At 45.8% G+C, this 71,638-nt stretch overlaps 3 protein-coding genes and 1 pseudogene across 3 annotated transcripts; all 4 read right to left on the bottom strand.

Annotated features, from left to right (window-relative positions):
- Window positions 1-24,293: 24,293 nt before the first annotated feature.
- LOC125520147 lies at window positions 24,294-32,391 on the bottom strand. Its single transcript, XM_048684981.1, has 4 exons — window positions 32,128-32,391; window positions 26,594-32,020; window positions 25,232-25,439; window positions 24,294-24,933 (listed from the first exon to the last, which is right to left on the bottom strand). The coding sequence occupies exons 1-4, from the start codon at window positions 32,281-32,283 to the stop codon at window positions 24,830-24,832; spliced, it is 5,895 nt and encodes a 1,964-aa protein (XP_048540938.1). The 5' UTR covers window positions 32,284-32,391; the 3' UTR covers window positions 24,294-24,829.
- Window positions 32,392-33,740: 1,349 nt separating this feature from the next.
- LOC125518486 lies at window positions 33,741-34,533 on the bottom strand. The gene is made up of 3 exons (XM_048683316.1): window positions 34,525-34,533; window positions 34,190-34,435; window positions 33,741-34,103 (listed from the first exon to the last, which is right to left on the bottom strand). The coding sequence occupies exons 1-3, from the start codon at window positions 34,531-34,533 to the stop codon at window positions 33,741-33,743; spliced, it is 618 nt and encodes a 205-aa protein (XP_048539273.1).
- Window positions 34,534-35,215: 682 nt separating this feature from the next.
- Window positions 35,216-35,967, bottom strand: LOC125518788 (annotated as a pseudogene).
- A 5,175-nt stretch (window positions 35,968-41,142) lies between these two features.
- On the bottom strand, window positions 41,143-50,564 carry LOC125520924 (AUGMIN subunit 3). Its single transcript, XM_048685967.1, has 19 exons — window positions 50,213-50,564; window positions 49,427-49,463; window positions 48,867-48,970; window positions 47,832-48,027; window positions 47,146-47,212; window positions 46,944-47,047; window positions 46,208-46,292; window positions 45,997-46,057; window positions 45,041-45,172; window positions 44,723-44,792; window positions 44,036-44,093; window positions 43,897-43,952; window positions 43,172-43,324; window positions 42,880-42,991; window positions 42,658-42,799; window positions 42,236-42,311; window positions 42,064-42,159; window positions 41,641-41,788; window positions 41,143-41,545 (listed from the first exon to the last, which is right to left on the bottom strand). Exons 1-18 carry the CDS (start codon window positions 50,386-50,388, stop codon window positions 41,660-41,662), a joined length of 1,854 nt encoding a protein of 617 aa, XP_048541924.1. The 5' UTR covers window positions 50,389-50,564; the 3' UTR covers window positions 41,143-41,545; window positions 41,641-41,659.
- Window positions 50,565-71,638: the final 21,074 nt, after the last annotated feature.

The following is a 71,638-nucleotide window of genomic DNA, read 5'->3' as shown; positions in this document are numbered from 1 at the left end:
AGCCTCCAATTGAGTTGTGGAGATTGCCCCAACCTTGTTTGTAAAGGTTCGATCACCGCCTCCAAGGGCACCAATAGTGGAATCACGGCATCTCGCATTTTGTGAGGGTGTGAGGAGAATACGGTGGCCCTAGTGGCTTCTTGGGGAGCATTGTGCCTCCACACCGCTCTAACGGAGACGTACTTCCCCTCAAAAGAAAGGAACTTCGGTAACACATCCTCGTCTTCACCGGGTCCACTCTTGGTTATCTCTTACCTTTACTTGTGCAAACTTATTAGTGTTACTTCTCTTGCTTGATTGTATGTTCGTTGTTGTTGCATCATATAGGTTGCTCACCTAGTTGCACATCTAGACAACCTACTTTGATGCAAAGTTTAATTTGGTAAATAAAAGCTAAAAATTGTTAGTTGCCTATTCCCCCCCCCCCCTCTAGTCAACCCTATCGGTCCTTTCAATTGGTAGCAAAGCCTCGTCTCTTTACTAGGGACTTTACCGTCCGAAGAGTATGGTTGATACCATAGACGGTGTGGAGGAACACTCCAGTGTGAATCCGATCTCGTCTACGGGCGATGGGGGAACCTCGGTCTCTCGTGAGGAATTCAATGTGGCCTTGGAGACATTGAAAACCTCCATGACGACCGAGGTTGAAAGCATGTTTACTAAATTCATTGAAGGGCTTAAACTATCCACCGCACCGTTGAAAGTGGGTGATCCCACCGACAAGGTGACGGATGCTAACTCCGACAAGGGGGAAGCTAGTAGTGAAAAGTCTCCTTCTTCTAGAGGTAAAAATGGCACCGGCATCTTTGCCCATGTGGAACCACCACTTGTTTATGGAGGACCGATTCCTTCCACTCATTTGAATCATGCCGGTCCTCCCCCTAAGATTGTGAAAAATGAGGACTTTGATTCTTGGGTTTATCGCTTTAAGCGTCATTTAAATCATGTGAATACTAATCTTTGGAGAATCATTGAAGAAGGTTTCTATCCGCATGACCCAAGCAACTTCACTCCTTGAGAAGCCACGGATAATCAATTCAATGAGAATGCTCTCTTCATCATCCAAGATACAATTCCACCCGAAGATCTACCTCATCTTCGGCCATTTGCCTTGGCCAAAGATGCATGGCTTTGTGTTGTCTCTCTCTATCGGGGAAGCGCAAGCATTCAACGCTCCAACTATGAAGTAGTGCAAGATGAAGCCGATGAGTTTGCTATGAAAGAAGATGAAGAACCTCGTGAGCTTTATCGGAGAGTAACCAAACTCGCGGTCTCACTCCGAGATCATGGGAGCAAGGACACGGATGACAATTGGATCAAGCGCAAATTCCTCAAAGCAATGATGCCTTACCACAAGGCCATGTCCTCCGTCATTCGTCAAAGGCCCGACTTCCACACCTTGACCTCAAGTGAAGTGTTGGATGAGTTTGTGGCTATGAACATCTTGGACAAGACCGCCAACAATGCGGTGCTTCGCTCTCAAAGGGCAAAGAAGCCCAACCTTGCATTGAAGGCCAAGGTTTGTGTTGAAGAAGAAGAAGAAGAGGAAGAAGAGGAAAGCAACCCCGAAGATACAAAGTATGCCTATCATGAACACATGGCACTTGCTTCAAGGCAATTTTGAAGCAAGAAGAACCCAAGGCCAAACTTCAACAAGAACAACTCAAGTGGCACGAAGAGCAAGCAACGTGTGAGGACTTGCTACAATTGTGGCAATGTGAGCCATTTTGTTGCGGAATGTCCGTATGAGAAGAGGGAAGACAATGGTGGCAAGCTCATCCGAAAGGACAAAGCCAAGTCTTTCCCCAACAAGAGCAACTTCCCCAAGAAGACCCCTCACAAGGCGTGGGTGGTTCAAGAAGAGTACCATGAGGATGATGATGATGATGATGAAGATGGTGAGTCGGTTGCCATGGCCTCCGTTGCCATTGCAAAAACTCCATGAGTGTCTCTCTTCAACTCACCCAATGAGAACATCACCGCCAAGTGCCTCATGGCTAAAGCCACCAACAAGGTAACCCCCAACATCAAAACTACCATCATTAATAATCCTTCCTTGATGGATTGCATTGATGAACATGAGGGATCCAATGTGGAGGAAAATGAGTTTGAGTCCTTTATGGGTAAACTCAAGGGTAAATCCAAGAAGCATTTTGTTGCTCTCTTGGAACAACTTGGTGAAGCCAATGACATGATCGAGGCTCATGAAGATACTATCTCCAAGATGGAGGGGCATAGTCGTGACTATGCCGATGAGATTTCGGATCTTTCCAATGCTCTTGAGGAAGAGCGTGGTCTTCGTTTGGCTCTTGAGGAGTCACACAACGTTGATCACGCTAAGTTAAAGAAAGATTTTGATCATGCTCTTGTTGTCTCTCGTGTGCTAAACTCCGAGAAGGCCAAGCTTGGGGTTGATCTTGCTAGACTCAGAGAGGAGTTTGATCTACTTGACAACGCTCACAAGGTCTTGAAGGGTGCTCATGCTAGCCTCAAAGAGTCTCATGATCAACTTCAAGTAAAGCTAACCAAGGAGAAAGCCACTTTTCCACATATGATGTTAATTGATAATGCAAATGCTACTAACCCATGTTGTGAGCATGTGCATCTTGTCGAGGAAAACGCTAAGCTAAAGGTACAACTTGAGAAAGGTCTTGTGTCTTGCATACAAGGCGAGAAGAACCTCAACGACCTTTTGACCAACCAAAAGGGAGTTGTGGCGAAGGAAGGGATTGGGTACGTGCCCAATGTTGGAAATATGCCCTAGAGGCAATAATAAATTGGTTATTATTATATTTCCTTGTTCATGATAATCGTTTATTATCCATGCTATAATTGTATTGATAGGAAACTCAGATACATGTGTGGATACATAGACAACACCATGTCCCTAGTGAGCCTCTAGTTGACTAGCTCGTTGATCAATAGATGGTTACGGTTTCCTGACCATGGACATTGGATGTCGTTGATAACGGGATCACATCATTAGGACAAGACCCAATCCTAAGCCTAGCACAAAGATCGTGTAGTTCGTATGCTAAAGCTTTTCTAATGTCAAGTATCATTTCCTTAGACCATGAGATTGTGCAACTCCCGGATACCGTAGGAGTGCTTTGGGTGTATCAAACGTCACAACATAACTGGGTGACTATAAAGGTGCATTACAGGTATCTCCGAAAGTATCTGTTGGGTTGGCACGAATCGAGACTGGGATTTGTCACTCCGTGTAAGCGGAGAGGTATCTCTGGGCCCACTCGGTAGGACATCATCATATGCGCAATGTGACCAAGGAGTTGATCACGGGATGATGTGTTACGGAACGAGTAAAGAGACTTGCCGGTAACGAGATTGAACAAGGTATAAGGATACCGACGATCGAATCTCGGGCAAGTAACATACCGATAGACAAAGGGAATTGTATACGGGATTGATTAAGTCCTTGACATCGTGGTTCATCCGATGAGATCATCGTGGAACATGTGGGAGCCATCATGGGTATCCAGATCCCGCTGTTGGTTATTGACCGGAGAACGTCTCGGTCATGTCTGCATGTCTCCCGAACCCGTAGGGTCTACACACTTAAGGTTCGGTGACGCTAGGGTTATAGAGATATTAGTATGCGGTAACCCGAAAGTTGTTCGGAGTCCCGGATGAGATCCCGGACGTCACGAGGAGTTCCGGAATGGTCCGGAGGTAAAGATTTATATATAGGAAGTCCTGTTTTGGCCATCGGGACAAGTTTCGGGGTCATCGGTATTGTACCGGGACCACCGGAAGGGTCCCGGGGGTCCACCGGGTGGGGCCACCTGCCCCGGGGGGCCACATGGGCTGTAGGGGGTGTGCCTTGGCCTATATGGGCCAAGGGCACCAGCCCCAAGAGGCCCATGCGCCAAGAGATAGGAAAAAGAGGAGAGTCCTAAAAGGGGAAGGCACCTCCGAGGTGCCTTGGGGAGGATGGACTCCTCCCCACCCTTGGCCGCACCCTTCCTTGGAGGAAGGGGCAAGGGCTGCACCTCCCCCTCTCCCTTGGCCCTATATATAGTGGGGAAAAAGGAGGAGCAAACGAATCTAAGGCCTGGCGCCTCCCTCTCCCTCCCGTGACACATCTTCCTCCTCCCGCAGCGCTTAGCGAAGCCCTGTTGGAATCCCGCTACTTCCACCACGCCGTCGTGCTGCTGGATCTCCATCAACCTCTCCCTCCTCCTTGCTGGATCAAGGCGTGGGAGACGTCTCCATTCCGTACGTGTGTTGAACGCGGAGGTGCCGTCCGTTCGGCGCTAGGATCATCGGTGATTTGAATCATGACGAGTACGACTCCATCAACCCCGTTCACTTGAACGCTTCCGCTTAGCGATCTACAAGGGTATGTAGATGCACTCTCCTTCCCCTCGTTGCTGGTTTCTCCATAGATAGATCTTGGTGACACGTAGGAAAATTTTGAATTTATGCTACGTTCCCTAACACCCAAGTCCAAGAACAAGAAGAAGAATGACAAGGCCAAAAGACCTTCTCCTCTCAAGCAAACCTTTGTGAAGGAGGGAGAGGGTGCTACTAAGGAGAAGGAGAATAACTCCGTGAGGGGTAGTGGTGCAACAATCGGCGACTTTAACCCTTCTTATGTGTTGTGTCGTGCTAGAGATGGGCATGTTTATGCCAAATTTGTTGGTTCTCCTTATGAGTACATTGAATGGTATATTTGGGTTCCTAAGACCCTTGTTACTAATATCAAAGGACCCATTACAAAATGGGTACCTAAAACCAAGCATTGATCTCTTGTAGGTGTTTGCTTCCGGTGGGGGATCATGGTTGCTCGATAGTGGAGCTACTAATCATATGAACGGAAGCAAGGACTTGGTGGTGGACATGCAAAATATTCCATCCATGCCCACCAACGTCGAGTGGGGTGACGCCTCGTCCTCTAAGGTATTGGGACTCGGCAAAGTTTTCATTTCTCATGATCTTACGATCGAGAAGGTCATGCTTGTTGAGTCCCTTGCATACAATTTACTTTCCGTTTGTCAACTAGCACTCATGGGCTTTGCCACTTTCTTTGATATTGATACCGTGGCCCTCTTGTGGAGAAAGACTCTTAAAGTAGCCTTTGTTGGGCATGTCGAGAATGGTCTCTATGTGATTAACTTTTCGGAGCGACCCACTAAGACCGCGACATGCCTAATGGCTAAAGTTGACGTGGGATGGCTTTGGCATTGCCGTCTAGCCCACGTCAATGTGAGATCTTTGCAAAGTCTTCTCGAGGGGGACTATGTCCGTGGACTAACAAATGTTAGTTTTGCCAAAGATCGTGCTTGCAGTGCTTGCATCGAAGGAAAGCTACATGAGAAGGCTCACCCTCCCACGACTATCATCTACTCAAGGAGGCCTTTGGAGCTCCTTCATTTGGATCTCTTTGGACCTCCATCCTTTGATAGTCTTGGGGGTAGAAAGTATTGCTTGGTGATTGTAGATGACTATTCAAGATACATTGGGGTATATTTCTTCAAGAGGAAGAGCGAGACCCAACAAATCGTCATCGACTTTGCAAATGAAGCTCAACGACAACACAATGCAAAGATCTTGACAATAAGAAGTGACAACGGCTCTGAGTTCAAGAACTACACCTTGGATGAGTTTTTGAGTGATGAGGGAATCAAGCATCAATATTCCGCACCTTATACCCCTCTACAAAATGGTGTAGCGGAGAGGAAGAACCAGACGTTGATGGATGCGGCAAGGACCATGATGGCGGAGTTCAAGTCTTCCTTCAACTTTTGGGCCGAAGCCATCAACACCGCGTGCCATGCATCTAATCGGCTCTACCTCCGCAAGGGCTTGAACAAGACTCCATATGAGGTACTCACCGGTAATAAGCCCAACCTCAAGTACTTTCGGGTGTTCGGGTGTAAGTGTTTCATTCTCAAGAAAGGTGTTCGTTTGTCAAAATTTGAGGCTAGAGCTTATGAGGGCATATTTGTTGGTTATGCTACAAACTCTCATGCTTAGCGTGTTCTCAATAAGTCCACAGGACTTATTGAGGAAACGTGTAACGTGGAGTTTGATGAGAATAACGGCTCCCAAGGGGAGCAAAGTGGTACTTGTGATGTAGGTGATGAAATTCCTCCCCAAGCCATAAGAAGAATGGGTGTTGGTCATATCCTACCCATTGAGGAACCCCTTGTGGCCGAAGGAGAAGGACAATGTTCTACTCAAGTGGAACCTTCACCAACCCAAGACCCACACGCTTCCGAAGAACAAAGTGAGGGCCCTCAACCTCAAGAACAAGACCAAGGGCAAGATCAATCTCAAGATGGTGTTGTAACATCAAGTGATGCCTATTGGAAATATGCCCTAGAGGCAATAATAAAAGGATTATTATTATATTTCCTTGTTCATGATAATTGTCTTTTATTCATGCTATAATTGTGTTATCCGGAAATCGTAATACATGTGTGAATAATAGACACCAACATGTCCCTAGTAAGCCTCTAGTTGACTAGCTCGTTGATCAACAGATAGTCATGGTTTCCTGACTATGGACATTGGATGTCATTGATAACGAGATCACATCATTAGGAGAATGATGTGATGGACAAGACCCAATCCTAAACATAGCATAAGATCGTATAGTTCGTTTGCTAGAGTTTTCCAATGTCAAGTATCTTTTCCTTAGACCATGAGATCGTGTAACTCCCGGATACCGTAGGAGTGCTTTGGGTGTACCAAACGTCACAACGTAACTGGGTGACTATAAAGGTATACTACGGGTATCTCCGAAAGTGTCTGTTGGGTTGACACGGATCAAGACTGGGATTTGTCACTCCGTATGACGGAGAGGTATCACTGGGCCCACTCGGTAATGCATCATCATAATGAGCTCAAAGTGACCAAGTGTCTGGTCAAGGGATCATGCATTACGGTACGAGTAAAGTGACTTGCCGGTAACAAGATTGAACGAGGTATTGGGATACCGACGATCGAATCTCGGGCAAGTAACATACCGATTGACGAAGGGAATTGTATGCGGGATTGATTGAATCCTCGACATCGTGGTTCATCCGATGAGATCATCGAGGAGCATGTGGGAGCCAACATGGGTATCCAGATCCCGCTATTGGTTATTGGCCGGAGAGTCGTCTCGGTCATGTCTACGTGTCTCCCGAACCCGTAGGGTCTACACACTTAAGGTTCGGTGACACTAGGGTTGTAGGGATATGTATATGCAGTAACCCGAATGTTGTTCGGAGTCCCGGATGAGATCCCGGACGTCACGAGGAGTTCCGAAATGGTCCGGAGGTAAAGAATTATATATATGAAGTGCTATTTCGGGCATCGGGACAAGTTTCGGGGTCACTGGTATTGTACCGGGACCACCGGAAGGGTCCCGGGGGTCCACCGGGTGGGGCCACCTGCCCCGGGGGGGCACATGGGCTATAGGGGGTGAGCCTTGGCCTATATGGGCCAAGGGAACCAGCCCCAAGAGGCCCATGCGCCTAGGGTTCAAGGAAGGGAAGAGTCCCAAAAGGGGAAGGCACCTCCTAGGTGCCTTGGGGAGGAGGGATTCCTCCCTTGGCCGCACCCCCCCTAGGAGATTGGATCTCCTAGGGCCGGCGCCCCCCCCCCCCTTGGACTCCCTATATATAGTGGGGAAGGAGGGCCTCTCACAACACGCCTTTGGTGCCTCCCTCTCCCTCTCCAACACATCCTCCTCCTCCATAGTGCTTAGCGAAGCCCTGCCGGAGTACTGTAGCTCCATCACCACCACGCCGTTGTGCTGCTGCTGGAGCCATCTCCCTCAACCTATCCTTCCCCCTTGCTGGATCAAGAAGAAGGAGACGTTACGCTGACCGTACGTGTGTTGAACGCGGAGGTGCCGTCCGTTCGGCGCTAGGATCTCCGGTGATTTGGATCACGTCGAGTACGACTTCCTCATCCCCGTTCTTTGAATGCTTCCACGCGTGATCTACAAAGGTATGTAGATGCAATCCAATCACTCGTTTCTAGATGAACTCATAGATGGATCTTGGTGAAACCGTAGGAAATTTTTTGTTTTCTGCAACGTTCCCCAACAGTGGCATCATGAGCTAGGTCTATGCGTAGTTCTCTTGCACGAGTAGAACACAATTTGTTGTGGGCGTTGATGTTGTCAACTTTCTTACCGCTACTAGTCTTATCTTGCTTCAACGGTATTGTGGGATGAAGCGGCCCGGACCAACCTTACACGTACGCTTACGTGAGACCGGTTCCACCGACTAACATGCACTAGTTGCATAAGGTGGCTGGCGGGTGTCTGTCTCTCCCACTTTAGTTGGAGCGGATTCGATGAAAAGGGTACTTATGAAGGGTAAATAGAAGTTGAAAAATCACGTTGTGGCTTTCACGTAGGTAAGAAAACGTTCTTGCTAGAACCGTACTTCAGCCACGTAAAACTTGCAACAACAATTAGAGGACGTCTAACTTGTTTTTGCAGCAAGTGCTTTGTGATATGATATGGCCAAAGTTGTGATGAATGATGAATGATATATATGTGATGTATGAGATGTTCATGCTATTGTAATAGGAATCACGACTTGCATGTCGATGAGTATGACAACTGGCAGGAGCCATAGGAGTTGTCTTTATTTTTTGTATGACCTGCGTGTCATTGAGAAACGCCATGTAAATTACTTTACTTTATTGCTAAACGCCTTAGCCATAGTAGTAGAAGTAATAGTTGGCGAGCAACTTCATGGAGACACGATGATGGAGATCATGATGATGGAGATCATGGTGTCATGCCGGTGACAAGATGATCATGGAGCCCCAAGATGGAGATCAAAGGAGCTATGTGATATTGGCCATATCATGTCACTATTATTATTTGATTGCATGTGATGTTTATCATGTTTTTGCATCTTGTTTGCTTAGAACGACGGTAGTAAATAAGATGATCCCTCATAATAATTTCAAGAAAGTGTTCCCCCTAACTGTGCACCGTTGCGACAGTTCGTTGTTTCGAAGCACCACGTGATGATCGGGTGTGATAGATTCCAACGTTCACATACAACGGGTGTAAGACAGATTTACACATGCAAACACTTAGGTTGACTTGACGAGCCTAGCATGTACAGACATGGCCTCGGAACACAGAAGACCGAAAGGTCGAGCATGAGTCGTATAGAAGATACGATCAACATGAAGATGTTCACCGATGTTGACTAGTCCGTCTCACGTGATGATCGGACACGGCCTAGTTAACTCGGATCATGTTATACTTAGATTACAGGAGGGATGTCTATCTAAGTGGGAGTTCATTGAATAATTTGATTAGATGAACTTAATTATCTTGAACTTAGTCTAAATTTTTTTACAATATGTCTTGTAGATCAAATGGCCAACGTAGTCCTCAATTTCAACGCGTTCCTAGAGAAAACCAAGATGAAAGACGATGGCAGCAACTACACGGACTGGGTCCGGAACCTGAGGATCATCCTCATAGCTGCCAAGAAAGATTATGTCCTACAAGCACCGCTGGGTGACGCACCTGTTCTCCCTGCAGAACAAGACGTTATGAACGCTTGGCAGGCACGTACCGATGACTACTCCCTCGTTCAGTGCGGCATGCTTTACAGCTTAGAGCCGGGGCTCCAAAAGCGTTTTGAGAGACACGGAGCATATGAGATGTTCGAAGAGCTGAAAATGGTTTTCCAAGCTCATGCTCGGGTCGAGAGATATGAAGTCTCCGACAAATTCTTCAGCTGTAAGATGGAGGAAAATAGTTCTGTCAGTGAGCACATACTCACAATGTCTGGGTTACATAACCGCTTGACTCAGCTGGGAGTTAATCTCCCGGATGACGCGGTAATTGACAGAATCCTTCAGTCGCTTCCACCGAGCTACAAGAGCTTTGTGATGAACTTCAATATGCAGGGGATGGAAAAGACCATTCCTGAAGTATTTGCAATGCTGAAATCAGCAGAGGTAGAAGTCAAAAAGGAACATCAAGTGTTGATGGTGAATAAAACCACTAAGTTCAAGAAAGGCAAGGGTAAGAAAACCTTCAAGAAGGACGGCAAGGGAGTTGCCGCGCCCGGCAAGCAAGCTGCCGGGAAGAAGCCAAAGAATGGACCCAAGCCCGAGATTGAGTGCTTTTATTGCAAGGAAAGTGGTCACTGGAAGCGGAACTGCCCCAAATACTTAGCAGACAAGAAGGCCGGCAAAACGAAAGGTATATGTGATATACATGTAATTGATGTGTACCTTACCAGTACTCGTAGTAGCTCCTGGGTATTTGATACCGGTGCAGTTGCTCACATTTGTAACTCAAAGCAGGAGCTGCAGAATAAGCGGAGACTGGCGAAGGACGAGGTGACGATGCGCGTCGGGAATGGTTCCAAGGTCGATGTGATCGCCGTCGGCACGCTACCTCTACATTTACCTACGGGATTAGTTTTGAACCTCAATAGTTGTTATTTAGTGCCAAATTTGAGCATGAACATTGTATCAGGATCTCGTTTAATACGAGATGGCTACTCATTTAAATCCGAGAATAATGGTTGTTCTATTTATATGAGAGATATGTTTTATGGTCATGCTCCGATGGTGAATGGTTTATTCTTAATGAATCTCGAGCGTAATGCTACACATGTTCATAGTGTGAGTACCAAAAGATGTAAGATTGATAATGATAGTCCCACATACTTGTGGCACTGCCGCCTTGGTCACATAGGTGTCAAACGCATGAAGAAGCTCCATGCTAATGGACTTTTAGAGTCTCTTGATTACGAATCATTTGACACGTGCGAACCATGCCTCATGGGTAAAATGACCAAGACTCCATTCTCAGGAACAATGGAGCGAGCAACCAACTTATTGGAAATCATACATACTGATGTGTGCGGTCCAATGAGCGTTGAGGCTCGCGGTGGCTATCGTTATGTTCTCACCCTCACTGATGACTTGAGTAGATATGGGTATGTCTACTTAATGAAACACAAGTCTGAGACCTTTGAAAAGTTCAAGGAATTTCAGAGTGAGGTTGAGAATCAACGTAACAGGAAAATCAAGTTCCTGCGATCAGATCGTGGAGGAGAATACTTGAGTCACGAGTTTGGCACACACTTAAGAAAATGTGGAATAGTTTCACAGCTCACGCCGCCTGGAACACCTCAGCGTAATGGTGTGTCCGAACGTCGTAATCGCACTCTATTAGATATGGTGTGATCTATGATGTCTCTTACCGATTTACCGCTATCTTTTTGGGGGTATGCTTTAGAGACTGCCGCATTCACTTTAAATAGGGCTCCGTCGAAGTCCGTTGAGACGACACCGTATGAATTATGGTTTGGGAAGAAACCTAAGCTGTCGTTTCTAAAAGTTTGGGGATGCGATGCTTATGTCAAGGAACTTCAACCTGAAAAGCTCGAACCCAAATCGGAAAAATGCGTCTTCATAGGATACCCTAAAGAAACTATTGGGTATACCTTCTACCTCAGATCCGAAGGCAAGATCTTTGTTGCCAAGAATGGGTCCTTTCTAGAGAAAGAGTTTCTCTCGAAAGAAGTAAGTGGGAGGAAAGTAGACCTTGATGAAGTATTACCTCTTGAACCGGAAAATGGCGCAACTCAAGAAAATGTTTCTGAGGTGCCTGCACCGACAAGAGAGGAAGTTAATGATGATGATCAAGATACTTCTGATCAAGCTCCTACTGAAATTCGAAGGTCCACAAGGACACGTTCCGCACCAGAGTGGTACGGCAACCCTGTCTTGGAAATCATGTTGTTAGACAACGGTGAACCTTCGAACTATGAAGAAGCGATGGCAGGCCCGGATTCCGACAAATGGCTAGAAGCCATGAAATCCGAGATAGGATCCATGTATGAAAACGAAGTATGGACTTTGACTACTTGCCCGTTGAGCGGCGAGCCATAGAAAATAAATGGATCTTTAAGAAGAAGACAGACGCGGATGGTAATGTGACCATCTATAAAGCTCGGCTTGTCGCTAAGGGTTATCGACAAGTTCAAGGGGTTGACTACGATGAGACTTTCTCACCGGTAGCGAAGCTAAAGTCCGTCCGAATCATGTTAGCAATTGCCGCATTCTATGATTATGAGATATGGCAAATGGACGTCAAAACGGCATTCCTTAATGGTTTCCTTAAGGAAGAATTGTATATGATGCAGCCGGAAGGTTTTGTCGATCCTAAGAATGCTGACAAGGTGTGCAAGCTCCAACGCTCGATTTATGGGCTGGTGCAAGCATCTCGGAGTTGGAACATTCGCTTTGATGAGATGATCAAAGCGTTTGGGTTTACGCAGACTTATGGAGAAGCTGCGTTTACAAGAAAGTGAGTGGGAGCTCTGTAGCATTTCTCATATTATATGTAGATGACATACTTTTGATGGGAAATGATATAGAACTCTTGGACAGCATTAAGGCCTACTTGAATAAAAGTTTTTCAATGAAGGACCTTGGAGAAGCTGCTTATATATTAGGCATCAAGATCTACAGAGATAGATCAAGACGCCTCATAGGTCTTTCACAAAGCACATACCTTGATAAGATATTGAAGAAGTTCAATATGGATCAGTCTAAGAAGGGATTCTTGCCTGTGTTGCAAGGTGTGAAATTGAGCTCAGCTCAATGTCCGACCACGGCAGAAGATATAGAAGAGATGAGTGTCATCCCCTATGCCTCAGCCATAGGTTCTATTATGTATGCCATGCTGTGTACCAGACCTGATGTAAACCTTGCCGTAAGTTTGGTAGGAAGGTACCAAAGTAATCCCGGCAAGGAACACTGGACAGCGGTCAAGAATATCCTGAAGTACCTGAAAAGGACTAAGGAAATGTTTCTCGTCTATGGAGGTGACGAAGAGCTCGTCGTAAAGGGTTACGTCGACGCTAGCTTCGACACAGATCTGGATGACTCATAGTCACAAAACGGATACGTGTATATTTTGAATGGTGGGGCAGTAAGCTGGTGCAGTTGCAAGCAGAGCGTCGTGGCGGGATCTACATGTGAAGCGGAGTACATGGCAGCCTCGGAGGCAGCACATGAAGCAATTTGGGTGAAGGAGTTCATCACCGACCTAGGAGTCATACCCAATGCGTCGGGGCCAATCAAACTCTTCTGTGACAACACTGGAGCTATTGCACTTGCCAAGGAGCCCAGGTTTCACAAGAAGACCAGGCACATCAAGCGTCGCTTCAACTCCATTCGTGAAAATGTTCAAGATGGAGACATAGATATTTGTAAAGTACATACGGACCTGAACGTAGCAGATCCGTTGACTAAACCTCTCCCTAGAGCAAAACATGATCAACACCAGAATTCCATGGGTGTTTGATTCATCACAATGTAACTAGATTATTGACTCTAGTGCAAGTGGGAGACTGTTGGAAATATGCCCTAGAGGCAATAATAAAAGGATTATTATTATATTTCCTTGTTCATGATAATTGTCTTTTATTCATGCTATAATTGTGTTATCCGGAAATCGTAATACATGTGTGAATAATAGACACCAACATGTCCCTAGTAAGCCTCTAGTTGACTAGCTCGTTGATCAACAGATAGTCATGGTTTCCTGACTATGGACATTGGATGTCATTGATAACGAGATCACATCATTAGAAGAATGATGTGATGGACAAGACCCAATCCTAAACATAGCATAAGATCGTATAGTTCGTTTGCTAGAGTTTTCCAATGTCAAGTATCTTTTCCTTAGACCATGAGATCGTGTAACTCCCGGATACCGTAGGAGTGCTTTGGGTGTACCAAACGTCACAACGTAACTGGGTGACTATAAAGGTATACTACGGGTATCTCCGAAAGTGTCTGTTGGGTTGACACGGATCAAGACTGGGATTTGTCACTCCGTATGACGGAGAGGTATCACTGGGCCCACTCGGTAATGCATCATCATAATGAGCTCAAAGTGACCAAGTGTCTGGTCACGGGATCATGCATTACGGTACGAGTAAAGTGACTTGCCGGTAACGAGATTGAACGAGGTATTGGGATACCAACGATCGAATCTCGGGCAAGTAACATACCGATTGACGAAGGGAATTGTATGCGGGATTGATTGAATCCTCGACATCGTGGTTCATCCGATGAGATCATCGAGGAGCATGTGGGAGCCAACATGGGTATCCAGATCCCGCTGTTGGTTATTGTCCGGAGAGTCGTCTCGGTCATGTCTACGTGTCTCCCGAACCCGTAGGGTCTACACACTTAAGGTTCGGTGACGCTGGGGTTGTAGGGATATGTATATGCAGTAACCCGAATGTTGTTCGGAGTCCCGGATGAGATCTCGGACGTCACGAGGAGTTCCGAAATGGTCCGGAGGTAAAGAATTATATATAGGAAGTGCTATTTCGGGCATCGGGACAGGTTTCGGGGTCACCGGTATTGTACCGGGACCACCGGAAGGGTCCCGGGGGTCCACCGGGTGGGGCCACCTGCCCCGGGGGGGCACATGGGCTGTAGGGGGTGCGCCTTGGCCTATATGGGCCAAGGGAACCAGCCCCAAGAGGCCCATGCGCCTAGGGTTCAAGGAAGGGAAGAGTCCCAAAAGGGGAAGGCACCTCCTAGGTGCCTTGGGGAGGAGGGATTCCTCCCTTGGCCGCACCCCCCCTAGGAGATTGGATCTCCTAGGGCCGGCGCCCCCCCCCTTGGACTCCCTATATATAGTGGGGAAAGGAGGGCCTCTCACAACACGCCTTTGGTGCCTCCCTCTCCCTCTCCAACACATCCTCCTCCTCCATAGTGCTTAGTGAAGCCCTGCCGGAGTACTGCAGCTCCATCACCACCACGCCGTCGTGCTGCTGCTGGAGCCATCTCCCTCAACCTCTCCTTCCCCCTTGCTGGATCAAGAAGAAGGAGACGTTACGCTGAACGTACGTGTGTTGAACGCGGAGGTGCCGTCCGTTCGGCGCTAGGATCTCCGGTGATTTGGATCACGTCGAGTACGACTTCCTCATCCCCGTTCTTTGAACGCTTCCGCGCGTGATCTACAAAGGTATGTAGATGCAATCCAATCACTCGTTGCTAGATGAACTCATAGATGGATCTTGGTGAAACCGTAGGAAATTTTTTGTTTTCTGCAATGTTCCCCAACAATGCCCAAGGTCAAGCTCCCTCCTCCGAGAAAGTTCAAGATCAAGAGCTTCCACGAGATCAAGAACAAGCTCAAGACGACGCTCAAGATGATCAAGTGACCACTCCTCGTCTCACCCCTGAGGAGGAATTGGTGCGTCGTGCCACCAAGGTTGCTTCCAAGCTCTCCACCAAGGATCATCTCATGACAAATGTGCTTGGAAGCTTAAGAAAGGGGGTAAGAACTCGTAGACAATTAGCAAAACTATTGTGAACATCACGCGTTTGTCTCTTGTGTTGAACCCCAAAAGGTCTATGAGGCGCTGGAAGATCCGTATTGGCTCAATGCCATGCATGAAGAACTCAACAACTTCGAGCACAACAAAGTGTGGAGATTGGTGCCAAGGCCAACAGTGAACCACAATGTCATTGGAACCAAGTGGATATTCAAGAACAAGCAAGATGCTCATGGGATTATCATTCGCAACAAGGCTTGTTTGGTAGCACAAGGCTACTCCCAAGTCGAGGGTATCGACTACGGTGAAACCTTTGCCCCCGTTGCTCATCTTGAATCCATTCGCATGTTGATTGCATATGCTTCTCATCATAACTTTAAGTTACAACAAATGGATATGAAGAGTGCTTTCCTTAATTGTCCAATTAATGAATTGGTATATGTCAAGCAACCCCCCGGGTTCGAGGATCCCTACTTTCCCGATCATGTGTATCAACTCGATAAGGCACTCTATGGCCTTAAACAAGCCCCACGTGCATGGTATGACCACCTTATCGAGTTGTTACAAGACCGTGGTTTTGAAGTTGGGCTAATCGACCCCACTCTTTTTACTAAGAAGGTCAAAGGGGAGTTGTTTGCGTGCCAATTATATGTTGATGATATTATCTTTGGTTCCCCTAACAAAGCTTTCAATGAGGAATTTGCCGTTCTCATGACCTCAAAGCTCGAGATGTCTTCCATGGGAGAGTTGAAGTTCTTTCTCGGGTTCGAAGTGAAGCAAACGAGAGAAGGAACCTTCATCAATCAAGCCAAGTACACGCAAGATATGCTAAAGAGATTCAAGATAAGTGATGTCAAGCCGGCTTCCACTCCCATGCCCACCAAGTGCCAACTTGACATTGATCCCAATGGTAAAGCGGTGGATCAAAAGGTATATCGCTGCATGATTGGCTCCTTGCTTTACCTTTGTGCATCTAGACCGAATACCATGTTGAGTGTGGGAATTTGTGCACGGTTTCAAGCCGCACCTAAGGAAAGTCACTTTGTGGCGGTCAAGTGAATCTTTCGATATTTGGCTCATACCCCAAACTTTGGCTTATGGTACCCAAGAGGAGCAAACTTCAAGCTTGTAGGTTTTTGGAGTCGGATTGGGCGGGAGACAAAGTGGATAGGAAGTCCACTTCCGGAGGGTGCCAATTTCTTGGTTGCTCTTTGGTAAGTTGGTCTTCCAAGAAGCAAAGTTGTGTGTCTCTCTCGTCCACGGAAGCGGAGTATGTGGCTGCCGGTAGTTGTTGTGCACAACTTTTATGGATGAGTCAAACTTTAAAGGATTACGATGTCACTTGTGACAAAGTGCCTCTTTGGTGTGACAATGAAAGTGCCATCAAGATTTCTCTCAACCCGGTGCAACACTTCAAGACAAAGCATATTGAGATTAGGTATCACTTCATCCGGGATCACATTAGGCGAGAGGAGATCGAGCTCAACTATGTCAACACTCATGATAACCTGGCAGATATTTTCACGAAGCCTTTGGATGAAGCAAGATTTCGCGAGTTAAGGCATGAGCTAAATATCATTGATTCGAGCAATATGACTTGAACCCTTGCACACCCCACCACACTCAACCTGTCGTCTAGTTTAGGTGTAGGCATGGACATAGGGGGAGTGTTGTTCTCTCAATGAACTTTCCCTAGCCCCATAGTGCATAAACTAACCAAACTCTTTCACAATAGCCATTTTTGATGGTACTTGTGCTTCAAAGATGAGTGTTGATCATGGGCCCAAGGTTAAAATCTTCGCGGCGCCATACCTCTGAACTCAAACATAGGTGGCCTCGGCCACCGCCCTCTCTTGGAGAGGTGTGTGTCTTCGTTCCTTTTGTCGGTTCTGTGTGTGTGTGTGTGTGTGTGTTTTCATGTTTGTCTCGTTTTTTTCTTTTCCTTGAGCATAGCCCTTTTTGGTCAATCCTTTTTGCGGCAGAGCGGTACTACCGCTGCGTGCGCGGTACTACCGCTGACAAGGGTCAAGCGGTACTACCGCCCACCCTAGCGGTACTACCGCTGCGGGGCGGGCGATGGGGGGTTATGTCGGGGCAGGGGGAGTTGTTTCTTCCCCATACCCATTCGCCCCCACTCGTCTTCCTCGTCGCTCCAGCGACCTCTCGCCGCAGGAGGGGCCCGGCCGGCCGCCGTTTTCGTGTCGTCCCACTCCATTTCCTCCGGTGGAGTCGATCCCCACCACATCCTCTAGCCATGGATGCCGGTATTGCCCCCGTTCCCGTTCTCTCGTTGCCTAGATCTTGCATCTAATTTTTAGGGGCAATAGGCATTGTTCTTCTCGTCTTTTGGCTAAGGCGAGGCTTGAGTAGGATGGAGATGGATTCTAGGCCCTGTGGATTGAAATTTGGTAGGTTTATTTTTGAATTTGGCATCTCCGGTAGTGCCGGATTCGTCCACGGCAGTAGGGAACCGCCGTTCCCCATCTGGTGCGGTACTACCGCCCTCCTCGAGCGGTACTACCGTGCAAGCGGTACTACCGCTTATGGGTCGCGGTACTACCATTCCCCATCTGGCGCGGTACTACCGCCCTCTTCGAGCGGTACTACCGCACAAGCTAGATGCCTAATTCCATCTTTTCCTACCAAGCTTTGATCCGTGTTGTGTTCTTTGGTGGCTTATGCTCTTTTCTTTCGTGTGTTTCTTCTGCTCGTGTGGTTGGTTCCAGGTGGTGATCATCCTGAGCAGCAGGTCCGCCGTGTCAACCCCAGTCGTGCCACGTCAAAGTGCTACCGCACTTCTCAGTCAGTCGGTGGTTCATCTAGTGCTCAACCGCCGCCAGCAGGCGCAACCTCAAGTGCTCCACCGCCACCTCAGCACACGAAGAGATCTGCAAGCAAGCCAAATGGCAAGACTGTGACTGAGATAACTACCAAGGAATTTTGGGCAAAGCATCGCCGCAACCCCTATGAGGAAGACCAAGATCCCACTTTGGTCAACCACCCGTTCTGGAACCGCTTTCAGTTCGCCATCTTTTTGATGTGATCAAGGCTAAGAAGAATCACTTTGTTGATGTCCATTCCATCGACACCGATCCAATGGAAAAGGACCCTGAGTACTTTGGCGAAGCCCTTCAGATGTGCACTCAGTTGAACATTCTCAGAATCATGCAGTTCAACAAGGACTTTGATGCCGACATCATATGCCAATTCTATGCCACTGTCCATCTTGGAACTGATGCAGAAAGGACTTTGACTTGGATGACAGATGGCAAGTTGCTCTCTATCACGTGGAAGGCCTTCATGGAGTTACTTGGGGTGGAAGATCATGGGCTTGAGCATCCAGTCGGCTTCCGTCCTCACCGCAATGTCACCTCCACTCACAAGCAAGCTCTCTGGCCCTACTGCTCTCAGAAGGTTAACCCTAAGACAAAGAAGGTAACCTATGAGCTGTCTATCTATCTGGACATCCTTCACCATGTCTTCCGCGAGACTCTTTTCCCGCGCATTGGGAATCTGGATATGGTCCACTCCTATCTTGTGGACATGCTTCTCTTCTGCCAGCATGAGAAGGAAGAAACCACTGGAGAGACCCTGGACATTTCTCATGTTATGTGGTCTGAACTTCTGTCTGCCATTTCTGAGCGCAAGTGCCCGATCTATGGTCCTTTCATCATGCTGCTCATTGAGAAGGCCTGGGCACATCACTATCCCAGGGCTGCTCTGGAAACTGGAGAGTTGATTTCTCATGATATCAAACGTTTGAGGAAGAAGGGCAACTGGGGCACCCAGGCCCCTCGATCTGATGCTCCACCTTCTGAGGCTGACATGGAGTCCGAGGACGATGCTGAGGCCGACAAGGATGAGGACTATGAGCCCTCCGGTGTGGAGCCCTCATGGGCTAAGAGGATTAAGCGCAAGATGAAGAAACTTTTCTGCATGGAGTCTCATGGCCAGTACATGTCTCATGTCTCTGAGAAGAAGGCCCGCAGACGTCACAAGGAGCTCATGCGCCAGTTGGGTGCCACTGTTAACAGCGGATCTGAGGAGAGGATCACTGACGAGGAGGAGTGGGTTCAGCAGCATTGCCCATGGAACGATTCAGACGCCGAGCAGTTTCCAACCGACGACGGCGGTGCAGACGATCCCGCTGAGATGTGATATTCGAGATCCTCAGCTTGCTATCACCTGGAGCCGTAGCAATGCTCTTTGCCCTTTTGGTGTCTCGCTGCCAAAGGGGGAGAGAGTTTAGGGATTTGTGTTGTTGTCGTGTTGCGAGTGTGTCTTTGTGGTTTGTGGTGTCTTGTGTTTTCTCGTTTGTTTTGCTTGGTTTGGTTTGGTGCCAGTGAGACCTAAGCTCTTTGCCCTTTTGGTGTCTCGCTGCCAAAGGGGGAGAGAGTTTAGGGATTTGTGTTGTTGTCGTGTTGCGAGTGTGTCTTTGTGGTTTGTGGTGTCTTGTGTTTTCTCGTTTGTTTTGCTTGGTTTGGTTTGGTGCCAGTGAGACCTAAGCTCTTTGCCCTTTTGGTGTCTCGCTGCCAAAGGGGGAGAGAGTTTAGGGATTTGTGTTGTTGTCGTGTTGCGAGTGTGTCTTTGTGGTTTGTGGTGTCTTGTGTTTTCTCGTTTGTTTTGCTTGGTTTGGTTTGGTGCCAGTGAGACCTAAGCTCTTTGCCCTTTTGGTGTCTCGCTGCCAAAGGGGGAGAGAGTTTAGGGATTTGTGTTGTTGTCGTGTTGCGAGTGTGTCTTTGTGGTTTGTGGTGTCTTGTGTTTTCTTGTTGTTTTGCTTGGTTTGGTTTGGTGCCAGTGAGACCTAAGCTCTGACATATGGTGTGAGACATATGCTACCTTATCTTTACCTTTATTATCTATGCTTAGAATTGTTGGACTATAAAATATAGGGGGAGTGTTGATCCTAATGTGTGTGTCTTGCATTCCAAAGGCACTACTAACTAGGTGCACACATTTAGGGGGAGCCCGTCTATATTTTGTAGTTCTAAGTATCTTTACTTTCATGTCTTATCCCTGTGCAAATCCCTGGTTGTCATCAATCCACCAAAGGGGGAGATTGTTAAGGCATATCTCTCTCGATGTAGTTTTGGTGATTGATGACAACATGTTTGCGGACTAACCGTGTGCTTTGAGCATTTCAGAGATTCATCCTTTGGCTCGAGACGATTTCTTTCCCCTCGGAGTGTTTTTCAAGACGGTGTAGCTCTTTCGTTTCTTGTTGGTGGACTAGTTTCGTAGGAGTCACCATACTATCAAGAGGGGTCCGCTTTGGTAAGGCTAGGGTGGAATCATCACGTACACTTCCGTTTCACACCCTCTGGGCCTTCCCGCGTCGTTGCAGGTTTGATTCCCTGCTATTTGGCGGTCTTTGGCCCCAGCGGTAGTACCGCGGTGCCCAGCGGTAGTACCGCTTGAGGGTCCTCAGCGGCAGTACCGCTGCGGTACCGGGCCACTACCGCCTCAACTCGAGGGGGTGCATCTCGTGTCGGGTTGAGCGGCACTTGTAGCGGTAGTAGGTGCGGTAGTACCGCCCTACCACCGCGGCAGTACCGCGCTGGGCACGGTCCCTCCTCTATCTTCAAGCCCTCCCAGACTGGACGGTAGTACCGCTGCCCCCTGCGGTAGTACCGCCCTCTGCGGGGCTGTTTTGGGGGAAACGGTTGGATGGGATCCTTTAGTATAAAAGGGGGTCCCCTTCTTCCTCATTGACTTACTTCTTCCCCCACAAGCTCCATTAATGCTCCAAGCTCCATTTTCGCCCGATCTCTCTCCCTAGCCAATCATACTTGTTGATTTGCTCGGGAGTGGTTGAGAAGGCCCCGATCTACACTTCCACCAAGACAAATTTGATTCCACCACCAATCCCTAGCGGATCTTGTTACTCTTGCGTGTTTGAGCACCCTAGACGGTTGAGGTCACCACGGAGCCATAGTCCATTGTGGTGAAGCTTCGTGGTGTTGTTGGGAGCCTCCAATTGAGTTGTGGAGATTGCCCCAACCTTGTTTGTAAAGGTTCGGTCGCCGCCTCCAAGGGCACCAATAGTGGAATCACGGCATCTCGCACTGTGTGAGGGCGTGAGGAGAATACGGTGGCCCTAGTGGCTTCTTGGGGAGCATTGTGCCTCCACACCGCTCTAACGAAGATGTACTTCCCCTCAAAAGGAAGGAACTTTGGTAACACATCCTCGTCTTCACCGGGTCCACTCTTGGTTATCTCTTACCTTTACTTGTGCAAGCTTATTAGTGTTACTTCTCTTGCTTGCTTGTATGTTCGTTGTTGTTGCATCATATAGGTTGCTCACCTAGTTGCACATGTAGACAACCTACTTTGATGCAAAGTTTAACTTGGTAAAAAAGCTAAAAATTGTTAGTTGCCTATTCAACCCCCCCCCCCCTCTAGTCAGCCCTATCGATCCTTTCACCTTCTTAAGGCAATTTGGATTCTTGCCCTTCTAAGGTTTATTCGCTTATGTTGTATCAGTTCGATCTTGGTCGGAAGATCCTTGTTGTATGAGTTGTTGTATATATGTTGTTATAATCTCAGATTATTTCGTTGTTTGTATTGTGATATTGAAAGGATCGGGATGGACCTAGAGGGGAGGGGTGAATAGGTACATTTACAAATTTTAGTTATTACTTAGCAATTTTAGGCAATTTGCGGAATATGAAAGTGAACCTAAATTGCGAAGGTGATTCTAGTATTAGCACTATGATCAAACAAGAACTAGTATCAAGGTAAGCAACCACGATCTGACATAACATGTAAGACAAAGCACAAGTAACCACACAAGTAAGGAGTTAGGGTTTGGGATATTTCGGACGGGGATGTGACCTGATGTTCACTTCCTTGGAGGGAAGCTAGTCATCGTTGGAGGGATGGGTGTTACCACTAAGGCACGCCAACACCACGAAGTTTCACCGTATTCTCCTTAAGATATCACAAAGAATGTGATTCTCAACCACTAGGGGTAGATATTGAGGCGGCCTCCAAACCTTCACAAACTATTCAGGGTGAATCGCAACAACCAATTCCTCACCGGTGCACTCCTACTGCCTAGGAGTCTCCAACCTCCAAGGGAACAATATCAATGGGGAAAAGCTCAAGACTTGCTCAAATCACGTATTCCTTTGGTCAAGAGAGGGGGAAGGAGTAGATCTATCACTTGGTGGAAAATCTCTCAGTAACTCTCATAAATATCTCCGGGGTCTGATTTGGTGAAGGGGGGAGTGAGAGGGGGCACTTGTGTTCTTAGGGGCGATTTGAAGTGAAGTGGTCAACCCTCTACCGGATTGGTAGAGGGGTATATATAGAATGGCCCAAAAGTAGCCATTTTTTAGTAAGTGACAGCGCCAGGCCAGACGTCCGGCATAGGAAGGATTGGTCGGGCATCCGATGGAATGCCAGACACCCGACATATATTGGTACTCTGAATTGGAGGGTCCCGGACGTCCGACGGGAGGCCACACATCTGGGGAAATTGTTGGAATGCTATTGGACGCCTTGTCGGATTTCTGGCAAGGGTCTACACATCTGAAGCATGGACATTGGCTCGGACATCCGGCTAGGGGCAGTATATGTGAGATGACTTGCCATGATAAAATGTAAGTTGTGGAGTATATGGCAAGGGGTATTTTGGGGAATATTAGGAGTGGAATATTTGGCTATCTAAGTAAATGGATAGTGGAATATTTGCAAAGAAATCATGAGCTGGACCAAATCTTTTACTGACCCTATTGATCCCCTTTTAATAGTGTGGGATCCATTTGTTTCTTCTTTCTTGAATCATATCATTTCATCAGTCCATAATCCACACACATTGTTTCACACGGACTAAAACTCGAGATATACTTATGATTAGTCCCCAATATGTATATTGTCATCAGCATCAAAACATGATGTAAGGGCATGATTGCGCTTTCAGATATCAACGGTTCATATGGCGGGCACGTTTCGACTTGTTTGTTGTGTGAAGTTTTATTGTCCTTGGGGGGATTCTATGCAAAGACTAGTGGGACATGGCTAGATCTGCATAATGTCGGTCCTGGGGTGCTACAGTGTGTCAGAGCTTAGGCAGCAGTTGGTCGAAATCGAATTGCTCGCGGCCGGTGCCATGGTGACGAGGAGGAGCAAGGCGACGACTGAGGCAGCACAAATGAGAGGTGAAGGAGGCGGCATGGGTGGGGGAGATGTGTCGTTGCGTCGGCTTCGACTAGTGGGTGTAGGGGAACTTCCTACGAAAGAGATGGAAGTTTTAGGGGCAAGAGTTAGAACATGGCTAGTTACCATGTCATTTAAAGCTATTATTTATAATCACTCGTATAATAAGGTTGACTATAAGATTAGTATTTTTGCATTTTTTTTCTCTCTTTCTTTATACTCCCTCCGTCCCAAAATTCTTGTCTTAAATTTGTCTAGATACGGATGTATCAACCGTATCTAAACAAATCTAAGACAAGAATTTTTGGACAGAGAGAGTATTTATTATATTTATCTAGGAGCACATGTAGAGGCACACTCTTTCATGAGAGCTCACTTCTCTACTTTTTCATGTCTCTCTTCATATAGTTTGCATATCTCTCTTCTTCACATAGGTACAAGTACCACTTAAGAGGATTATAAGCTTATTATTATACTTGCTCTTAGTAGTCCCCAAATGTGGAGATGAGTATGGGCATTTTTGGAGTGCTACACAGAATTTGCTAGTGGTGTTTTCCCCTAGATTGGCAGTTTTTAGGTGTTACGACTCTTTTAAAAGATGCTGCTATAGTAGAGTAGCTCTTATTTGATTTATGTAATTTACCCCAACATTTGGATGACACTTACTCAGCTATCTTAGTTAATGTGGCCATTGTGTAAAAAAGGATTAACACATTGGCACTAATTACCACAACCAGAACTACACAGGTGAATGGTTTCGAGACCTCAGGGGTGTCTTCTAACAAGAAGACGACTTAATGCAAGCTTGGAAACATTCAATTCAGACCATAACTAGCAGACAATAATACGCATTCACCATATTCACCGTACGTATAGCAGGGTGCCATTCCACCACTGACATGTCGCTCAGAACGGGTGGAAACTCTTGATAGTTTTTCTTACTGTACATACATGCATGCAAGCATACAGAAAAATACATGCATGAACGTTATGTGACATGTTAGCTGACTAAACTATTTCATCTACTCCCTCCATTCCTAAATACCCCCTCCGTTCCGAATTACTTGTCGCAGGTATGAATATATCTAGATGTATTTTAGTTCTAGATACATCCATTTCTGCGACGAGTAATTTGGAACGGAGGGAGTATAAGTCTTTTTAGAGATTTCGATATGGACTACATACGGATGTATATAGACATAGTTTAAAGTGTAGATTCACTCATAACCATAGCAGCAGATTAAACTCAGGGCTCCACTGTAAACGGGTCGATTTTACTGAACCTGTTTCCATCTATGAAGTATGAACCATAGCAAAAGACTTAACCAGCCGCAGAGATGCAATCTACACACTGATTACATGGTGAGGAAGTTGCTTTGAGCAAGCCCAGGATACAGCAGTGTCGTAATCTGAGCGAGTGACCTAACCAATGGTTTCAAACTGGAATGTTTCTCCAAAGCTGACAAGAAAACAGGAGAAAGGATGAGATGAACTGTATAGGAAGCACTGCTGAATAAATAAATAAATAAAGTACCCCCTCCGTTCCGAAATATAAGTCTTTCTAGAGATTTTAATATAGACTACATACGGATGTATATAGACATATTTTAGAGTGTTGATTCACTCATTTTGCTCCGTATGTAGTCCATATTGGAATCTCCAAAAAGACTTATATTTAGGAACGGAGGGAGTAAGCCACTAAGGATGGTTGTTGCCAGAATCCACACTTTAAAATAGTACAGTACAAGAAGCGTTACCGTGAAGCATCGCCTTAATTCCCTTGGAGAAATCTTCGAACCGGCCCAGCACTGGCCTGATGCTGCATGACTGGGACACACACAGTTCCATGTAGAGCGATGCCTCAAGGGTCACCAACAGAAGACGGCATACCCTATCGGTCTCCCCGCTGAGGGCGCTCGATCCATTTGCCCCCAGTACTTCCGTAACGATAGAAACCACTTGATCCTGGAAAGAGTACCGCAAACTGTGATCAGGAAAAGGTGCACTCAGGCAAAAAGAAAAGGTTTTCACATTCCTTGTATCATGGCATGTAGAATTTTCAATCACTCATATCTGAGCTAGATTTTAAGCAATGATGATGATCCATCCATCACTGTTTGTCATCAGACCCAGAGATGTCTGGCAGGATCGTGCCTTTGGGATTGAGTTCCAGGTTATGGATTATACAATTATTACCAAAAATATATTATTTTCTATTTTTCACATACTCCAGAGCAGTACTAGTGTTTGCTTTATCACTCAGCACTAAATTTGTTTAACTAATCTGGTTAGTGGTTTTAATAGCACTTTATTAGATGCCATTTGAAGCTAAGACTAGAGCGACGATTAGTTATCAAATTAACTTTGATTCTTCCATGCCTCAAAATCATAATGTCTACACCTCAAATTAATAAGATTGAAGTCAATACTGCAACAAGCTCTATGAAATTCATTAGCTACATGTTTATAAATGAAGTGTACCCCGTTAATCATTCCCTGCAACTTCTACAAATCTTTTGCCATAGCACTGAGGAAGGTTTGGTGAATTTGCAATGAGATGCACGGATGGCATGAGGCAAAACACATAGTGACTTTGAAAGACTTAAAGTCTAAGCTAGAATAGTGGAATGCGGTTATCACCAGATTTCATGATACCAGGTTTAGATGTACTCCCTCCGTTCCTAAATATAAGATGTTTTAGATAATTTCAATGTAGACTACATACGGATTGAAATGGGTGAACATACACATTAAAATGGGTCTAGATACATGCGAATCAGAAAAATGCTAAAACATCTTATATTTAGGAACAGATGGAGTACATCTTATACAGCTTTTTTTCCCTTCATGGTCTAGATGTATCTTATACAACTACTCCCTCCGTTCCTAAATATAAGTCTTTGTAGAGATTTCACTATGGACCACATATGGAGCAAAATGAGTGAATCTACACTCTAAAACGCATCTATATACATCCGTATGTGGTTCATAGTGGAATCTCTACAAAGACTTATATTTAGGAACGGAGGGAGTATATGCTAACAAAAACATGCATGCTACAAATATGCACCATAGTTTTAATTCGAACAGTAAGGGCCTAGAGCAATATCAATAGTTACCTGCAGACCATGAAGAATATCTGGCATGGGAAGTTCAGGAAAATGTGCAAGATCGACAAATTCTAATTCTCCTGCCCTTTTTACTGCCTCTTTGGCTTGACTGCAGAGGAATTTCATAATAAGAAAGGCTACTCTGTAAATCTGCACAGCTACCATCTCGGTAAAACGAGTCTGTTTCACAGAACCAGAATCTCCACTACTTTTGTCTCTGATCACCAGAGATAATGCTGCATTGGAAGGAGCAGAAATAGCTGCAGTTGAATGAGTACTGCTTGCAGCAAATCTGAACCATCCATGTTTGCTCCTGATGAGTGGTGGATCTTCATGAAGCACGACTTCTTCCTTAGCAATAGGAGGACAACAAAATGATGGGTTCCAGTTTGGTGAATCGCCAGTCCTTGCACTTCCTCTGCTAATAAAAGCAAGCAGGTGGATAATAATCTCTCTTAATTCTGAATCTACTTGCATCATACCAGTGTCCCGTGGAAAATGATATTTTGCTAAAACACACAGAAGTGAGAGGATATTCTCAGTTAAACTCAGAGCTGAAAGTGATGTCTGCGACTGTTGCAACACCGCCCTTTTCTTGTTCTGATGTGTATTAACACTTTGTGCAGATAGATAAGAGGACATCAGCGGAACTTGTCCTGAAAGGATGCTGACAGTACCGTTCGCAACACTGCTACGAGAAACATCATCATCCATACAATGGTTGAGAGAGGCAACTATAGCAAGAGCCAAACTCCACATATGCACATCCTTCGCTTGGCTGCTCAAAGAATTTCTGAAACAGGAGTCATCCAGAGATAACTTACTTAGAAGTACCTTCAAGAAAGCAAAAATGTTTGCAGACTGAAGCATTTTAGCACCATCCTTTGTCCGCCCCAAGGTCAAGAGGAAATTCAAAATTACTTGAGTAGACAATATTGCACCATTCTGACATTTATGCAGTATAGCCTGGAGACGGAAATGCTTTTGTAGAATTGGCAACCACATATTAGGGGGTATAAAGCCCTTCAATAGTAAGTCCATTGATCCAACAGCGAGATCAGAATATTCCCTATTCTCAGCCAATTTGCATAGTACAGGTAACAACCTCATACTTATAATGGATGATTCACCAAACAGATTAGCATCACCTGATCCATCTTTCATGTCATCCTTGCCATAAATGAATTCAAATAAAGACAGAATCAGAACAAGGAGGGACTTCACTGGTTTCTTAAGAGCAGGACTTGATGGCACGAGATCAACTAAAAATGATGTGCTGGCACCTGAGGTTCTCATAAGAAGTACAATAACTGGATAGAGATGAACATAGCTCTTGGTTTGCTTAGCTTGGTGAAATAAGAACCTGGTAAGAGTAAGCAGTAAGTCCACTTGCCCAGACAATAGGGGAAACAAAACCTCATTCGTACCAACTTCAGGAAATAGAGAATCAACAGTTGACTGCAAATATTTGCATGCACATCTAATTGCTGATTCCATAGCTGTAGCAGAAATCCCTCCATCAGGTAAGGTGGGTTCATTACTGGAACTTGTTCCAGTGTAGACAGATAGAAATGTTATGAAGGACCTTAATGTACAAAGCTTTGCATCAGCATGACGCTTCATCAGATTTGCTTTATGCATAATATCCAGCATTTTTTCAGCCACTTCTTTGCAGGGTTTCCAATCTGAATGATTCCAAAGTTTAACTCCAAGATCATCACGAGTGTGTGCAACATCAAACAAAACATTGCCACTGACTGCTGGGAAGGCGCTATGTGGTTGCTCTGTAGCATTGCATTCAAAAAACTTAAACTCCAGAAGGAAACACAAGAGCTCCTGAAAGGGACCAGGAGTAATCTGACGACCTTCGAGTTCTCCATGTATATGATAGTAAAGATCATTGATTACCAAACTGGTAAGTTCTTGCTCACCACTGTAGCCATGCAGGGCATACTGTGATAGCAGAGCTATGAATGCACGGTGTTGTAACAATTTGCTAGAGATTAGCTGAATCTTCTTTACTGCCGAGAAAGACAAGCTGGCAGTATCACCAGTGGACAACTTCGTTATTAGACGGATGATGCAAACACATGAAGCTACCTTGGCACGATGAAAAAGCTCCTTCTGGTATCCGTTGCTTGACAAATGATTGATAAAATCTTCCAAGAGAGCACTATCAAACCATTTGCACACTAAGTTGCTTGGAGAAGATGCAGAAGGTTCTTTTTGCCCCGTTGTACCATCTGCTACAGGATTAGAAGTTTTTGGTTCCACAAGTAATCTCCCTTTCAAGAACAACTCATGTGACATGATCTTGAAAATTTTAGCCTGGCAATTATACCTCGAAGAAACTTTCTCATCAACAGTGTCAACACTGTCAACAGGGCAATGATCAAAGGTGGCACGAATACAACGTGACAAGCTCTCCCAGAACGTTCTAGAGCTTCGCAGCTTATCTAATATGCATATGAATTGCACACCACTTTCCCATAATGCCTCGAGTAGGTCAAGGATGCTAAGTAACAGAGAAGGAGAACTATTCATAAACTCGGTCGAATTTTCAATGTATCCCAACATTTGCTCAACAAGTCTCGAATTACTTCTTGAACTGTTGAGGGTAGAAGAACCATTGGTCTGAGAATTTGCAGAATTGCTATGATCAGCTTGTATCATTGCATTCTCCTCTGTCAGTGAAACAAAAAGAGCAGGCTGATAGCGAGCAACAGAAGTCAGAAGGCTGAATATAGCCACGATCAAACAATTATTAGTATCATCTTCCTTGTCAAGAATTTGGGAAATACTTGCTTGCAGTCTACATATCTCTGAACCATCAACAAGAAAGCTACCATTTTCCATGAGTTGAGGTTGGACTCTGTGGGCAGTGAAGCACAATACTGATAATGCTCTAGCTGCACTAATCTGTAAGGCAGAATTCTGAAAGGACATAGACGATATTGTAGCTGTGATGAAAGGTAAGGGCTTCAATGAAGATGACAAAACCAAAGTAACAAAAGGTGCAACTGGCATCAAGTCCTCTGGTAAGTTGGACAGCATGAAAAATATAATATCAAGTCCACAGCAAAGAACAAGTTGTATATCTTCAATATCTTCAACACCATTACTGAAGCTGCCACGCGATTCCAATAATTGCATGGACGTGCACACAGCATGCCAAAGAACACTGTGAATAGAAGAATCATATAGTAGCATTTGCCAAATGATGCCACCAAGCTTTGACAAGAATGGTTTGACTTGAATACAGCTCTTCACCAATTCAAACACCTTCAAGGTTGTCTTCCAGCGACTATACTTCTTGTGTTTCCAGTTCATATGATTGACCATGATGTATTGAATTGAAAAAACAATGAACGGTGATATCATGTCATCAGCGGCGGCTCCTTTCCGCAAAACCTGAATGGCAAAATCAAGCAATGAAGTGGTAAGTGATGAACAGTCTCCATTTTCCTCAGAGGCGGCAAAAAGCATTCTAGCTAGTGCACCAGAAAGTAGCCAATCACTTGAGGGGTCATTTAATTGTGAGCTGAAGATGCCGCATTCTAACGCCACGTCGAACACACGGTATGGAACACACTTCAGAAATTCTGATAACACGCTGAAGGTTTTTGACATTATGCTGGTATTATTACCATCTTGCTCATATTTGAAAATTGATGAGCAAATGATTTTAACAACATCAATCCTGATATATTCTCCAATTTGGCCCAAACTCTTTGATTTTTGAACAGCAAGTGACTTGTCAGCATGCAGCAAAGCAGAGCACAGATCCTGATTTGATGATACCATCTGATACAGTAAGTCCATTATATCGCAGGCTTCCACATAATTGCATGAATATAGATCTTGTGCCAAAGTGAGGAGCAAAATGAAAACGCCTGAATGTGGGAACTCCCAACGGACTAATGCAGCATTGTCTTCAAGAATTTTCAAAATGTAACCACGTGTTCCACGGGGTAATGTAATGCCTTCCATACCAGGAATGCTGATTGGGTGATGAATTTCAATTTGGTCACAGTAGTTCACACTATCAGGGACACTACCAGGGGTTGCATACAGTGTTGTTAGCCCATTCATCCTCTCTAGGTAATTATATACACATTGAGCAGGCCATGTCCCATAAGAAACAGCTGATAAGAAGCGAAGCAGATCCGTTATTTGGAAAGGATACTCTTTCTCCACCATTTGGAGAACAGATCTGATTGGACCATCAACACAACTATCTTTGTCCCAGAATTGCATACATAGTGATTCCTCTCCACCATAAACTTCGCATATAATATTCAGTATCACACCAAGAGAACTGTCTTCTGTCTGATAAGATATCTCATATGAAGCAGTGAAAGCTGAAATGAAAGATCTCAGTACAGCACGAAAACCAGAAACAGGACCATCTGACTCCATGAAGATGCTTGAGCAAAGAACGCCAAGTAAATAATTGAACGGTGCAAGCTCAAAAGCCCGCTGGGCATAAGATGCATGATCAATTTCCAAGTTGGCATTATTTCCTGGAAGAGACAGGAGCAGGCAGTGAAAAACTGCCCAAGCAAGAAGTAGTGGTCCCGATTCCACTTCAAATTCAGGCAATCTTGATACTTCAATATCCATCTCAAGAATATCAGCAACAGAATACTGGGAATACCCTCCACTGAAAGAGACTTCGTCGTGAACCATTCGGAGGAGATTTTCGAGGTCCAAAGTCTCAATGAGAATAAGGAGTAGCTGAGCTTTAGCATAATGAAATGATCTCCTTGCTTCAGCAGACACAGCAAATTTTCCAACATCATAAGAGCCAGAGAGCATATCCCTAAACAGGGAGCACAGAGTTATCCACAGCCCACCATTGCACCTTGAGAAGTTATCACAGATAGCAAGAAACAGAATGTCCAGAATCAGGTTAATCTCAATCAAGCTTTCTTCCAGCCAAGAAACCGTCAAATCAGCTGCTGATTTCACCGAAAATGCAGCCGTGAGGGAATCTTTAATGATGGATAGTAACCTCTGTTCCATCTCATCGCTGCCTAACAGCGATGCCTCTTGTTTTATGGCGTCGGTTGAATCAGAATCATCATCTGTGCATGTGGCATGAACAAAGATTCTCCTAATGCACTTGAGCAGGCACTGACGCTCAAGGTAGTATTGCAGAGACACCAACCGAAGGAGCTCCTGAGGGTCAGCGTCACGGGTCGTCGGGGCGCTCTCTGAAGACCGTTTCACCAGGATGTACGACTGCACCTCGTCCAGGTCGAGGGACTTGCTCGCGCGGAGCGCGGCCTCCTTGAGGTCGGGCTTGACGACCAGGCGGTGCTCCCCGACGGCGACCTGGCCGGCGTCGAGCGCGGACCTCGAGGCGCCGTTCGGCTTCCCGAACATCGAGACCGCCCCGCGGAGCCACGCGTGGTGGCCCTTGATCCGCTCCGCCTGCAGCACGGGTGAGAGCCAGCGAGTTAGTCGCGACCGCGAGTGTTTGCGAGGCGAGGAGGATGGGACGGGGACGGGGACGGGGGAAATGGGTACGGGGGGCTTACGAGGGCGTCGGAGACGGCGGCGGAGGGGGAGGCGGCGGCGCGGTCGAGGTCGTCGCAGAGGGCGACGAAGGGGTCCCACCACAGCGAGGCGGACACGGTCTTGGTGCTAGCGCCGCCGCCGCCTGAGGTCGAGGCGGGGGCGCCGCCGCTCGCCATGGCCGGTGGGCGGTGGTGGCGCGGAAACCCTAGGTTCGAGATCCCGACCTCGCCGTTGCGTTTCGAGTGGGAAGAGCAAAAACCCAAAACCCTATTAACGACTCACCGTGTGTCCAAAACAAATGGAGCATATTACGAAAATTAAGTGCAGCCGCTTCAGGGAGGTTTTTCGTTCAGATATTGTATACACGAGTAGTACAAACAGATGCACGAGCAGTACATGGAATTTAGAAAAGAGCCACTCCCGAATGCAATGTAAGATTACAAGTGTATGATAGACACTGTGATTGGCATCCCCATGACTTCAAGATTTCGACCATACCGGCTGAAATCGGTACTCAGTTCTTGCACGATGCTTGTCGTCGTTGTTTGACTAGGCGTGAAGGTAGACATCTCATATATGTTGGATTAGACATACTTCATACGCAACACCCTCTTTAATAACTAGAATCTGATTTCTTGATGCATCCTATTCCTAAACGATATCATCTTCGTTGTTCACTGAGTGTGTGATGGCATTCGACTTCATAATGGTCTTCAATCTCATTTATTGTTGTTCTCATGGATAATAGATAGTGTATGTGAGTCGGTGATTTTGTTATACTGAATCGTATATTTATAGACGGTTGCTGTGTACATGGATGTGGTGCCTTAAGATTTTATTGTCTCATCAACCATCCGTACAATTATTTTACCATGCGAGCGATAAACATATATAAGGGCTAGAAAGGCTTCATAACATGTCCAAACATACATTGTATTTTGTAGTCTAACATATGCATCATATTTCATATATGTTGTATTTGGCCTCACTTTGGCTAGCTAGATTAGCTATTCAAACATCAAACATGTGTGACATATGAATGTTTGTATTTATATTTACATATTATTGTCCATTCAACTTTTGTTGCTATAAAATATATGTATATCCATGAACACGAACAAGATTACTATGTCGAGATAAAACATATATGATGACATACAATGCAACTTGTGCTATCGTCAATTCCATATGTCTCCTTGTAACCATGTATACACTTCTGGTTAATATGAAAACATGTAAAATTTTGGAACAATGTTGTTTTATTATGCATCAAATTGACGATGCGGTTCAAGTTTTCTTATTCACACACAAATGAAAAGAGCCATGTTTGCAGTTATTCTTTCTCCCATGGCTAAGACAAGTATTCTATCTAAAATCATATTCTATGAAGAACGAACTGATTTTTTTAGAGTTGCGTGAATTCCTTCCTGTATTTATATCAAAGTTCAGGCCAATCGAATTACTTCTACCATTTTTATGGCACATTCCTGAAGATATGGTTGATGGAATAATTGGTGAGTTCAAGGAATTCCTAGTGCTTGCTCAAGAGGCCAGTTGTTTTGTTTTAAAGTTTGATTCAGTTGCAACTAAAGCCAAACACACAACAAGAATATAAAAGGATATGTTGGTCTATTCATCGAAGGTCCCTTCTAAATTGAAAATGGACCCGACTTTGTCCCAGTGCAGTTCGGTATTGCTCTACATTTTGGAACCATAGTGGGAAATGAGGGTGAAGGAGCTTCTTTGGGTCAGCATCACGGGTCGTTGGGGTGCTCTCTGAAGATCGTTTCACGAGGATGTACGACTGTACCTCGTCTAGGTCGAGGGACTTGCTTGCGTGAAGCGTGGCCTCCTTGAGGTCGGGCTTGATGGCCAGGCGGTGCTCCCCCACGGCGACCTGGCCCGCGTCCAGCACGGCCCTCGAGGCACCGTTTGACTTCCCAAACATCGAGACCGCCCCGCGGAGCCACGCGTGGTGGCCCTTGATACGCTCTGCCTACAGCACGGATGGGAGCCAGCGAGTTAGTTACGGTCACGAGTGTTTGCGAGGAGGGACTGGGGAAATGGCGACGGGGGGCTTACAAGGGCCTCGGAGACGGCAGTGGAGGGGGAGGCGGCGGCGTGACCGAGGTCGTCGCAGAGGGCGACGAAGGTGTCCCACCACAGCGAGGCGGACACGGTCTTGGTGCCAGCGTAGTAGTACAAATCAGATATAGGAGTAGTAGTAGAACTTAGAGAGAGCTGTCCAGAGATACATAGTAAAATTACAAGTGTGTGATGGACATCACGGTTGGCATCCCCATGACTTCGAGATTGCGGCTGTACATGCTGAAATCAGTATTCGATTCTTGCACGGTGCTTGCCGTTGTTGTTTGACTAGGTGTGAAGGATAACATTGCAATCATGTTGGATTAAACATACTCCATGCGCGACACCCTGTATAACAGATAGAATCTGATTTCTTGATGTATCCTATTCCTATCTTCGTTCTTCATTGAGTGCGTCATGGCATTCAACTTTGCAATCGTCTTCAATTCTATGTGTTGTTGTTGTCATGGATAATAGATAGTGTGTGTGAGTTGGTGGTTTTGTTACACCAAAGTCGTATATTTATAGATAGGTTATTGTGTGCATGGATGAGGTGTCTTAAGATTTTATTGTCTCACCAATCATACATACAATTTTTTTACCATGCGAGAAATAAACATATACAAGAGCTAGAAAGACTTCAAAACATGTCCAAACGTACATTTTTTTGTAGTCTAACATATGTATCATATTTCATATATGTCGTATCTGGCCTCACTTTGGCAAGCTAGATTAGCTATTCAAACATCAAACAACATGTGTGACATATCAATGTTTGTATTTTTATTTTCATATTCTTGTCCATTCAACTTTTGTTGCTATAAAATATATGTATATCCACGAACACGAACAAGATTACTCTGTTGAGATAAAACATATATGATAACATACAATGCAACTTGTGCTATCGTCAATTCCATATGCCTCCTTGTAACCATGTATATACTTCTGGTTAATACGAAAACATGCAAAATTTTGTAACAATGTTGTTTTACTATGCATCAAATTGGCGATGCGGGTCAAGTTTTCTTATTCACACACAAATAGAAAGAGCCATGTTCGCAGTTATGCTTTCTCCCATGGCTAAGACAAGCATCCTACCTAAAATCATATTCTGTTCCATCTCGTAACTGCCTAACGGTGAGGCCTCTTGTTTTATGGCGTCGGCTGAATCAGAATCATCATCTGTGCATGTGGAATGAACAAAGATTCTCCTAATGCACTTGAGCAGGCACTGACGCTCAAGGTAGTATTGCAGAGACACCCGCCGAAGGGGCTCCTACGGGTCAGCATCACGGGTCGTTGGGGCGCTCTCTGAAGACCGTTTCACCAGGATGTACGACTGCACCTCGTCCAGGTCGAGGGACTTGCTCGCGCGGAGCGCGACCTCCTTGAGGTCAGACTTGACGGCCAGGCGGTGCTCCCCAACGGCGACCTGGCCGGCGTCCAGCGCAGCCCTCGAGGCACTGTTCGGCTTCCCGAACATCGAGACCGCCCGCGGAGCCACGCGTGGTGGCCCTTGATCCACTCCGCCTGCAACACGGGAGCCAGCGAATTAGTTATGGCCTCGAGGGTTTGCGGGCGAGGAGGATGGGGGGCCGGGACTGGGGAAATGGGTACGGGGGGCTTATGAGGGCGTCAGAGACGGCGGCGGCGCGGTCGAGGTCGTCGCAGAGGGCGACGAAGGGGTCCCACCACAGCGAGGCGGACATGGTCTTGGTGCCAGCGCCGCCGCCGCCAGAGGTCGAGGCGGGGGCGCCGCCGCTCGCCATGGCCGGTGAGCAGTGGTGGCGCGGAAACCCTAGGATCGAGATCCCGCCGTTGGCGGTGCGTTTTGAGCGTGGATGGGGTGGGAAGGGCAAAAACCCTCGCTTGGTACCACCGGCTGAATTTTGCAGCCCAAAACCCTCTTAACAACTCACCGTGTGTCCAAAAACAAATGGAGTATTGCGAAAAATAAGCGCAGCCACTTCAGAGAGGGTTTTTTCAGATACTGGATACACTAGTACAAACAGATGTGGGCGCATTGCATAGAATTTAGAAGGGAGTTGTCCATAGATATATCGTGCGATTATAAGTGTGTGATGCACTCAGTGGTTAGCATCGCCGTGACTCCAAAATTACAGTCGTACATGCAGAAATCAGTACTCGATTCTTGCACGATGCTCGCCGTCATTGTTTGACTAGGTGTGAAGGATATCAATCCAATCATGTTGGATTAAACATACTCCATGTGCGACACCCTGTCTAACAGATAGAATTTGATTTCTTGATGCATCCTATTCCTAAACGATGTCATCTACGTTGCTCACTGAGTGTGTCATGGCATTCGACTTTGTAATCGTCTTTCAATTCCATGCATTGCTGTTGTCATGAATAATAGATAGTGTATGTGAGTTGGCGGTTTTGTTAACACCGAAGTCATATATTTATAGATAAGTTATTGTGTACATGGATGAGGTGCCTTAAGATTTTATTGTCTCACCAACCATCCGTACAATTATTTTACCCTGCGAGCAATAAACATATACAAGAGCTAGAAAGACTTCACAACATGTCCAAACATACATTGTTTTTGTAGTCTAACATATGCATCATATTTCATATATGTTGTATTTGGCCTCACTTTGGCAAGCTGGATTAGCTATTCAAATATCAAACATGTGTAACATATGAATGTTTGTATTTCTATTTACATATTCTTGTCCATTCAACTTTTGTTGCTATAAAATATATGTATATCCACGGACACGAACAAGATTACTCTGTTGAGATAAAACATATGTGATGACATACAATGCAACTTGTGATATCGTCAATTTCATATGTCTCCTTGTAACCATGTATATACTTCTGGTTAATATGAAAAACATGCAAAATTTTGTAACAATGTTGTTTTATTATGCATCAAATTGGTGATGTGGTTCAAGTTTTCTTATTCACACACAAATAAAATAGCCATGTTCGCAGTTACGCTGTCTCTCATGGCTAAGACAAGTCTTCTACCTAAAATCATATTCTATGAAGAATGAACTAGGTTTTCAGAGTTGCACGATTCCTTTCCTGTATTTCTTTCAAAGTTTAGGCCAATTGAATTACTTCTACCATTTTTAGGGCACATTCCTGAAGATGTGGTTGATAGAATAATTGGCAACTTCAAGGAATTCCTAGAGCTTGCTCAAGAGGCCAGTTGTTTCGTTTCAAAGTTTGATTCAGTTGCAACTAAAGCCAAACACACAACAGAAATATTGAAGGATATGTTGGTCTATTCACTGAAAATCCTTTCTAAATTGAAAATGGAGCCGACTTTGTCCCATGTTGTTTGGTATTGCTCTACATTTTGGAGCCATACTGGAAATCGAAGGCGAAGGGGATTTGAGGTGGACACTGCCCTTGCCTCAAAGTCTAGAATTTGGTTCCTCGGTGCATCCTATTTCTAGATGGTCTTGTTCAGTGGCAGAGCTACGGTAACATCCTTAGGTGGGCCAAACAAGCTAGATTAAAGCTGATCTTAATTACTTTCCTATTAAGGGCCCCTCAATCTTCACTATTTGGTGCCACCCTGGGCGGGCCACGGCCGGGTTTTGCCCCAACGTAGCTCCACCCCTGGTCTTGTTGTATTTGATTTCATTCGACTTTGTAGTTAACCATCCGCAATCTCCTATGTTGTTCTTCTTGCAGATAAATAGTGTATGTGAATCGGTGGCTTTGTTACACTAAAGTGATGTATTTATAGATGGGTTGTTGTATACATGGTTGGAGTTCCTTAGACTTTATTGTCTCACCAACAACTTGTACAATTATTTTATCGCATGAGCAATCAACGTATATAAGAGCTAGCAAAGGCTTGACAACATTTGTGAACATACATGTGATTTTGTAGTCCTAACCCATACATGGGAATGAATGTTTGCATTCATAGCTATATTCTTGATGGGATCTCCGAACATACATGTGACTTTATATGTACCATATTTTGACCTGACTTTACAAGGCTATATTAGCGTTCTGGACATCAAAACCCATGTGATGGCTAAATATTCATATTTCATGTATGTTCGGAGATTAGAAAGCTAGAACTAAGAATACGGTTGTTAGAAGCGATGTGGTCGGAAGTAAGTTGGGGTTTAGATGAGTCAAGTGGCCTATGCTCAAGCAACCAACCAGCATACAATTATTTTATAGCCCAAGCAACCAACATAACATATATAAGAGCTAACAAAGTCTTCACAACATCTCTGAACATACATGTGATTCCGTAGTCTAACATATGTATAGGATTTTATACATGTTGTAGTTGTCCTTACTTTAGTAGGCTCGTGTGACGTGTGAATGCTTGAATGTTCTTATTTATATCTACATATTATTGTCCGTTCAACTTGTTTTGCTATAATTGTTTGTCTATCCTGACATGACCATTATAACTCTATGAGAGAAGTCCATATTACAGTGCCAAACCATTCCATTTGTTAAGATTCAACCTTGAAATCTCAAGGCGTCTAAGAATCCACCCTAAACAATCAAAACCGGCTAGGAATAAACCCTCCACTCCCTTGAAAACCGGTTATCGCTGAGTACACCCGGTTTTGACCTGTTGACCAACAAGTCAACATCCCAATCAGTAGCCACACCAACCTAGTCACTTAACCCATTTTATCGAAAAACTAAAAATGTCCAGAAATTTTTGACAACCCATTTTTTGACAAATTTTAAACAAAAGTTCACAATAATACATTAAAATTTATTAGGCCAAATTGTGTGTAACTTTCCCAGAGTGATCATTACAATAGTTTTAATTGTACATAATTTTTTCAAACTTTTCTGAACAATTTAATTTTTGGACAATATTTAACAAAAAATGTGCTGAAATTGTAATTTTAGATTATTTTTCAATATGATCCACCAAAGAGCGTGAAACTTTCTCCGAATGATCAGTATATTAGTGTTGATAATTTTTTTAAAATCTGGAAACATCCAATTTTTGACAATTTTGTCCAGAATGGAATGAAGTGGTAATTTTAGGGTATTTTTAAATTTGTTCGGAGGAATTATGTGAAACTTCCCTAGAACGATCACTATATTGGTGTTGATTTTATAGATATGTTTCAGTTTTTTCCAGACACTTAGATTTTTTTGACAGAATTTGACCAAAAACGGTTAAGTGACTGCGGTTACATGTCTGCTAACTGGCAGGTCAATGGGTCAAAACTGGGTCTACTCAGCAAAAACCGAATTCAGGGGAGAGCGGGGTTGATTCCTAGCCAATTTTGATAGTCCAGGGTTGATTCTTAGACAGTTCTAGAGTTCATGATTGAATCTAAGACAAATGAAAGAGTTCAAGGTTGTAATATGGACTTTTCTCTAACTCCGTGGAGATCAAGCATATGGCAACATAGAAGGCAACATGTGCTATCATCAATTCCATATGCCTCCTTGCAATCATGCAGCCTATACTTCTGGTTAATATGGAAACATGTATAATTTGCTAACAATGTTGCTTTACAATGCATCAAATTGAAGCAATTCAAGTTTTCTTATTGGCACACAAATTAAACAGACATATTCACATTTATGCTTTCTCACATGGCTATGAAAAGTCTTCTCTGTAAAACCCTAAAAATGTGAAGAATGCATTGTTATTTTTTTTTTCTAGTGTTGCATGAGTTCCTTCCTTGTATTTTGTTTTAGAGTTCTGGATGCACAAATTATTCCCGTATGTGCTATTTTTCCAGAGTTGTGGCACTAACAGCTAAATGTTGATGACTATGATATATATCTAGCAATCCATCTAAGTAAGAGCAACATTCAATATCAAAACTGGTACCAAACGACGCTTTTGGTGATGTGATTGGTGAATTGGCGAGTTCAAAGCATTCCTAGTGCTTGCTCAAGAGGCCAATGTGTTCCGTTTTTAATGTTTGGTTCAGTAGCAATTAAAGGCAAACACACGGCAACCAAAACACGAATGTTTTGGTCTATTCACCAAAAGTCCTTTTTTAAATTAATACTAGAGTCGACTTTGTCCCAATCAGTTTGGTATTGCTCTACATTTCGTAGCTACAATGGGGTCTGAAGGTGAAGGAGTCGAGGTGGAGGCCACTTTTCCTTCGAACCCAAGGACTTGATTTCTTGACGCATCCTATTTCTAGACAACCTTTGTTGTGTCTGATGCCATTCGACTTCATAATTAATTTTCTTCATCTCATATGTTGTTCTTCTCCAAGATAAAGATAGCGCATGTGAGTTGGTGTTTTTTTACATCAAACATGCGTATTTGGGTTGTTGTATACATGGATGTAGTGCTTTCGACTTTATTGTCTCACCAACAATATGTACCATTTTTTCATGGTGCACGCAATATATAAGGGCTAGCAAAGGCTTGACAACATCTCCGAACATACATGTGACTTCATATGTGCCGAATTTTGATGTCACGTAGGCTAGATTGGTGGTTGAAACATCAAAACATGTTACTATAAACATTTTTCTATCCACTGACACATCCAGTAAAACCAAACATGTGATAACATACAAGGCATCATGTAGTATCATCAATTCCATATGGCTCCTTGGAGTCATGTCATATATGTTTCTAGTTAATATGGTAGTGTGCAAAATTTCATAATGATGTTGCTTTATTATGCATCAAATTGGGAATACAGTTCAAGTACACTTATTCACACACAATGCAAAGATCATGTTCACAGTTGTGCTTCCCCAGATGGTCATGTTTTCTCCCAATGGAGATGTTGCCCTCGCGGCCAGGGGCAGGCCATCTTGTGGATACAGGTCTAATCTAGCCCCCCCCCCCCCCCCCCCCCCCCCCCCCCCCCCTCCTCTAGTACAGGTTGCTGTGTACATGAATGTAGTGCCTTAGATTTTTAATAGGGCTGACGTAGGAAGACACGCTGGTAATTTTGAGCTGATCGGCGTAGTTTCAGCCCCAGTTAGGTTTATAGTGATTCTGAATTTAAAGTAACTTTCAATATTTGACACATGAGATGTTAGCTCAACTAGACCAGCCACCAAACTAAAAAAACTAAATCAACCACCTAATACAAACTAACTCAATTGTATTTTACACACCACCCCCACAACCTAGTCCAAGATTGCTCGTGATCTCTAGCATAGTTTACAACATACAAAGAAGCATAAATACAACAATGACGCCAACCATTCAGGTGGCCACTGGCATATACTCCTATGTCCTGAATATCCATCTAAATCACTCGATGTTGCATACCGGCACCACACACATGCCGAATTTTGCACTGGAGCTCTCTACAAGAAATAGAATTGCCACACAGGAGATGTGAGCTTTGGGCCATTGCTTCTGATTTTTCTTAAGACCTGGCACGAGAGGTTAGAACTGAGAGTGCAGTTCTGAGAAGCAATGTGATCGGAAGTAAGTTGTGGGCAAGATAAGTTAAGTATCCTGTGCTTACCGCCCGGGAGAAAACGGCTTCATTCCTGGAGAGCTTTCACGCGGGAGGTCAGCTCTCTGACTTGATTCTTGAGACGCTCGTGGTTGCTGAAAAAATCAACAAACACCTGCCTTTCCCTCCCCACCTCATGTGCGCGATTTTCAAAGATCTGCAAATTTGTTTGTAACATCAGGTCTACAGGTACATATGCACAGGAGAGACAAATAATACTATTATTCAAAGCTCTTTATACTAGTGTTTTTTTAAGTCCTCTCTTCTGCTAAAGTAATACTGGATGAAAACAGAGAATTTCCCCATTTGTCTTACTCAACTTGAAGAAGCTTCAAGATTTACAGAAGATAACAGCACACATAATGATTCCAGTATATAACAAGCAACACATGTTGATTCCAATAATCTTAAGGATGACAGCGAGTCTACTACCTTTATCTTTTGAGTGCGAGCCTTGGTTACTTCTTCAACAGCAACTTCAACTTGAGCATTTGCATTTTCCATATCATCAAGTGCTCGCATCAGTGGCTGCAACAAGAAAACGGATGTGATGAAATACAGGATACACAATAAATAACACAATCTGATGGCTCAAAGAGTGTACCCAGGGCGTCAATACTGGTTCTGCAGTTGTTGACGATGCAAATAGAAGCTGTTCAACTGTTTGAATCAGAGTGCATCTGCAGAATTGAGACGTGTGAAATGACTCCAATTGGACACGTATTGGCACACTAAAAAGTGAATATGCAGGATACAACAGATTGAATAACTTTGCATATCACAAATCTTGCATAAAATAAGTCAAGCCGGCACACCAAGCACCATGCTCATTGCCAGCTTGGCTTCATGCAAGGAAAATAGCATCGAAGCCAGTGGTTTGTTTGATCTTTTTGGAGGTCAGCCTTATTGTTTACTGTACAGGATACGCCAAATTAAGAATGTGTCGGTTCATACAAGGAGCACTAAAAGTCTAAAAGCAATCATATTTCAGACATGAAATAAGGTAGTGCCTTTGTGGTAACTTACAGCTCATTGATACATCTTTTCCTGTCAGCTGGAAGAGTATTTTCAAGTTCAGACTGAAGAGAAAGCAAGTCAGATTGAAGTGCCGATATCTGCTGAACTAAAGCATGTGCTGACATGTATGTTGGTACTGCTGCTTGGGAATCTGTAGAAAAGAGTAGGCAACATGAAGGATAGGAGAATAAAAAAAATGTAACTGCATACTGATTGGAGTTATCTGCTTACTTGAGTGAATACATAGTAGATCTCGCACTGCATGGAGGAAAGTGTCACGATCATCAATTGCTCCTTGTTCACGTACCTCAGACGCAGCTTGAATTAATGAATTGCAATGGCCCTAAAAGATAAAGTAAACATGATTTTTTTTTTCAGAATTCTCTATGAAGACAATAAGAATGAAGAAACATGAATAAACACTAACGAAGTGAGGACATGAATACACACAAAATAAGTGAAGACATGAATAAACACTGAAGAAGCAATTACACAGAAGTCAGCAACATCAGAGATTACTTACCAGACGGGTGTTGACTGCCGATAGGTAGCTATGTAGCTCAGATTCTATGACTCTAAGCAATGCGTGGGCACTGGCTATGTGCTTCCTTTCAAGTTGGCAAGCAATCTTCAGAAATTGGTGTCTAGCAAGCTGATTAACCAAGTGATTGATGAACTGTAAAATAAATAAAATGCCAAGACTATGAGAAGAGAAGTGTGGGAGAGTATAAATGTAATAGGAAGTCTAGCCAACACAAGAACGTATAAAAAATAGTTTGTTGAAGACCAAAATTCAGTAAACAAGTAAACATCACTACTTCTACTGGCTGTAAAACACCATCTGCTGAAGGTGATTGGCATCTATCGGTGCACAGCACCAAACAATCAAACACACTGGCATTTCATTGACCAGTAGACCACCTTCTAAATGCAATGAAAAACCCAACAGTAGTACAAAACCAGTTTTTCCAATGCACACCACCAATTAAATCTAAAAGAAAGCATCAAAATATTGCGTGATTGCCGCTCCATCGTTTTATTTCATGCAATTGCTTTCGAATCACTCCAGAGTTTATAACCAAAAGCAAAGTAATTTTTACACAGCTTGAGTGAAATCATACTCCTGAATAAAAATCTAAGTCACATCTTAGTTTCATGACAATAGAGGGTATACCACCAATAAGAACATACAAAAACAGGACACATCAAAGATTGTAGAAATGGCATATATTGTGAGGACGTGCTTACAGTTTTCTGCCTGTTGATATAGTATTCCTGGCGCATGACCTTTAAATCGTAATCACCTAAATATTTGGGTGTTCAGAAGCATGTTAGAGAAAAAAAATCATACAAAACAACAATAAAAATAGAAATACTTTGTGCAAACCTTGCAAAATATATGTGCCTTGAAGTTGAGCAAGTTCCGAACAAAGGCATGGTATGGTCTGGAGGAGAGAAGTAGATAGATCAAAACAGGCTTATGCCATGAAAGATTTATCATATGCTAAGAGAAGAATTGGGGCATGGTCGATGCACTGCAGTAAGAATTCTTATTGTCAATGCCCTCTAAAATGCTAAAAATGTATTTTGGTGGGATGGTGCTCTGGATAAGAACTAATCGCACATTCACACTCCAACATATTTCCTAAACAACAGTAGGTAGCGATGAGCACATAGATTACTCCAAGGGAATAGTCAATTTCACAATACCACCATATGTCTTTGGAACGGAAGTTAGAATACATTTTGTAGTTTCTAGTCCTGCAAGAGGTAACTCAACTCTGTACACGGATTTGGGAAAATTGCAAAAATACCACCAGTTGTCAGTCTGGGTTTGAAACCACTACAAAACCAGTCTGTTGTCGGACACTTAGTTGAACTCCAATACATGTTGATATTCAACAAACAAACCTATACATACTGCTGTTAAATTTGTGCTATTCCTCTAAGGAACAAAATATTCTGCATGGGTGTAGCATTAAAGGTTCAGAATTTCAGTTTATCAGATCAAGACTTAAACTTAACTTAGTAACAAAATGCATTTCTAAAGATGGAACTGTGTTTGTTCACATACCTCAGATATGAAAGGCTGCACCTTTTGAGTAAGTGTTGAGAGTTCTCCAGCAAGCTCAGAACTTTTTCTCCTGAAGAAGAAAGGCGATGATAAGAGGTAACCGAGATCAGAAAGATCCTTCTTATTCTTCAGATATTATGTCACAGTTAAATACTCCCTCCGTTCGGAATTACTTGTCTCGAATATGGATGTATCTAGAACTAAAATATGTCTAGATACATCCATTTCTGCGACAAGTAATTCCGAACGGAGGGAGTAAAAGGAACACATCTGAAAAACAGATAGAATCACAATCAAGATGAGTAACATAACATATACCTAAGAGAATGTATATCCCGATGTATGTGAGCCTCGTCGGAGGACACTTGAGATTTTAAAATTTGGAGTATGGCCTGTTGTTTAGCATTCTCAACTTGTGCTTCAATCCATTGTCGTTCACTTGTAGCAAATCTGTTGATAAATTAGAGTAAGCCCACAGGCCACATCAAACGACTGCTGAAAATAAATCAAAGCCCGAAATGGACACTTTTAAGCATTGACGAGCTTAACACTGAAGAACACACAATGGCAATGCAATTCCACAAACACATGGCAATGCAATTCCACAAACACACATATACCAACGAACCGATAGCAAATACAAAATGCAGCATACAAATGGAGAAATTGCAGCTTTTTATTTGTTGGATCTCAAGATACGACTAATGCCTACCCATTGCAATTGGTCATGAAATCTGGTCTGGTAGAGACACCAACGAATGTTACCTTGTTTGGGTACCTGCTTTTCAGTGGAGAGTTTCTAGATAACAGAAGAATAGATCGTAGTAGTTACCAAAGAAAATTAGAATTTTAAACTTCAATACGATTATCAGCAATTGTTTTCCCGCATCAGTTTTGGACATTTGGCCTGAAGGGGAGGTATCAGGTGCAAACGTGAAAGCAATTACATGCACCATTGGACAAATGATGGATGTAAGAGATTTAGTGGACCATGAGGTGGTGAGAGCTCTGGTAAACGTTTCCACGGGCCATTCACAAATTTCACATCAATATGACCACAAAATTTCATGGATCTTCTCAATCCATCGCTCATACAACAATACACATCAAAGCACACATGTTTGCACCTAAAGAAAAGTTTTCACTTCATACATCATGAGATTATAGGAATCATACATCAAGATAGAGATTTTTCCACCTAAACATGAGTTTTCACTTGATATCATGGTGCTAACAGAAAGATTAAGAAAAGTTATGAAGCGAAAGACACTTACATCGAACGGAGTCGTTGCAACTCAGCCACACGTTGGTGATGATGAGATTTTTCAGAATCTCCTGCATACAAGAACATGGCTGTTATAAGCTGTTCATCTCTCAGCACAATCATGTTGTTACAGTATTACAGTATCTATGACCTTTACAGAAGTTCGAGTAATGCCTTTATGGGAGATCAACTACAAACAATTTACTGCAGAAGGTTCTTACCTCTTGTCAGGCCATTTGTGATGTCATCAAGACTCACCCAGGAACATTTCGATTTTCCCTCCTCCGCAACAAGTCGAAATGGCCCCTGGCAACAGGACAGAACAAAACTAAACAACTAAACAGTTTGAAGTGGTTACGTGGTACTAAAGCAAGACATAAGGTATGGCTGGAACAGAGATGCACAATTATGCATAAGAAGATAATAGATAAGTCCCCAAAATCTGGTGATGAAAATTATGCATAAGGAGTGCAAACATATTATTCAGCATAAAAAGCTTCATGCAACATTGAAAACAGGGAAATATCCAACTTCACAGGCACATGCTGTATTTTTTTATAATGAATATGATATTTTTGCACCTAAAAGGCTAAAATAAAAGATAGTACCTTGTAAAATACTCCCTCCGTCCGGAAATACTTGTCATCAAAATGAATAAAAGGGGATGTATCTAGACATATATTAGTTTTAGATACATCTCTTTTTATCCATTTTGATGACAAGTATTTTCGGACGGAGGGAGTACTAAATAAAACTGAGTATAGGTAAAAGTGTACACCAGATCTTTTTTAACTGTCTTGTATTATTTACCTATGTTGGATTTGCAAGAGGCAGCAAGATAGTAGGAGTTTGAAAAGTGAGATAATTAGTGATGAACATGGCTCACTGCTTGCCCACTCTGGAACAAACAGAAGTTATCTCGTTTGTTGCAAACAATGACAACCACAAAGAATGTACCTTCTCAAATTGCTTCGAGAACCACCGGTTTAGCTCCTTTGTACAAGCCAAATCCCCAATAACATACGGATGGAAGTCTGAATATGCCAAGTATATACTGTCCTCTGCATATGCATATCAGAATATTAATCAAACTATAAAGAACTACTCGATACAATGTTATGTATAATTGTATGCAGTATGCACAAGTTTGAGTGTATACCATCTCCCGAATGATAATGTGCCAATTCTTGGGTTGTAGCAGTAATTCTTCCAAGAACTGCATTCATCTGAAAGTTAGCAAAAACATCAAATCAAAATTGTTGGAAAATTATATAACAGGATAGAGATCCACAGCAGCAAATTAAAGTTATTTATACGAACCAAATAAAGGGCACACATCAACTACCTAGCTCCGTTTCAAAACATTTAGGCAAGGGCACACATTGGAAATAGAACTATAACCACACTCTTGATTTCTTCAACAGACAGTTCTTTTGAAACAGATTCTCCTTACGCTACGGAAGGTGTACGAGATTAATCATGGTGTGTTTAAAAAGAGGAGATACATTTTCATGGCACTTTAGGAAACATGCTATGTATGCATGTTATTAGTTAAGCCTTATCATGGAATAACACTCAGTTTTGAAGGTGCGGTGTGTTTTGGGTGTTTATCCTCTCGGTGTCCACTTGGAAGGGTGTTGTTGTACGAACATAACAATGAAACGAAGTTCCTACCATCAGAATCAAAAAGAAGTTCTACACCAGAAGCCAAGGTGAAAGAAGCATGATCAAGAGTAAATAACAAGGAAGAAGACAACATGCCTTTTATCCTTTTGTTGCATACCAATTCAATCAAAAGTAAAAACATGAATAAAATCGTTAAGGACGCAAGACAATGAAAATTACCTCCAAGTTTCTGGATGAAAGTATCTCATCTAGTGATATAAGTTGCACGCTAACTGCAGACATAGCTGATACACGTGCTCGTCTGCCTTGAATAAGCGAAGATGCTTGCCCTGCAAGCATATCAAATTGTGCTTGCTGCCGTGCAAGCTGCCTCTGCAACTCAAAAACTTCAGCTCTATATGCTAGTTTTGCTTCTCTGCAAGTAAGCAAACAAAATAACCCTGTCAGTAAAAGCACATAAGAGTAGGAAGAAATATTTTATTCTGCAATCAGTAGTTCCACCTAACTAGTACTTCCTCCGTCCGGAATTACTTGACGCTCAAACGGTTGTACAACCGTTTGAGCGTCAAGTAATTCCGGACGGAGGGAGTATTTGACAGCAACTTGACACAGCAGAGGAAGGTTCAAAAGCAGATAGGACTGATGTTCTGATGTGGTTATAAACAGATGTTATGGCTTATGGCTGAGGGCCTAAATGCAGCAGACACATATGACATGAGGCAGTCAGCACCCTTCGGCATTAGGAAGGAAGCAATTACTTGCCCTTTCAGTCATAAAAGATTTGGCCAGTCCTAATTGTTAGGGATAAGAACATTTCTTAGTTCTTTGAGTTGTTTGGTTAGTCCTTTACAAGGATGTGTCCCTTGTGTTCCTTGTGTATCAGGACAGCAGGCAGATAGAAAGATTAATCTTTGAATAGAATAAATAGTATCGTTGCCTCTTTTTCAATCAGGCATCAAAAGCCTAAGCAAGCCTCTTTTTCAATCAGTCAAGGGCTTGTGCACTACCCTAGGTCCTCACCCCCACCCAATCCAAGTGTCCTATTAAGCTTCATGTTTAATAGTATATGTTAGTGATCCACTTGTCACCCTCATAGTCCTGGCCTGGATTCTCAGGAGTCAGTTTCCCACTAGAATTTGGTGTGGAACATTCCTACAAGTATAAGTGCATCAAAATAAATGCAGCAACAATTCAAGCATGGCATGGCTTTCACTAATCACTATTAGTTTATAAAAACTGAAAGTTGGAGCATACCGAATGTCAAGAATAGTTTCTTCTGCTTCAAAGACAGCCTCTTGATTGTCTTTCTTGCTTGAAAAGGCTGAAATACTATCAAAAGCAGAGTCCAAATCCTCACCCTGAGCAAATAATACAGGGCATTGCAAGAGTTAAATGTTTGACCAATGGAGAAATAGGTGTTTACAATGCATAGAAGAGCTGTTGCGTTTAGACAATATTTCAGGAGACTGCTAACGACTCACTTACATGATATATGGGTGCAAACTCCAAAGATTTGCAAGAATTTAATTAATGTTTTTAGCTCAAATGTTTGCGAGCAGGGTTTCAGATCATGGATGGGATAAATTCATCGATGGTTTGTATTTTCCAACAAACGCTGAGAATTGACCTTTGCCTAGTTTATTTCCAAGAAATAGTAAAAGTTCTTTTACTACTTTATTTGATTAAAGACTCGTTATACTGCGCCATCTGGCATCTTGAACTCACTCCTAAGGTCGCAGCACATCCTATATTCTTAGAGATTACAGAAATACTAAAAGTAGGCAGCACAAAAATGCCCCAGTTGGTGGATGTACCTCTAGCAGTCTTCCCTCTTCCACGAGTTGCTCATACCTGTCAGTCATTAAAGATGTTGTCATGCACATATAATTCAGGCGAGAGCAAGGCCAAAAATCCATCAATGCAAGTGTAATTCTATTTGGTAACTGAACATTATAAACACATCCGGCTATTTATAACCACAAAGTGCGAACAAAATCATAAATTTTGAGGCACCCAAATGCCCCCAGGTATGATACAGCAAAAAACTTACAGAAGACCGGCATATAGTTAACACAACTTCCCTTAATTAATTTGTAAGAAGCCCATTGTTGAGTGGTTAAAGGTCAATTACTGAAGTGCGATTATCAAACCACAAGAAAGCCTATGACACATGACCCATGCTTAGTCAAATTGCGGTCAGAACTGTAGAGCAGTCCCTCGCGGGGATCAGAAAATTCTGGCATTTCCAGGCAGCTAATCTCCAAAATTCACCCTGAGAGGTACACGACACGAAGCCGCCACTAGAACCCTAATGCACCGTAGCTCCCCGAGCAAACCGCAGAAATTCGGGTGCAGATCAGCACCCAAGCTCCCCGAATCTCACGGGCGCCGAGTCCACCAAGACTCTGCAATCCCAAGCATCAAACCGCAGCTCGAGTAGTAGAATCACAATCCGAAAAAGCGCGCTCTAGTGTCAGCAGCGCAATCGCCCTCGCCAGCAGCAGAAACCAAATGAAACCAAGAAAGTCGTTGCGGTAGTAGAGAGAGGAAAGAAGCAGGCTGGGGGGAGGAGAGGGGGGCGGAGGGGATTTGGGACTCACTGCGAGAGGTGGGACGGGGAGAGGACGTTGGAGGGGCGGAGGCAGGAGCAGATCCAGGCGAGCAGCGGGCGCGCCTCCTCGTACTGGAAGGGCCACTCGAGCGCGTCCGCGTCCAGCGGGTCCTCCCCGTCGAACCCCAGCTCCGTCAGCGCCGCGCACAGCGCCGCCCCGCTCATCCTCGCTTCCCCCTCCTCCGGGCGTCTGTGCCCGCCGGAGGCCCCGAGGTTGTTGCGCTCCGCAGTGCTGGTTGCGGTGGTGGTGGTGGTGGGTGGGGACGGCCGCGGCCGGCAGCGGAAGCCGGTAGAGGAGGAGTGGAGTGCGTTCGAAACAACAACCAAATGGTGAGATCTGCCTGCCGGCCGGCGCGTCCCTCCCAATTCTCTCGAGCTGCCGTTGAAGGCCCAGATGGTTGGGCCTGATGAAGGTCCAGAAAGGCCCAACTATTCGCCGGGCCGTCCACGGACCATGTACTTTATTTTTTCATGGTAATACGCATTTCATCCATATCATAAAAAACAAAATACAAGTCACATAAGAACCCATAGCACAAAACTGAAAAGATAGTAGAACATCTCTGAGCTTGACGTCAACGCCCGTCATCTGTTTCCGGCACCACTACAGCAACCACCATAGAAAAGAATGACGAATCATCGTTGTAACACCCCAGTGTAATGATGCTACAGTAACCTCTAGGGTTAAGTTAATCATTTTGCTAAACAAGTGTTTGATCATCATTGTCTCCTATCTATTTCAAATTTCAGTTGATTTCAATTTCAAATTCTAAGTGAAATTCAAAATTGCTCAAACATGAAAACTAAAATGTCATCATGTGCCAAATAATTCATAACTAATATTGGTGATGAACCAACATTTTTGCAAAGTGTTTAAGTGGCCTAAACTATTTAAAATAGTGGTTTAAACAATTAATTAAATGTTTTTTAATTTATAAAAATTCTAACTATTTTATTCAAGTGCTAAAACCTAATCCGGTTGGCCTAAATTTATTAAGCTAAATTAATTACAAGTCTTATATTTTATTAAAATTTTTTGTTTTGAAAAAGAAATAAGAAAACAGAAAAGTCTTAAAAAACCCTCCCCTATTCCCCCCACTGGGCCTTGGCCTAATAGGCCGGCCCAGCCAGCCCACTCCCCCTCCTCGATCACCTTCCTGTTCGAGCGACCGCGGGCGCGGTCGCCGCCGACGACGGCAGATAAGGCCCCCACGCCTCCCCGCCTCCTCGATCCTCTCTCCCACTTCCCCTCGCCCACTCCACCTCTCCATCTCGGCCGCTCTCTCCTCCTCGCTCTCTCCCTCGTTCCCCACTGCCCGAGCGCGCCCGCCGCCGTCCTCCGTCGTCACCGTGGCCACCGTCGACCCCAAGCTTAGCCTGCACGTCCACGAGCTCCGCCATCCTCCGCTCCTTCGACCTCGACCTCAAGCAGGAGCTGAGGGGCTCTGTAGACACCGCTCTCCTCTGCCCCATTTCGTCCCTACCACCGGCGAACCTCTCCGATTCCCGCGCCGCTGCTGCTACTAATCCATCAACATGGCTCCTTACGCCTTCTCGGTGAGCCTCTCCCCCTTTTCCCTCTCTCGGCGAAGCTTTTCGTCACCCGTAGCCGCCGCTCCGCTAGCACCCGCATGCGTCACCACCGACGAGCTCGTTGTCGTCGTTGTGGCCGTTGACACGCTCGCCCGAGCTCACCGTTGTGCTCCTGGGGATCCCAGGAGACCAACGCGCATGCGCCTTCCCGTGCCCCCTAAGCACCTAGCTTGACGAGCTCCCGAGAACGCCGCCGCCTCCGCTCGTCGCCAGCGCCGATTCCGGCGAAACCACCACCACCAGCAACTGCGCCGCTCACTCCCTGTTCGAACGTGCCTAGCCCCAGCCTTGGAGACCCCCTGTAGACGAATCCCGACGAGGCCGAGTGCCCTCCGCCACGTTTTCGTGCTCACCGGCGTTCAGCCATCGGCCCGCCAACGTGGCTGGCCTGGGGCCACCCCAGGGTTACTGCCAGCAGGCCCCACGGGCCCCAGTTGACCCTGTTGACTGGGTCAACTACTGACTTGGCACTCTAACCCATTGACATGCGGGCCCCACTAGCTTAAACGTTTTTATAAATAAATAAAACTGCTAGTTAAAATCTGTTAATTAATTAGTAGTTAGTTAGTCACTGACACTTGGGGCCCATCCCTCTAATTAGTCTATTAGATTAGTTTAACCCACTGTTTAACCCAGAGAGGCTGACAGGTGGGCCTCACCTGTCAGTTTGACCAGTCAGCAGGTCAGCCGAATGCTGACATAATGCTGATGTCATAATTCCATTTCAGTTAATTTAGATAATTCCAGAAACTGATTAAATCTTCAGAAAATCACATAAATTAATCCTTAACTCGGATGAAAATGTTTTCTACACAGGTCCGGACCCGGGAAAACATTCCCAGTTGAATTCCCCCTTTACCTATATCGTGTAGCCATACGTTAGGTCACACCCGGCACAACATATTGCCATGTTATGCTTTGTGATGCTTTGTTTGTTTTATATTTATTGTTTCTTCCCCCTCTTCTCTCCGGTAGACCCCGAGACCGATGCCGCCCCTGTGATCGACTACGTCGACGACACTTCTTCCTTTTCAGCAGAGCTTCCAGGCAAGCAAACCCCCCTTGAGCATTCCGATATCGCCCATTTCTTTCCCTCTCATGATTGCATTAGAACTGCTACTGCTTTCGGTATGATCCTACTCTGATGCATAGCTTGTTTTTGTTACTTGCTTATTGTTACCTACCTGCTTATCCTAAACTGCGTAGTATAGTTTGGTTAGTGATCCATCAGTGACCCCCACCTTGTCCTTGTTGCCCCGCTTTATGTTTGATGACTCGATCAACGTGATTGACGTCCAGGCCCCGACACCGCACATGACCCCCCTAGTTGTACGACTCTGCAGAGTTACTATCGAGTGCCGAGGGTGACACCTCATACATCACTCCTGATGAGATCTCTGTAGTGTAGCTATTCGGTCGTGGTCATCGAGGGTGATTTCCTCCTTAACCACTTCCGATACGACTCTGTCGTGCAACCCCTCAAGTGTGAACCTCGAGGGTGGTTCCTCTTATGTTCACCTTGATTATTACATCGAGTGGAATCCACCGAGGGTGGTTCCTCAGGGTTTCCCTTGGTGTTAGACTCACAGTTACTATGGTTACTATGACTTCACACTGAACCATGTTACTAAAGATGGGTCGGCCCTGAGGGGTACCCGCGCGAGCTTAATTGCGAGTGATGTGGAGTCGGGTTGACCTGGAAGGTGCCCGCGAGATACTTATGAGGCGTGGCCGGGCATTCTTAGCCCTTGCCGCAAGTACTCAGGACGAGGCGACGGGTCACATCTTTCGTGAGTCTCTACTCGTGACCCCACTACCAACACACTAACGGTTTGGATATTTGATCTGAGGGGCCTCTGGCCTGATAGCACTAGCCATCACGTGGGCATAGTATGGGCGTTCTGCATTGTATGCATCAGCCGAAGCTTAATAGACGTCATGCGACTGAGTGGCACGCGCCAGGTTGGACTGCGTAAGCACCTGCCTTTTTAAGGAGGTAGCTCCGTCTACTCACCGGCCGCCCACGCAACATTCAGGAGTTCTCGGGGTGATGGCCCAAGACCCCTGAGGGCATAGGTTTAGTCCCGCGTGCTGACCTTTCTATTAAGCCTAGGTCGGGTTGCGGCGTATTGTTTGGACGAGGCCGGGCATGACCCAGAAAAGTGTGTCCGATCGGAGTTAATCGAGCGTGGTGGGTAAGTTGGTGCACCCCTGCAGGGAAGAAAACATCTATCGATAGCCTGTCCTACGGTAACGGACACTTGGACTTGTATCCCGATCGATTCAACTAGAACTGGATACTTGAGGTGATAACTGGATAGTATGGCTCTGGGATTGCTTTCTCGTAGGGAGTAGAGAAAGGATCTCTGGCCGAGGTTGATCACATTGCTACTACTTTACTTTATGCCACTCTTATCTCTTCTGATGCTGCAAGACGCTTGAAGATGCTAGTCTTCGATAGGCTAGGCTTTCCCCTTCTCTTGTGGCATTCTGCAGTTTAGTCCACAGATACAACCCATTCCTTTGATACAGATGCATACTTAGTTTAGATCTGATGTAAGTCTTGCGAGTACTTTGGATGAGTACTCATAGTTGCTTTGCTACCTCTTTTTCTCCCATACCCGATTGTTGCGACCAGATGACGGATCCCAAGAGCCAGACGACCCCACCGATGACTACTACTACTACCCTGAGGGTGCCCACTACTACATGACGGCCGCTGACGACCTGGATTAGTTAGGAGGCTCCCAGGCAGGAGGCCTTGCCTTTTCGATCGATGTGCTTCTGTGCTAGCCTTCTTAAGGCAAACTTGTCTAACTTATGTCTGTACTCAGATATTGTTGCTTCCGCTGACTCTTGTGTATTCGAGCTTATGTATTTGAGCCCTCGAGGCCCATGGCTTGTAATATAAAGCTTGTATTATTTATTTTGTGTCTAGAGTTGTGTTGTGATATCTTCCCATGAGTCCTTTATCTTGATCGTACACATTTGCGTGTATGATTAGTGTACGATTGAATCGAGGGCGTCACAAGTTGGTATCAGAACCGACTACCTGTAGGATCCCCCTTTCCAACTCCTTGGCCGAAGTTGAGTCTAGTCGTTGAAAACCTGATTTACTAACATGGTTGTGTGTCTTATGGTCCCACATCGCCATTGGGTGGTATTAGGATCTTTTACTCCTCGTCTATACTCTGGGATTCTGATCTCTCTTCCATTCGGGTTAAACGAATTTACTAACCCTAACATTAGGATCCCGTGACTACATTCACCCTAAAGTTGGATAAGCCATAGTTATTCCTTAAAAATAGTATTCTGAATAGTACACACTCTGTCGTGTTGACTACTATGTGGTATCCATCGTACCCCTTTCATTATGCTTGTTTCATCATGAATGATCCTTTGTATTTACAAATGCTCGATGCTGAAATACCCCCCTGTTACATGTTAGCAGGATGGTTAGACCCGCTAGTCGTGGCCGTGGTGGAAACGCTCCACCACCGCCTGAATTCATGGCCGGAATGATGCAACAGTTTGAGCTGAATCGCCAATTCATGGAAGGAATGATGGCTCAGTTTCCTCGTCCGAACATGAATCAAAAGCCAACCCCAGTAACTCTGCAGGACTTCATGCGCCTCAACCCAACTATCTACCGCAGCTCAACTCAACCCCTTGATGCTGATGACTGGCTCCGCGACATCACATATGAATGGAGTCTGCTAGTGTGGCCCCTACTAGCTACGTCACCTTTGCATCTTTCTTTCTAAAGGGTCCCTCTGCTCAATGGTGGGACAGCCACAGGCGTACCCTACCCGCTGGAACGGTCATCACTTGGCCGGATTTCCAAGTCGCTTTCCATGCCCGCTTCATTCCTCAGGGAATCATGGACAAGAAGAAGCGAGATTTCCGCAACCTCACCCAAGGCAACAAGACTGTAGATGCTTATCAGCGGGAATTTCTGGACTTGTCACGTTATGCTGAAGGAGACATTGCAACTGATGCTCGTAAGCAAGAGAAGTTTCGTGATGGACTTCACCCTGATATCAAGCTAGCATTGCTCGTTCTTGACTTTGCCGACTTCGCCACCTTGGTGAACAAGGCTATTCATGTTGAGACTGGTTTTCAGGAGCATCAGGGATCTCTCAGACGCAATCGTGACGGTGGCTCATTTTCGGGCCCGTCAGCGCATAAGCGTCGGATATGGATTCCCCACAGCATGTATCGTCCAACTGCACCTACACAAAGACAGTCCTATGCTGCTCCGCGTCTGCCTCCTCCACCAACGAGGCAGCCTCTTCGAATTGCACCACCCCAAGCTCCTACTCACAATCCCAATGATGGTCTGTGTTTCAAGTGTGGCCTTCCAGGTCACTGTTCCAGGAATTGTCCTCAGAATCAGAATCACTGGCTCTTCCTGCTGCTGGTCGTGGAAACAATCAGCCCCACAACAACAATGCTCGACCTTATGGTCGTGGCCAGGCTAATCATGTTGATCTGAATGAAGCTCAAGACCAACCTTCTACTGTGATGGGTACTCTTCTCGTTAACTCAGTATCGGCTTATGTTTTATTCGATTCAGGAGCATAGCATTCATTCATGTTAGAAAATTTTGCATATGCACACGACATTCGATGCGAGCCCATGAACACTCTGATTGTGGTACGCACCCCTGCGGGTCAGTGTCGAACTACCATGATTGGTCGCGACGTCCCCATTGAAATCGAAGGGTTGGAATTTCATGTTTCTCCCATTATTCTGGAGTCTTCCAACATTGACCTCATTCTGGGAATGGAATGATTGAAAGCACATACTGCCTCTATCGTTTGCGCCACCAAGGTCGTTCACCTCCTACATCCTTCTGATGAGATAGTAAGCTACCATGCTCAGCTTGTTCAAAATGTTGAAGCACGACTGTATGTCTTGAATGCGTTGAACGCAGCACCTCTTGAGGGAATTGAAAAGATTCCAGTTGTTCACGACTTTCTAGATGTCTTTCCAGAAGAACTTCCATGAATACCTCCTACTCGAGCTGTCGAGTTCGTCATTGACTTGAAACCAGGCACTGTTCCTATCGCCAAAAGACCCTACAAGATGCCGCCTCATGAGCTCCTTGAACTTAAGGAGGAAATCGACAAATCACTTCGCAAGGGTTTCATTCGTCCAAGTTCCTCTGCTTGGGGAGCACCTTCTCTCTTCGTCAAGAAGAAGGACGGAACGAACCGTTTGGTCCAAGACTACCGTCCTATCAACCAAGCTACAATTCAGAACAAATATCCCCTTCCTCGGATCAATGATCTGTATGATCAACTGGCTGGTTCATCGATATTCTCTAAACTCGACTTGAGGTTGGGTTACCACCAGATCCGTGTTCGTGAAGAGGATATTCCTAAGACCGCATTCGTCACTCGTTATGGTTCTTACGAGTACAACGTCATGTCTTTTGGCTTGACCAATGCTCCAGCCACATTCTCTCGACCGATGAACTACATATTCATGGATTACCTCGACAAGTTCATCGTAGTCTATCTGGATGATATTCTGGTATATTCGAAGAACAAAGAAGAACATGCCGAACATCTTCGTCTTGTTCTAGAGAAGCTTCGAGAACATCAACTTTATGCCAAGTATTCCAAGTGTGAATTCTGGCTTCCCAAAGTAACCTACCTTGGGCATGTCATCTCCAAGGATGGTATTGCCGTCAACCCAGAGCGCGTTCAGGCTATTCTTGACTGGACCCCTCCGAAGACTGTCAAGCAAGTCAGAAGCTTTCTCGGACTTGCCAATTATTGCCGGCGTTTCATCGAGAACTTCTCCAAGATTGCCAAGCACCTGACTAATCTGCTTCACAAGGGCATTAAGTTCGATTGGACTGAAAAATGTCAGGAAAGTTTCCAGGCACTCAAGGATAAGCTGACATCTGCCCCAGTGCTTGCTCCCCCTGATTCTCGCAAGGACTTCGTCATCTATTGCGACGCTTCACGACAAGGATTAGGCTGTGTCCTAATGCAAGAGCGCAGAGTGATTGCTTATGCCTCCCGTCAAGTGCATCCTCATGAAGAGAACTAACCAGTTCACGACCTCAAGCTTGCTGCGGTTATCTATGCACTAAAGCTATGGCGACAGTACCTTCTTAGTAATCATTGCTAGATCTTCACTGATCATCAGAGTATGAAGTATTTGTTTACTCAGCCAGATCTGAACCTCCGTCAGCAGCGATGGATGGAAGCTATTGCTGACTACAACTGTGGTATATCCTATACCCCTGGTAAGGCTAATGTAATGGCCGATGCCTTGAGCCGTAAGTCTTATTGCAATAATCACATGGTCTACAAAGCTCAACCCCGCCTTTATGAAGAGCTATGCAAGCTGAACCTTCAACTGGTTCTTTGAATAACCTTGTCTTGGAACCAACTCTTCTGAAAGCAATCAAGTCTGCTCAAGCCAAAGATGCTCATGTTGATCTGATGAAAAAGGATCTTGGCTTAGAGAAATCCAGAGATTTCTCACTTGGTGAAGATGGAACCTTATACTTCAGAGATCGTATTGTAGTACCCCTGTTCGAGCTTATGACAGAGAAGGTAATGAAAGAAGCACATGACACCCCTCTCTCTATTCATCTGGGAAGTACTAAAATGTATCTAGACATCCGTCAGAAGTATTGGTGGTCCAAGACGAAGCAAGATATTGCTTGATAAATCGAAGAATGTGACGTTTGTCGTCGCGTCAAAGCAGAACATTAGAAACCAGCTGGACTTCTACAACCTCTCCCTATTCCTGAATGGAAATGGGATAAGATGCAGATGGACTTTGTCACTGGCCTTCCCAAGTCTCAGAAAGGTAACGATGCTAACTTTGTCGTCATCGACCAATTCTCAAAAGTCGCGCACTTTCTGGCAGTCAAGGAGACTATCACTGCTAGTCAATTAGCAAACTTATATATCTCTAGAATTGTGTCACTCCACGACATTCCAAAGGAGATCAGTTCAGACCGCGGCAGTATTTTCACTTCGAAGTTCTGGGATAATTTCCAAGAGGCAATGGGAACTCATATTACATGGAGCACTGCTTATCATCCCCAATCCCAAGGCCAAGTCGAGCGAGTCAATCAAATTCTTGAAGACATGCTTCGGGCTTGTGTTATTTCTTTCAGCAAGAAGTGGGAAGAATCTCTCTCTCCCTTATGCGGAGTTCTCTTATAACAATAGTTATCAAGCCATCTTGAAGATGGCACCCTTTGAAGTGCTCTATGGACGTAAGTGCCGAACCCCTCTGAATTGGTCAGAAACTAGGGAACGGACGCTCATTGGTCCGGACATTATTCAACAAGCTGAAGAGCGGGTTTGCATTGTCCGGGATAATCTCAAGGTGGCCCAGTACCGCCAGAAGAGCAACTATGACCGGAAACACTGGGGATCAACTTATCAACCTGGTGAACAAGCTTATATGCGTGTCACTCCTTTGAGAGGCACTCATCGGTTCGGAGTCAAGGGCAAGCTAGCTCCGCGCTACATTGGTCCCTTCCGCATTCTCGCCCATCGTGGACTGGTGGCTTATCAACTGGAGTTGCCACCTCAGTTCTCTCACGTCCATGACGTCTTCCACGTGTCGCAACTTCGTCGTTGCTTCAAGGATCCGGAATGTGAAGTGGATCCGGAACTGATTGAAGTTCAAGATGATCTCACATATAAAGAGCATCCAATCTGCATTCTTGAAGAAGCTGAACGTCAAACCCGCCATAAGGTTACCAAGTTCCTCAAGGTGCAATGCTTGAATCATTCTAAAGCTGAAGCCACTTGGGAACACGAGGATAACCTTCGTGCTGAATACCCTGATCTTTTCCCTTCTACCTCTTAATTCTCAGGACGAGAATTTCTTTTAGAGGAGGAGAGTTGTAACACCCCGGTGTAATGATGCTATAGTAACCCCTGGGGTTAAGTTAATCATTTTGCTAAATAAGTGTTTGATCATCATTGTCTCCTATCTCTTTCAAATTCCAGTTGATTTCAGTTTCAAATGTTGAGTGAAATTCAAAATTGCTAAATAATGCTCATCATGTGCCAAATAATCCATAACTAATATTGGTGGTGAACCAACATTTTTGCAAAGTGTCTAAGTGGCCTAAACTATTTAAAATAGTGGTTTATACAATTAATTAAATGCTTTTTAATTTATAAAAATTCTAACTATTTTATTCAAGTGCTAAAACCTAATGTGGTAGTGGCCTAAATTTATTAAGCTAAATTAATTACAAGTCTTATATTTTATTAAACTATTTTGTTTTGAAAAAGAAATAAGAAAACAGAAAAGTCTTAAAAGAAAAAAAAACCTCCCCTGTTACCCCTGCTGGGCCTTGGCTTAACAGGCCGGCCCAACCAGCCCACTCCCCCTCCCCGGTCGCCTTCTTGTTCGAGCGACCGCGGGTGCGGTCGCCGCCGAACCACCTCATCGGCGACGACGGCAGATATGGCCCCCACGCCTCCCCGCCTCCTCAATCCCCTCTCCCACTTCCCTTTGCCCACTCCGCCTCTCCATCTCGGCCGCTCTCTCCTCCTCGCTCTCCCCCTCGTTCCCCAGTGCCCGAGCGCGCCCGCCGCCAGCCTCCGTCATCACCGTGGCCACCGTCGACCCCGAGCTTAGCCTGCACGTCCACGAGCTATGCCATCCCCCGCTCCTTCGACCTTGAGCAGGAGCTGAGGGGCTCTGTAGAGGCCGCTCTCCTCTACCCCCTTTCGTCCCTGCCGTTGGCGAACCTCTCCGATTCCGGCACCACTGCTGCTACTAATCTATCAATGGGCCTCCTTGCACCTTCTCGGTGAGCCTCTCCCCCTTTTCCCTCTTTCCGCGAAGCTTTTCGCCGCCCGTAGCCGCCGCTCCGCTAGCACCCGCATGCGTCGCCGTCTACGAGCTCGTTGCCGTCGTTATGGCCGTTGACACGCTTGCCCGAGCTCACCGTTGTTCTCCTGGGGTTCCCAGGAGACCAACACGCACGCGCCTTCCCGTGCCCCCTAAGTGTCGTGGTTCTAACTCTGACAGTGATGTAGGGGGGTATGTATGGAGAGGCTAGATCTTAGCTATGGAGGAGTTGTAAGCACACGAGGATTACGAGTTCAGGCCCTTCTTGGAGGAAGTAACAGCCCTACGTCTCGGTGCCCGGAGGCGGTCGACTGAATTATGTGTGTATGAATAACAGGGGTGCCAACCCTTGATACTGAGGAGGGGGTGGCTTATATAGAGTTCGCCAGGCCCCTCCAGCCCTCAGTAATGCAAGGTTTAAAGTACATTAAGACTGGGGGTTACTGGTAACGCCCCTAATAAAGTGCTATGATGACCATAAAATCTACTTAATGACCGACCGTTTGCGTGCAGGGTGACTTTAGATCTCCTGGCAGTCGAGTGGTTTGATCTTGGTCGAGTGATCGCTTCGTGGTCGAGTGTCTTGAATCCGTCGAGTGGGATACCTCCAAGTCGATTGAAAGGTGACTTCTTCTAGGGATGTCCTTGGGTAGGGTACTTAGGACAGGTCCATGCCCCTACCCTAGGTACATAACTTCATCATTAGCCCCCGAATGGATCGAGGTTCGAGTGGGGAAGGAGTTGGGGATCTTTCCGACTGGTTCTTCATGTTATATGAACGTCTTGTTTTGGATCAATTGTCACGGATGACGTCGTCAACTTCTTTCAGTCGCCTTGATCCATTCTTGGCCTCTTGTCGAGTGAATTTCTTTACTTGTGAAGTTCCGAGTGACGGTGTGAAAGGGATCTTCTGTTTGACGAGTTGTTCTGCGGCCCGCGGATTTTACGGGATTTGAATTTCAGGAAGCGCACGGGACGGGGGCGGCCACAGTAATCGGATGGGATAGGGCGGAAGCTCCTCGATCCTCGTGCCACCTTTTTCGCCACGTACCGCACGCGCGCCCATTGCGGGATTTGACGGGATTGCCTGGGCCTACCAGTCAGCCACTCAGAAGCGACCTCTTATAAGCTGCCGGCTCGGGACCCCCGAACAGTGTGCCTTCACTTTTCCCCCTTCCTTCACAAGACCATCTCTGCTCCCACCTTGGTGCCGTAGGTCTGTTCGAGCTTCGCCGGCGACGATGGTGAAGGAGAAGACGTCGGCTCTGGAGCGCGCGAAGAAGGCGGTGGTGCAGGGGAAGGGGAAGAAGTCCGCTCAAGGCAGATCTTCCTCGAGGACTGCTCTGCCCAAGGATTGGATCCAGGGCGACTGGATGCCGTCGGTGATTCGGCAGGATGATCTCGATGATCTGGTCGAGGGAGGATTCATTCCCCACGAATCTGCGCGCCTCCCGGGGAAAGAAGTCGAACCCCAGCCTCTTGATGGTGAGTGCGTCCTCCTCGCCACCCATATCGATCGTGGATTCTCTCTACCTCCTCATCTTTTTTTCCGGAGCTTCTTGAACTTCTTCGGAGTGCAGCTTCATCACTTTACTCCCAATTCTATTGTGTATCTTGCTGCTTTCGTTTTCTTGTGTGAAAACTTCTTGGGTTGCCGCCCCCATTGGGGACTCTTCAAGCACATGTTCACTTGCCGCTCTTAGTCGGTCAAGAAGGCCAAGTCGAGTGATGAACGGACGCAGGTGATCCAGCTGTGCGGGGGTCTGGCGATCCAGATGAGGGGAAAAAGTTCCTTTCCGTCTATCACTTTTCCCGAGTCAGTCCGTGGGTGGCAGTCGACTTGGTTTTACTGTAAAGACCAGGCGACCCCAGGACAGTCGATTGGGCTTCCCCCTTTTTCTCTGAATCGGGCACAAAAACCTGCCTCTCTGAAAGTGACGCCGGAGGAAAAGGCGCAAGTCAAGGTGCTGGTCGGTCGAGTGGTTTAGCTTGTCTGCGAGGGTGTGACTGGCATGGACTTGTTGGAAGTCTTCCTTCGGAGGCGCATCCAACCGCTTCAGGCTCGTGACCACCCGATGTGGCTGTACTCGGGTCTCAAAGACACCACTCAGATTCACCTAGAGGAGGTCACTGACAAGATGCTGGAAGGGTGGCTGTCGAGTATCACAGGGAACAAGGACAACCCCCAAGGAGCCAGGAGGATTCCTCCACTCGATCAAACATACGAAGTGGACAAGGTCTGACCTTGCGTTTCCGACTGTGATCTTTGCTTTCTTTATTTGTTCTTTTTGGATCAGTCGATTGACTTTTGTCTTGTTTGTTGTCCTCTAGGCCACTACTGAGATGTACTCGACGCCCAATGGAGCACAGGAGCAGGCCGAGGAAGGAGAGGCGAGTGGAGGCGAAAGTGGAGACGGGGGAGAAGAGTGGGAATCTGACGGCGAAGGAGAGGGGGATGACGACGACGACTCCAGTGAAGAGGAGGAGGAAGAAGTCGAACCTCCCCGCTCGGAACGGCGATCCAAGCTTACACACGACCCTGTGCGAGAACGTGGTAAGGCGACTGTCCCTGTTGGGCAGTCGTCGAAGCACCCTCGGACCTCATCTCCAGCGCCGACAGAAAAAGCTCCCAAGCACCCACGCGTGACGCCGTCTAAGCCGCCCAAGGCTCTGCCCAAGATGAGGATGACTGTCCCCACCATTTCTGGGTAATAGTAGAATTTGTTTTCCTTTGTCGAACGTGACGGACTCTTGGTCGACTCATTGAATAAGCTGACTGACTTTCAAAATTTGCAGTGCTGCCACCTCGAAGATCTCCGCCAAGGACGATGATCAAGAGATGGAAGACGCTGTTACCTCCAACCCCGGTACGATTACTGATGCTCTGCTTTTAGTCGACTGACGATTTCTTATAATTCCGGTTGATTGGAATTTTCTTGTAGCTCCTCCTCATGTCATTGACCTCCCCGATGATGACGACGAAGCGCCACTGATGGCGCGAAGGAACAGGAGGGCGCCGGCTGGCAAGACCCCACAAACTACTCCGGCGCCTGAGGCCGCAGTCCGGGAGGGTGGTGATACCACTCGGGTTTCTGTGACCTTCGCTGAACCTCTGACGAGTGTCCGGCCTTCGACGTCGACTGCAAATCCGCCTTCGCTTTTTGCCACACACCACGTCCCTGAGGACCAAGTGGGTGCCGCTAAAGAGGCTATACGCCAGGCGGGGATCATGATGGAGCAAGTGAAGGTGGTTCGGGAAGCCAGCCAAGCAGCTTATGACGCGAGCTCAGCTCTTCAGAGCAACGTCCAGGTCAGTCGATTCACCGCTTGTTCTGTTAGGATATGCTATCTGAAGAATCTCTTTTCCGAAGATCTTTATATCTGTACACCCACTGGGTGTGTCTATTAATCTTTTTGACGAGTGGGGGCACGCTAAGTGCACCCACTGGGTGTAGTCCCCGAGACTACGGTGGACTGCTGGCAGTCGACTGTAGTCTCTATATTGTGTTGCTTTAGCTGAACTTCTTCACTCGGCTGGTCAGGCCATGTCGAATGGAACTGTACACGGTTGACTGCGGGCAGTCGATTTTTTTGGTCGAACCAGTGGGGGCACGCTAAGTGCACCCACTGGGTGTAGTCCCCGAGACTACTATCGAATGTTTTTTGATTCAGTTGTAGTCTTAGAAACGCCATCATTGTCTCTAGGTTACTCGGAAGCAACTTATCTTGGATGTCTGTCGACTGATTTTTTGCAGAAATCCTGCGAACTTGTGGCTCGCTTCACTGAGTTGGAGAACAAACAGATCCAGCTGAACCTCGACTTGAAGCTTGCTCAGGAGAACTTGCAGAAGGCGGGGGACGAAGCAAAAGGTATGGCTGGTGAGCTTTTGTCGACTGTCTTTTCTTTCTGGCCGTCCTCGATGTTGATCTCACTTGCTGTTTCACAGACAAAATGGAGGAGGCTCTGAAGAAGAAGGATCAAGACCTTGTCGAAGCGCAAAAGGAGGCCCTGAACAAAACGAAGCTTGCTGAAGAAAAACTGGCTTCAGTCGGTACTCTTGAAAAGGAAAACTCCAGGCTAAAAACTGCTCTCGATGCGGCTAATCGAGAGGTCAGCCGTCTGAAGAATGGCAATATAGCTCTGAGTGACAAGGCAAGTGAACTGGCGGGGAAGAGGAACGATCTGGAGGCTTATCTCGGTGGACTCGCCAAGAAGCTGTTCGTCATGCTCGAGTGTAATTATTCCGACCCGACTGACTTGCAGTTACCAAACCTGCATAGAGCCACTGACTTATCCTTGAATTGTGTTTACAGAGTTCTGCCAGAACTTCGAAGAGGAGACCAGTTGAGTGGAGACAGACTTGGACCCCATCAATTCTCCAGTGAAGGACGAGGATGCTACGAACGTGCTCCGACTGGAATCTCGTGTTGCCGGCGTTGTTGACTATCTTGCTCGGTTGAAGGTTGCGATGTCACGGATCGACACGTCGCTCTGGCCTAGGACGACGCTTCAGAATGACCTCGAGTCCCTGATGACCCGACTGAATGAAGTCCCAGGTCGAGTGGCAGAATGGAAGAAATCTTCTGCTAGATGTGGCACTGACGTCGCTCTGTCTCTGGTCCGCGTCCACTGCAAGGAGGCGCGAGAAGAAAAGTTGGCCACCATCCAAGTTGCCAATACCAGGAAGCACAACTTTCAAGACTTCATGGAGATTTTCATTGCTGCTGCCACTCGCATTACAGACGGGATCGACTTGGACGAGTTCGTCGCCCCTTCCAGTCCTCCGCATGAGGAATAAAAACTTTTATGCTCCACTCTAAATTTGCCTCGGAATGCCGAGTGGATTTTGTAACCGTTAAACTCTATTGAGCTGGAGGCTCGAGTACTTTGATCTGCGGTCTAGAACCTTTGGATCTTATCTGAACTTGATTTATCGTTGAATATCTTCATGAATTATCTGTCGAGTGGAACTTGTTCTTCACTCGAAATAACTTTGTATTTGTGGTGCAACTCCGAAGGAGAAGGTAGCAGTCGATTTGCACCTCGTCGTCCTTGCGGATTGGGATGTGTTCCGTACTTAGGCGAGCACTGGGCTGCAGCTAAGCCTCCGAGTGGAAGGTCTGCTCTCCACCCGGTAGGATTTTAGAAACTTAGGCGAGTACTGGACTTCAGCTAAGCCCCCGAGTGGGAGGTCTGCTCTCCACTCGGTAGGATTTTTTCAAACTTAGGCGAGTACTGGACTGCAGCTAAGCCCTCGAGTGGGAGGTTTGCTATCCACTCGGTAGGATTTTTTAAAACTTAGGCGAGTACTGGACTGCAGCTAAGCCCCCGAGTGGGAGGTCTGCTCTCCACTCGGTAGGATTTTTTCAAACTTAGGCGAGCACTGGACTGCAGCTAAGCCCCCGAGTGGGAGGTCTGCTCTCCACTCGGTAGGATTTTTTCAAACTTAGGCGAGTACTGGACTGCAGCTAAGCCCCCGAGTGGGAGGTCTGCTATCCACTCGGTAGGATTTTTTGAAACTTAGGCGAGTACTGGACTGCAGCTAAGCCCCCGAGTGGGAGGTCTGCTCTCCACTCGGTAGGATTTTTTCAAACTTAGGCGAGTACTGGACTGCAGCTAAGACCCCGAGTGGGAGGTCTGCTATCCACTCGGTAGGATTTTTTGAAACTTAGGTGAGTACTGGACTGCAGCTAAGCCCCCGAGTGGGAGGTCTGCTCTCCACTCGGTAGGATTTTTAAACACTTAGGCAAGCACTGGACTGCAGCTAAGCCCCCGAGTGGGAGGTCTGCTCTCCACTCGGTAGGATTTTTTCAAACTTAGGCGAGTACTGGACTGCAGCTAAGCCCCCGAGTGGGAGGTCTGCTATCCACTCGGTAGGATTTTTTTGAAACTTATGCGAGCACTGGGCTGCAGCTAAGCCTCTGAGTGGGAGTCTGGCTCACCACTCGGTAGGATTTTTAAACACTTAGGCGAGCACTGGGCTGCAGGTAAGCCTCCGAGTGGGAGGCTGGCTCACCACTCGGTAGGATTTTTAAACACTTAGGCGAGCACTGGGCTGCAGCTAAGCCTCCGAGTGGGAGTCTGGCTCGCTACTTGGTAGGATTTTTAAACACTTAGGCAAGCACTGGGCTGCAGCTAAGCCTCCGAGTGGGAGTCTGGCTCGCCACTCGGTAGGATTTTTAAACACTTAGGCGAGCACTGAGCTGCAGCTAAGCCTCCGAGTGGGAGTCTGGCTCGCCACTCGGTAGGATTTTTAAACACTTAGGTGAGCACTGAGCTGCAGCTAAGCCTCCGAGTGGGAGTCTGGCTCGCCACTCGGTAGGATTTTCTTTACAAACTTAGGCGAAACGGATTCGCAGCTAAGCCACCCACTGGGGGATTTCACACGCAAACAAAAGCAACAACAATTATAGGAAAATTTGTAACACTCTTGTCTTTGATAAATAGACTACAGAAGTTTTTCTTATTACATCTCATCCGAGTGAGAATTCAAGTGTGAAAGGGGCGGAGCAGTTCTGCATTCCAAGCTCGTGGCTCATTGATCTGGCGATCGACATTGTAAAGGTGATACGCCCCATTGTGGAGGACTCTGGTGACGATGAAGGGACCTTCCCAAGTAGGAGCGAGCTTGTGTGGTTTCTGTTGATCCACTCGGAGGACCAAATCTCCTTCTTGGAAGGCTCGACTCTTCACATTTCTGGCATGGAATCGACGTAAGTCTTGCTGATAAATGGTCGATCGGATCATAGCCATTTCTCTTTCTTCTTCCAGGAGGTCGACTGCGTCTTGCCGGGCTTGTTCTGCTTCATCTTCGGTATAAAGCTCGACTCGGGGTGCATTGTGAAGTAGATCACTCGGCAGGACTGCTTCCGCTCCGTAAACCAGAAAGAACGGAGTTCTTCCAGTCGACCGATTCGGGGTAGTCCTCAATCCCCATAGAACCGATGGAAGCTCGTCGACCCAAGCGCCTGCTGCGTGCTTGAGATCACGCATCAGCCGAGGCTTTAGTCCTCTGAGAATCAGACATTTGCCCTTTCTGCTTGTCCATTCGACTGGGGGTGGGCGACCGATGCGTAGTCGACTCGTGTGCCTTGAGAGGCGCAAAAAGCTCTGAACTTGTCTGAATCAAAGTTTGACTCATTGTCGGTGATGATGCTATGTGGGACTCCATATCTGAATGTTAACTCTCTGACGAAACTGATAGCAGTGCAAGCATCAAGATTCTTGATAGGCTTAGCTTCAATCCATTTGGTAAACTTGTCGACTGCCACAAGCACATGTGTGAAACCGCTCCTGCCTGTTCTCAATGGGCCAACCATGTCCAGTCCCCAAACAGCAAAGGGCCAGACGAGTGGAATGGTCTTCAGGGCTGATGCAGGCTTGTGCGACATGTTGGAGTAGAACTGGCACCCTTCACACTTGTCGACTATCTCTTTTGCCATTTCATTCGCTCTTGGCCAGTAAAATCCCGCTCGGTATGCTTTAGCCACAATGGTCCGAGAGGACGCATGATGACCACAGGTCCCCGAGTGGATATCATCAAGGATTATCTGACCTTCTTCTGGTGTTATACACTTCTGACCGACTCCAGTCGCGCTTTCTCTATACAACTGTCCCTTTATGACTGTAAAGGCCTTGGATCGACGGACGATCTGTCGAGCCTCTTCTTCGTCCTCCGGGAGTTCCTTTCTCAGGATATACGCGATGTACGGTATCGTCCAGTGAGGGGTGATTGCCAAAACTTCCATGATTAGGTCGACCACTGCCGGAATTTCAACTTTAGTCGGATCTGTGGCACTCTTTGGCTGTGGGGCTTCATCTGTAAAAGGATCTTCTTGGACTGATGGCGAGTGGATGTGTTCCAAAAACACATCGCTGGGGATGGCTTCTCTCTTGGAGCCTATCTTTGCCAAATCATCAGCCGCTTGATTTTTCAGTCGGGGGATGTGATGAAGCTCTAACCCCTCGAATTTCTTCTCTAACTTTCTCACTGCATTGCAATAACCGGTCATAGCTAGAATTCTGACGTCCCATTCTTTCATCACCTGATTAACCACCAAATATGAGTCGCCATAGACCATGAGGCGACGGACGCCGAGTGAAATGGCCATGTGCAATCCATACAAAAGTGCTTCATATTCTGCTTCGTTATTGGAGGAATCGAAGTGAATCTGGAGAACATATCTGAGCTTATCTCCTCGGGGGGAAACCAATACTACCCCAGCACCGGAACCATTCAGCATCTTAGATCCATCGAAGAACATGGTCCAGTGCTCCGAGTGAACTTGAGTCGGAAGTTGCTGTTCGATCCACTCGGCGACGAAATCTGCAATTGCTTGGGACTTGATAGCTTTCTTTGCCTCAAACTTGATATCTAGGGGAAGAAGTTCAATCACCCATTTGGCCACTCGACCAGTTGCATCTCTGTTGTGCAAAATCTCTGATAGTGGAGCGTCACTGATGACTGTAATGGAATGATCAGAGAAGTAATGTGCAACCTTCTTCGTGGTCATATAAATCCCATATACAAGCTTCTGGTAATGAGGATATCTTTACTTTGAAGGAGTCAAAACTTCAGAAACATAATATACTGGGCGCTGAACTTTGAAGGCCTTTCCTTCTTCTTCCCGCTCGACCATAAGTACTGTACTGACAACTTGTCCTGTGGCTGCAATGTAAATCAGCAAAGGCTCCTTGCTGATTGGGGCAGCAAGCACCGGCTGGGTGGAGAGCAGAGCTTTGAGCTCTGTAAACGCTGCATCAGCTTCTGGAGTCCACTCGAACTTGTCGGACTTCTTCATCAGTCGGTAAAGAGGCAATGCCTTTTCACCGAGGCGAGAGATGAATCGACTTAAAGCGGCCAAGCATCCTGTAAGCTTCTGGACGTCATGCACACGCACAGGACGTTTCATCCGGAGTATAGTACCAATTTTTTCAGGATTGGCATCGATTCCCCGTTCGGAAACGAGAAAACCGAGTAACTTCCCACCTGGAACTCCGAACGTGCACTTTGATGGATTGAGCTTGATATCATACCTCCTGAGGTTGGCAAAGGTTTCAGCAAGGTCAGTCAGCAGGTCGGAACCCTTCCGTGACTTGACCACAATATCATCCATGTATGCCTCCACATTCCGACTGATTTGAGTGAGCAAACACTTTTGAATCATCCTCATGAACATGGCTCCGGCATTCTTGAGGCCGAACGGCATGGTGACATAACAGAAGCACCCGAATGGAGTGATGAAAGCTGTTTTGATCTCGTCGGGCCCGTACAGACGGATCTGATGGTACCCAGAATAGGCGTCTAGGAAAGACAAACGCTCACATCCCACAGTCGAGTCGACTATCTGGTCGATGCGGGGGAGAGGAAAATGATCTTTCAGGCAGGCCCGATCGACGAGCTTGAAATCAATGCACATGCGAAGTGACTTGTCCTTCTTGGGGACCATGACAACATTGGCGAGCCACTCGGAGTGGTAAATTTCTCGGATGAACTCCGCTGCTAAGAGCCGAGCCACCTCCTCGCCAATGGCCTTCCTCTTCTGGACGGCGGACCATCAAAGATGTTCTTTCACAGGTTTAAATTTTGGGTCGACTCATAGACGGTCCTCAGCCAGCCCCCTGGGAACTCCAGGCATGTCAGCAGGCTTCCATGCGAAGATGTCCCAGTTCTCACGGAGGAACTGGATGAGCGCTTCTTCCTATTTGGAGTCGACCGTCGTTGAGATGTGAGTCGGAGCAGCGTTTGGATCGGTCGGGTGAATGTGAACTGCCTTCGTTTCACCGGACGACTGAAAAGCTGATTCTGAAGCAGGCTTCTTAGCTCGTACCAACTCACTCGGATCTGCAGTCTTCTGATACTCTTGCAGCTCGACCACCGCCATCTGAGCGTCAGCAATCTTTGAGCCTTTCTGAAAACACTCTTCTGCTTTCTTCCGATTGCCTGTAACAGTGATCACACCTTCGGGACCAGGCATCTTTAGTTTGAGATACACATAACATGGTCGAGCCATGAAGCGTGCATAAGCTGGCCTGCCCAAAATAGCGTGATAAGCACTTTGGAAATCCACAACTTCGAATGTTAGCTTTTCCTTGCGGTAATTCTTGGAATCACCGAAAACCACATCAAGAGCAATTTGGCCGAGTGACTCGGCTTTCTTCCCAGGAATGACTCCATGGAAACTCATGTTACTGGTGCTGAGCCTGGACATCAGAATGCCCATCCCTTTCAATGTTTCTGCATATAGTATGTTCAAACCGCTACCTCCATCCATCAGGACTTTGGTCAGTCGAGTGCCTTCGACAACTGGGTTGACCACCAGAGCTTTCCTCCCAGGGGTGGCAACGTGCGTAGGGTGATCAGACTGGTCGAATGTGATGGCAGTCTGGGACCACTTCAGATAATTGGGTGTTGCCGGAGCAACCATATTTACTTCACGGTTAATAACCTTCAATCGACTTTTGCTCTCAACATCAGCAAAAATCATCAGGGTGGAATTGACCTGGGGGTACCCATCGTCACTATCTTCCTTGTCCTCAACTTTGTCCGACTCCTTTTCCTTATCTTTGGACTGCTTGCCCTGAAACTGCTGGATCAGAAGCCGACACTGTCGAGTGGTATGCTTTGGGTAAATGAGTTTACCCTCTTCATCTTTCTTGGTGTGGATGTGACACGGTAGATCCAAAACATCATTTCCATCTTGGTCTTTAACTTTCTTGGGGTTCCAAGGTCCTTTGGGTTTTCCCTTAAATTTTCCCTGGGTTATGGCCAGGGCCTCCCCAGGAGCGGCTGGCTCGGCTTTCCGCTTCTGTTTCCGACTGGAATTTCCTCCGGTTTCCTGGGCGACTGCTTTATGCTTGCCACTCCGGAGTCGATCCTCATCTTCACCATTAGCGTATTTGGTGGCAATCTCCATCATCCGATTCAGAGACATCTCTCCGGTTCGACCGAACTTCAGATTCAATTCTCTG

Source organism: Triticum urartu, chromosome 7 (assembly GCF_003073215.2).
Source record: "Triticum urartu cultivar G1812 chromosome 7, Tu2.1, whole genome shotgun sequence".
In the NCBI taxonomy this organism is placed as follows: domain Eukaryota; kingdom Viridiplantae; phylum Streptophyta; class Magnoliopsida; order Poales; family Poaceae; genus Triticum; species Triticum urartu.
The sequence above is the reverse complement of the archived record's forward strand: the minus strand, read 5'-3'. Positions and strand labels throughout refer to the sequence as shown.

Bases quoted from the DNA above. Each gene is read 5' to 3' on its own strand.
- LOC125520147 (XM_048684981.1), bottom strand. From the start codon at position 32,283: ATGGCGAGCGGCGGCGCCCCCGCCTCGACCTCAGGCGGCGGCGGCGCT. The intron at 25,440-26,593 runs GTAACTATTGAT...TACTCTTTCCAG, and splicing joins ATATTCTTCATGGTCTGCAG to GATCAAGTGGTTTCTATCGT. The intron at 24,934-25,231 runs GTAACGCTTCTT...TTTTCTTGTCAG, and splicing joins AATTAAGGCGATGCTTCACG to CTTTGGAGAAACATTCCAGT.
- LOC125518486 (XM_048683316.1), bottom strand. The intron at 34,104-34,189 runs GTAAGCCCCCCG...TCCGTGCTGTAG, and splicing joins CTGCCGTCTCCGAGGCCCTT to GCAGAGCGTATCAAGGGCCA.
- LOC125520924 (XM_048685967.1), bottom strand. From the start codon at position 50,388: ATGAGCGGGGCGGCGCTGTGCGCGGCGCTGACGGAGCTGGGGTTCGAC. The intron at 46,293-46,943 runs GTACATTCTTTG...TCCTGTTGCCAG, and splicing joins TCTCGAAGCAATTTGAGAAG to GGGCCATTTCGACTTGTTGC. The intron at 45,173-45,996 runs GTAAGTGTCTTT...ATTTATCAACAG, and splicing joins TTGCAACGACTCCGTTCGAT to ATTTGCTACAAGTGAACGAC.